We start from the raw sequence: 72,089 nt of genomic DNA, 5'->3' as shown, positions 1-72,089 counted from the left end.
TGACTGGGGGGACAGCAGTCACACCTGTTTTGGGGCGCAGACCTGCCACCTCTTTACCCGCAACAGCCAGCGTGATTGGCAGGTCATCATTTTCTTTGGAGGTGGTAACACCAGCTGGTCTTGAGCGCTGTCCGACATCGATAGCACCACCTTTGGATCAAGGCAACCTAACATGTCCGCCTGCATCTTCCTCACAGACCGGCAGTTTGCCGGGGACACCCTTATCAACCCCGTCTAAGCACAATAGCCAGCCCTCGGTCCCTCAGATGTGGACAAGTAAAAAACCATTTCCTCCTAGCCATGAGAAAGCTAAGAGGTTGAATTTCACCATCTGCAAGCTCTTGGCTACAGAAATGCTGCCTTTCCGCCTGGTGGACACAGAGGATTTTCGAGACCTTATGTCCGTCGCAGTGCCCCAGTACCAGATGCCCAGTCGGCACTACTTCTCAAAGAAAGGTGTGCCTGCGCTCCACCAGCATGTCGCACACAACATCACCGCTTCTTTGAGAAACTCTGTGTGTGACAGGGTGCATTTCACCACAGACACTTGGACGAGTAGGCATGGACAGGGGCGTTACATGTCGCTGACTGGGCACTGGGTAACTATGGTGACAGCAGGACAAGGGGCTGCTGTCCAAGTCTTGCCGTCCCCACGAGTTGTGCGTCAATCCTCTTTATGTCAAAGTTCCTCCACTGCTTCTGCCTCCTCAACCTCCTCTCGGTCTTCCACCTGCACCCAAAGCCTGTCTGGTCATGCCACAAGCTTTCTAACTGCGCAGAAGGGATCCTGCACACCTCCTTACTATGCTGGCAGAAGGGCTCAACGTCATCAGGCGGTTTTTACATTGAAATGTCTGGGAAATGTGAGTCACACAGCTGAGGAGTTGTGGTCAGCTCTGGAGAACCAATTTCATGAATGGTTGTCTCCACTGGACCTGAAACCAGGGAAGGCCGTGTGCGACAATGCTGCAAACCTGGGTGCGGCCCTTCGCCGGGGCAATGTCACACACGTGCCTTGTATGGCTCACGTGTTGAACCTGGTTGTCCAGCAATTTTTAGCCCACTATCCCAGACTAGATGGCCTTCTGCAGAGGGCACGGTCGCTGTGTGCTCACTTCCGCCGTTCGCATCCCGCAGCTCAGCGACTTACATCTCTACAGAAGTCGTTGGGCCTGCCACTTCACCGGCTAAAATGCGATGTGCCTACCCGGTGGAATTCAACTCTGCACATGTTGCAGCGACTGTGGCAGCACCGACAAGCCCTGGTGCAATACGTTCTGATGTATAGCCTGGGCCAACGAGATTCAGAGGTGGGGCAAATCACGCTGGAGGAGTGGTCTCAGATCAGGGACCTATGCACCCTTCTGCACAGTTTGCAGGCATGTGAGGGTGGGGGAGATGATTTTACCAGGGCGCATGGTAGCAGCCAAACTAGTGAGGAAGGTGCAGGAGCCCAGGAAGAAGTGGAGGACGAACTGATGGAAGACTCATCAGATGAGGGAGACCTTGATCACATTTCTGTTGTGCGAGGTTGGGGGGAGAGGACAGAGGAAGGAAGCATGATTGTTACCTCGCCACCAACACAACAGGGACTTGGTGCTCCTGGATGCGCAACACACATGAGTGCCTTCTTGCTGCACTACCTGCAACATGACCCTCGAATTGTGAGAATTAGAAATAATCCTGACTACTGGGTTGCCACACTGTTAGATCCCCGGTACAAAAGTAAATTTGCAGAAATTATTCCTGCCATAGAAAGGGATGCACGCATGCAGGAGTATCAGCAGAGACTGTTGCAGAATCTTACATGTGCTTTTCCACAAAATACCAGTGGTGCACGTAGTGAATCTCACAGTTCCAACTTGCCAACCGTGGGACCGTCAAGTGTTCAGCACTCAAACCGTAACAGAACCACAGTATCTGCTGGTAACATCAATTTTGCGGAATCATTTCACCACTTTTTTAGCCCATCCTTTGCAAGGCCACAGGAGACAAGAAGTCTGACACATAGTCAAGGCCTAGAGACGATGGTACAGGAGTATCTCCAAGTAAACATTGAAGCCACGACTGTGTCACTGGACCCTTGCTCTTTTTGGGCTTCCAATCTGGATAAATGGCCGGAGCTAGCCACTTACGCCTTGGAGATCTTGTCATGCCCCGCAGCCAGCGTTCTGTCTGAACGTGTGTTCAGCGCTGCTGGTGGTGTGCTGACAGATAAGCGCACGCGGCTCTCCACTGATAATGTAGACAGACTCACGTTCATAAAGATGAACAAATCATGGATCCGAAACGACTTTTCTACCCCTGTGTCATCCTGGGGAGAGTAAAAGCTTGATGATATGTTAAAATCACCCTACCAACCGTTTTAAGCTTTCAAATTACTAATCATGTTTATCTGTATCTTGACTGGAAAATAATTTGGGCTTTGTAGCAGTGTGCAGCACTGATCCTATTAGGCCATCTATAATAAGCTTCACCAGATTTAAAATTAAAAATAATTTTTAGCTGCATCTAGCCCGGAAAATAATTTTGGGGCTCCGAGATGCGCAAGACACATAAGTGCCTTCTTGCTGCACTACCTGCAGCATGACCCTCATATTGTCAGAATTCGAAGTAATCATGACTACTGGGTTGCCACACTCTTAGATCCCCCAAACTTTTCGATCAACCTTTTCATTTTAATAAAGACCAAAAAAATGGTCATTTTTGAAATTATAAGCATTAGCAGGTTGTTAGAAACTGAAATCAAACAGTTTTCAACTCAAAACTTTATTCTAGGTGATGTTACATTTTCACATAGGACCCCTTGTTCGAAAGGAGCTTCTGAACTCTCTCGTCCATTGAATTTGTCAGGTTTTGGATGGTTTCTGCTTCAATTGTTTTGCATGAGGACAGAATACCCTCCCAGAGCTGTTGCTTAGATGTGAACTGCCTCCCGCCATCATAGACACTCCTTTTAATGATGCTCCAAAGGTTCTGAATGGGGTAGAGGTCAGGGGAGCATGGGGGTCACACCATAAGTTTGTCCCCTTTTATGCCCATATCAGCCAGAGATGCAGATGTTTTATGTGCAGCATGAGATGGTGCATTATCATGCAGAAAAATGATCTTGCTGTGAAATACACGGTTCTTCTTCTTGAACCATGGCAGGAAGTGCTGTTTGAGAAAATCCACATACATTATGGAGTTCATCTTTAGCGCCTTCAGGGATCCTAAAGGGGCCGACAATCTCTCTCCCCATGATTCCAGCCCAAAACATTACTCCACCTCCTCCTTGTTGGCGCTGTAGCCGTGTTTGCGTGGGGTGTCCATCAACCAGCCATCCTCCACTCCATTCATCTGGACCATCGAGCGCTGCACGGCACTCATCCGTGAACAAAACAGTTTTGAAATCAGTCTTCATGTAATGTTTGGCCCACTGGAGCCGTTTCTGCTTGTGTGAAGTGGATAGAGGAGGTCGACAGGATGGCGTATGCACAGCTGCAAACCTCTGAAGGACCCTGCATCTTGTTGTTCGGGGGACGTTGGAGGCACAAGCAGCTTCAAAAACTTGTCTGCTGCTATGACAAGGCTTTTTTGCCGCTGCTCTTTCAACCTGACGTAATTGCCTGTAGGAAAGAGTCCTCAATTTGCCCTTATCAGCACGCACACGTGTGTACTGTGAATCAGCTACATACTTCTTGATTGCCAAGACACTTCATCCTGATCATCGCACAATGTTGATTGTAGTCATGCCTTGACCTAAACACTCCACAATTTGTTGCTTCTCAGCAGCCGACACATCCTTTTTCTTTCCCATTTTGGCAGAAAATGTAGGCTGCTTAATAATGTGAGAGAGCCTTCTTAAGTAGTCTTGCCTTTCATTGGACACACCTGCCAAACTAATTAGCACAGGTGTCTGCAATTGCTTACAGTGATATAAAGAGCCCTGACACACATCACCATCAATGAGTTTAACTGACAAACAAACAAATTCTTCCCTTATCAATCCTAAACACTTTTTGCATAATAATTTGGAACGCGGTGTACATGTGCTTTTCCACAAAACACCAGTGGTTCACGTAGTGAATCTTACAGTTCTAACTTGCCAACCGTGGTCTGTATGGAATTGTTCAATAAAGGGCCCAAAATTAAGATAACATAGATGGGAGAGGTCTCTATGAATAGGAATTCCTAAGTATTTGATACCCTGTGAGGGCCAGGCAAAGGGAAAGTTGGACTGGATGGAATCCTATATGGATTTAGGGAGGGAGACATCGAGGGCCTCAGACTTCGCTGCATTGATTTTAAAATTTTACCATGTAACAAAGTGATCTATTTCAGCCATAACAGCAGGGATGGATATATGTGATTGAGTGATATATACTAGGACATCATCAGCAAATAGAGAGCACTTGTACTCGGTGCCTCCCACCTCAATCCACCTAATATTGGGGTTATGGCGAATTGATGAGAGCAGGTGCTCCGTCACTAGGATGTATAAGAGAGGGGACAGAGGACATCCCTGCCTTGTCCCATTGGTGATTGTGAAAGGTGATGAAAATGTTCTGACGCACCCCCTGGGCCTTGGGACACCCGGAGCCGGACCCTTTTTGGTGGATGCTGGTGGTTGTAGTCTTCGTGGCGGCGATCCGGTTCCGTGGCTCAGGGCGGTCAAACCAGTGGCGGAACTATTTATGTGGTTTTGATGTTTAAATGTCCGACTACGCCACCCGTGGATTGCGGTCAGAGTGAACCGCCGCTACAGGGCAGACCGCTAAGGCTGGTGTTGTGGGTGCAGCAGAGCGTAGCATAACTCCCCACGGGAGGAGTATAGCCTCAGGGCAGTGTATGCGGAGGATGGGGGTGATGGTGCAGGGCAGCAGCAGTAACGACACGGAGTCAGTGATGCAGTTCAGGGCCTTTACTCACAGTTCTTATTATCCAGACCACGTCTGCAGGTAACGGCTGCCCACGTCGTACTGTGCTCACCAGGTGAGGGGCTCAGACAACTCCCAGATAACTTTGGAGCGCTTCACAGGACCCCCTTTGTGTGTCCTTTGTCTGGCCTTTCTTACCAACACTTCTGTCCGGCTGCCTCGGGCCTCCTCTTGGTAAACTTGGCGCCAGTTTCCCTGACCCTATGTGGTGCCTTCCTAGCGGGTGGAGCAAGGGGCTGCGCCACATAAAATGTCAGAGCCTCCGGTTTCTAGCTGAGGGTCGTTTCCTGCCTCCACTAGTTCGGGGACCGGTCTCCCCCTTTGGCCTGACCCCTCCACGCAGGTGGATTCGGGCGTGCGGTGGCGACTCGCCCGTCCGCACCCCTGGGATCCCTTCATTCCTCGTTCCTGGAGCCTTCTCCGCTCCTCTTCCTTCCTTCTCCCTCTTGCAGGCCTGGGCCTCTGTTACTAGGCCCGCCTCCGGAGCAGAGCTCATGCAGAGCCCCTGCTCCCTGCCACTTCTGCTCAGACTTCTCTGCACTGAACTAAGATGGTGCCCACCTTTTATACTCCCTTCTCAATGCACCCAGGAACTGCTTCCTCCCTGCTCCTGCACTGCAGGGTTCCCCTTCCTCAGTGTTCCCTCCCCCCACTCCAGCCAGGGACAGGGACTGTCGTGCCCATCTCAGGGGCATATTGGTCGCCCTGCCCCACGGCAATGTGGTGTAATGCATGCAGGTGTCGGGTCCTGATCCACACTCCATCCTTATCTGAGAGTGAGATATCACACCTCTGGGTGAGGTGCAATACGTCTGTAGCAACCGAGCCCTCGGTGCTACAGTTCCATTTATCTTCAGCCTAGGTGACGTATTGTGATACAGGGCCGTGATTTTGGCTATAAAAGGGTCCCCTAGACCCCTACCCCAAGCTTTTTAAGAGAATCATATATGGCGTGCCTAGAGACTCTATGGAATGCTTTCTCAGCATCCAACGAGAGTATCTACTTACAAATTTTTAACTGCATCTAGCCCAGGAAATACTTTGTGCCTAGTAGCAGTGTCTGCTAGTCAGCGGATTATCCCGGCTGTTAAGCAAGCTACACCACCTGTAGTTTGGACACTTAATTTTTTCAAAGGAAATGCTTCGGGACCACGGGATACTTAGTGAAGAGCATCAGGAGGCACCCCAAGGCATAGGGGCTGGGACTGGCACTAGGATGCCTTGCGGTGGACAGCCGAGCTCGATCCTTATAAAAGCTTTTTAACTGCAGCAGCTTTAGTGGACGCTACTGGAGTTGGAATTACGCGGCTGCTGGCATGAGACTTGCCCTCCAATAGATCCTTGTAAATGGATTTAAAGTGTATTCATTCAAATTAGAGGGACAATTTAAATTAAAAAGCTTAGAGCTGCCTCCACCACAGGGGGGCTCTCTCGACCCACCAGCGGACAGGCACCAGTATTGGGAGAGGGGGGCTGGCCGTCAGGGTTCACCGCGGCTCTGGCACAAACCCGGCGACACGGAGGTGGCACGGGCAGGAGCGGACTGGCCGTCTCGGCTTCTCACTTTTTGGATTTTAGAAGGGCATGACATGCCTATATCTGTGTCTCCCCCTCCTTTTACTCCTCCACCTCTTTTCTTTTTGCATGACTATATGTACTTGTCACTTTTCCATGTGTTAGTTGTGTCTTCTGAGCAGTTTGTCAGCTTTTGGACACCTTTGAAGGTGTTTTCTATGTGTTTCTATGTGTTTTTGTTTGCCTGCCATTGGTTTTAACGGTGTTCGAAGGTGTTCGACGAACAGTTCGACGAACAGTTCGGCGAACACACGGGTGATCGACGAACCGAACCGAACTCGAACACTACGGGGGTGGCTCAACACTAATATTAACCAAATAGTTACTGAGTCATATATAGTTGACTGGAAAAACAGAAGAATAATTATTATCTCAAGAGTAGAGATGAGCGTTGTTCTACTCGAACTGTTCGCCAATCTCAAATTCGAGCTGTTTTAGGCGGTGTTCGAGCCGGTCGGCGAACACGAACAATTTGAGAAAAATTCGGCTGTTCGAGGTTATGTTCGATAACTGTTCGTGCACCAAAATCATAACTGGATTTTTTCTCAGTAATGATGAAAATTAATGTTAATACGCAGTTTGAGTGTACAGCGGGGCGGGGGGAGGGGCAGGGGATGGATCTCTGCAGGAACAATGAAGATCTCCATTTTTTTTTCTCTTTCCCGCATTTGCAGTGGGGAGGTGCAATCTGTCAGCCTATCAGCAGCGCACACACGGAGCGAAGTGCTTTTTTTCACACAAGCAAGGGCATGTGTGATTGGCAGTGTATGTCACATGTCCTTGCCCTATAACAGGGTTCCCCAACTCCAGTCCTCAAGGCACACCAACAGGTCATGTTTTCAGGATTTCCTTAGTATTACCCAGGTGATAATTGCATCACCTGCACAGGCAATAATTCCATCACCTGTGCAATACTAAGGAAATCCTGAAAACATGACCTGTTGGTGGGCCTTGAGGACTGGAGCTGGGGAACCCTGCCCTATAAGACCAAGCCATTTTCCCCGTCGCCACCATTTTCTCACTGCTGCAGCTGCGTGTTAGACGGCACCGCTGTTGCTGTGTGCGCTATACCTTGTTAATTTCAAGCCAATTTTCGCACAAATATACAGATAGCTTGGGAGTAGGGAATAGTTGTGATTGCAGTCCTTTTAAGGACTAGGTTACAGCATTTCCTACGACTTTTATCAAGCAGGTCTGTGCTCTTAAATAGATAGATTGTGGGAGTAAAGACTAATTGTAATTGGAGTCCTTTTCAGGACTAGGTTACATCAGTTCCTATCAGTTTTTGCCAGGCAGGTCTGTGCCAGTGCTGTGCAAGTTTTTTTCACAGCATTTGGCTGAATCTAGCAAAGCTAATCCTTTTTGGCCTATTGCAGAGTGTGTTAGTCAGTGGAGTAGCCTATCTGTGTTGCAAGATATACCACCTGTGTATAGAATACCAATTTTTTTACTGCACCTAGTGAAGTAAAATCTTTTGGGCATAGCATCATTCTATTAGTCCATCTATACTGACCTCCATCAGGTTGCAAATTAAAAATAATTTTTTTCTGCATCTAGCTCTGAAAAAATATTTGGGCTTCTAGCAGTGTGTGGGTCTTGGTCTATTAGTCCATCTATACTGACCTCCATCAGGTTGCAAATTAAAAATAATTTTTTTCTTCATTTATCTCTGAAAAAATATTTGGGCTTCTAGCAGCGTGTGGGACTTGTTCTATTAGTCCATCTATACTGACCTCCATCAGGTTGCAAATTAAAAATAATTTTTTCTGCATCTAGCTCTGAAAAAATATTTGGGCTTCTAGCAGTGTGTGGGACTTGGTCTATTAGTCCATCTATACTGACCTCCATCAGGTTGCAAATTAAAAATAATTTTTTTCTGCATCTAGCTCTGAAAAAATATTTGGGCTTCTAGCAGTGTGTGGGACTTGGTCTATTAGTCCATCTATACTGATCTCCATCAGGTTGCAAATTGAATAAAAAAATTTTCTGCATCTAGCTCTGAAAAAATATTTGGGCTTCTAGCGGTGTGTGGGACTTGGTCTATTAGTCCATCTATACTGACCTCCATCAGGTTGCAAATTAAAAATAATTTTTTTCTGCATCTAGCTCTGAAAAAATATTTGGGCTTCTAGCAGTGTGTGGGACGTGGTCTATTAGTCCATCTATACTGACCTCCATCAGGTTGCAAATTAAAAATAATTTTTTTCTTCATTTAGCTCTGAAAAAATATTTGGGCTTCTAGCAGTGTGTGGGACTTGTTCTATTTGTCCTTCTATACTGACCTCCAGCAGGTTGCAAATTGAATATAATTTTTTTCTGCATCTAGCTCTGAAAAAATATTTGGGCTTCTAGCGGTGTGTGGGACTTGGTCTATTAGTCCATCTATACTGACCTCCATCAGGTTGCAAATTAAAAATAATTTTTTTCTGCATCTAGCTCTGAAAAAATATTTGGGCTTCTAGCAGTGTGTGGGACTTGGTCTATTAGTCCATCTATACTGACCTCCATCAGGTTGCAAATTAAAAATAATTTTTCTCTTCATTTATCTCTGAAAAAATATTTGGGCTTCTAGCAGCGTGTGGGACTTGTTCTATTAGTCCATCTATACTGACCTCCATCAGGTTGCAAATTAAAAATAATTTTTTTCTGCATCTAGCTCTGAAAAAATATTTGGGCTTCTAGCAGTGTGTGGGACTTGGTCTATTAGTCCATCTATACTGACCTCCATCAGGTTGCAAATTAAAAATAATTTTTTTCTTCATTTATCTCTGAAAAAATATTTGGGCTTCTAGCAGCGTGTGGGACTTGTTCTATTAGTCCATCTATACTGACCTCCATCAGGTTGCAAATTAAAAATAATTTTTTTCTGCATCTAGCTCTGAAAAAATATTTGGGCTTCTAGCAGTGTGTGGGACTTGGTCTATTAGTCCATCTATACTGACCTCCATAAGGTTGCAAATTAAAAATAATTTTTTTCTTCATTTAGCTCTGAAAAAATATTTGGGCTTCTAGCAGTGTGTGGGACTTGTTCTATTAGTCCTTCTATACTGACCTCCAGCAGGTTGCAAATTGAATATAATTTTTTTCTGCATCTAGCTCTGAAAAAATATTTGGGCTTCTAGCGGTGTGTGGGACTTGGTCTATTAGTCCATCTATACTGACCTCCATCAGGTTGCAAATTAAAAATAATTTTTTTCTGCATCTAGCTCTGAAAAAATATTTGGGCTTCTAGCAGTGTGTGGGACTTGGTCTATTAGTCCATCTATACTGACCTCCATCAGGTTGCAAATTGAATAAAAAAATTTTCTGCATCTAGCTCTGAAAAAATATTTGGGCTTCTAGCGGTGTGTGGGACTTGGTCTATTAGTCCATCTATACTGACCTCCATCAGGTTGCAAATTAAAAATATTTTTTTTCTGCATCTAACCCAGCCAATAGTTTTGGCCTAATACCACAGTTTGGCCACTCAGCTCTGCTCGGTTACCATCCATTGTTTTTTTGTGCAAACAACTCCAGAGTTGTGAATTAGTTAACCACCAAAATGAGTGGAAAAAGGCCTGCTGCTGGTGGAAAGGGGAATAGGCGTGTTGGGAAGGGGAAAAAAGGTTGTGTCCGTGGGGTAGGTGCAGAAGAAAGACCATCTTCCAGCCAAACTAAAATGTCTACTTCTTTTAGCGGACAATGTGATAAGATCCCTTTCTTACGGCCACGCCAATCGCTACAAATTCCAGATGAGGCACAAAAACAGCAGGTGCTTCAATGGATATCAAGTGCTCCTTTAAGTGGGCTCTCCTCCACATCAACTTCAACATCACAAATACTCCAGTCCTCAAAGGTGTCACCCAAATCGCACTTGCTTCCTCACAGCTCCCAAATCTCCAGCTGCCCGTCTGAGTATGAGGTAGAACAGATGGTTGAGTCTGCAGAGCTGTTTACTCATACTATAGCCTGGGAATCAGAGGTCGACTCCAGCGCTTCTGTGAATCCAGACGAGGAAATGATCTGCACTGATGCCCAGAATCTTTATGAGTCGGATCCAGGACCAGACGCAGAAGGTTCTGACCATAATGTAGACCCTCATTCCCAAACTGTAACTCCTGTTGGTGGAGACAATGAGGAAGACGATGATAAGACTCAAATACCTGATTGGAGCGACAACTTTAGTTTTTTGTCAGGGCAGGAACAGGTTGGCTCTGAGGACGACGGGTGTGATAACGCACAGGGTGATGATGATGAGGTCGGAGATCCCACTTACTGTCAACCCACAGTCAGCCAAGAGATGAGGTCAGCAGAGGAGGTGGAGGAAGATGCTAGTGACGACGAGGTCAGGTTGCGCCTTCCTGGACAGAGACGTAGTACTGGAAGCACGTCAACAACTGCATCCTCAAACACAACTCTGCCTCTCACCACAAGTCATGGTGGCTCTTCAGGTCGCATGGGTGCTAAGCCTTGCATAGCCTGGGCATTTTTTCAGATCGATAAAGATGACCCAACTCGTGTTATCTGTAACATTTGTCAGCAAAAGCTAAGTAGAGGCCAAAAAATACATAGTTTGAGTACTTCATGCATGAACCGGCACATGGACATGAAGCATAAGTTGCAGTGGGAAGCTCAGTGTGCTACAATGCGGCCTAGCCGGCCGGGCCAACCACCGTCTGCCATATCTTGTGCATCCGCGGCCTCTTCATCCTCTGTGACTGGGGGGACAGCAGTCACACCTGTTTTGGGGCGCAGACCTGCCACCTCTTTACCCGCAACAGCCAGCGTGATTGGCAGGTCATCATTTTCTTTGGAGGTGGTAACACCAGCTGGTCTTGAGCGCTGTCCGACATCGATAGCACCACCTTTGGATCAAGGCAACCTAACATGTCCGCCTGCATCTTCCTCACAGACCGGCAGTTTGCCGGGGACACCCTTATCAACCCCGTCTAAGCACAATAGCCAGCCCTCGGTCCCTCAGATGTGGACAAGTAAAAGACCATTTCCTCCTAGCCATGAGAAAGCTAAGAGGTTGAATTTCACCATCTGCAAGCTCTTGGCTACAGAAATGCTGCCTTTCCGCCTGGTGGACACAGAGGATTTTCGAGACCTTATGTCCGTCGCAGTGCCCCAGTACCAGATGCCCAGTCGGCACTACTTCTCAAAGAAAGGTGTGCCTGCGCTCCACCAGCATGTCGCACACAACATCACCGCTTCTTTGAGAAACTCTGTGTGTGACAGGGTGCATTTCACCACAGACACTTGGACAAGTAGGCATGGACAGGGGCGTTACATGTCGCTGACTGGGCACTGGGTAACTATGGTGACAGCAGGACAAGGGGCTGCTGTCCAAGTCTTGCCGTCCCCACGAGTTGTGCGTCAATCCTCTTTATGTCAAAGTTCCTCCACTGCTTCTGCCTCCTCAACCTCCTCTCGGTCTTCCACCTGCACCCAAAGCCTGTCTGGTCATGCCACAAGCTTTCTAACTGCGCAGAAGGGATCCTGCACACCTCCTTACTATGCTGGCAGTAGGGCTCAACGTCATCAGGCGGTTTTTACATTGAAATGTCTGGGAAATGTGAGTCACACAGCTGAGGAGTTGTGGTCAGCTCTGGAGAACCAATTTCATGAATGGTTGTCTCCACTGGACCTGAAACCAGGGAAGGCCGTGTGCGACAATGCTGCAAACCTGGGTGCGGCCCTTCGCCGGGGCAATGTCACACACGTGCCTTATATGGCTCACGTGTTGAACCTGGTTGTCCAGCAATTTTTAGCCCACTATCCCAGACTAGATGGCCTTCTGCAGAGGGCACGGTCGCTGTGTGCTCACTTCCGCCGTTCGCATCCCGCAGCTCAGCGACTTACATCTCTACAGAAGTCGTTGGGCCTGCCACTTCACCGGCTAAAATGCGATGTGCCTACCCGGTGGAATTCAACTCTGCACATGTTGCAGCGACTGTGGCAGCACCGACAAGCCCTGGTGCAATACGTTCTGACGTATAGCCTGGGCCAACGAGATTCAGAGGTGGGGCAAATCACGCTGGAGGAGTGGTCTCAGATCAGGGACCTATGCACCCTTCTGCACAGTTTTGAAATGGCGACGAAGATGTTTAGTGCTGACGATGCCATTATCAGCATGACTATTCCGGTGATTTACATGCTGGAGCACATGTTAAACAGAATTCGGAGTCAGGTGGTGGCACAAGAGGAGGTGGAGGAAGTAGAGGAGGAGGAGTTGTATGCGGAAGGGCTAACATCTGCAAGGTCCAGACGGTCGGCAGCACCAAGGCGGCAGGCATGTGAGGGTGGGGGAGATGGTTTTACCAGGGCGCATGGTAGCAGCCAAACTAGTGAGGAAGGTGCAGGAGCCCAGGAAGAAGTGGAGGACGAACTGATGGAAGACTCATCAGATGAGGGAGACCTTGATCACATTTCTGTTGTGCGAGGTTGGGGGGAGAGGACAGAGGAAGGAAGCATGATTGTTACCTCGCCACCAACACAACAGGGACTTGGTGCTCCTGGATGCGCAACACACATGAGTGCCTTCTTGCTGCACTACCTGCAACATGACCCTCGAATTGTGAGAATTAGAAATAATCCTGACTACTGGGTTGCCACACTGTTAGATCCCCGGTACAAAAGTAAATTTGCAGAAATTATTCCTGCCATAGAAAGGGATGCACGCATGCAGGAGTATCAGCAGAGATTGTTGCAGAATCTTACATGTGCTTTTCCACAAAATACCAGTGGTGCACGTAGTGAATCTCACAGTTCCAACTTGCCAACCGTGGGACCGTCAAGTGTTCAGCACTCAAACCGTAACAGAACCACAGTATCTGCTGGTAACATCAATTTTGCGGAATCATTTCACCACTTTTTTAGCCCATCCTTTGCAAGGCCACAGGAGACAAGAAGTCTGACACATAGTCAACGCCTAGAGACGATGGTACAGGAGTATCTCCAAGTAAACATTGAAGCCATGACTGTGTCACTGGACCCTTGCTCTTTTTGGGCTTCCAATCTGGATAAATGGCCGGAGCTAGCCACTTACGCCTTGGAGATCTTGTCATGCCCTGCAGCCAGCGTTCTGTCTGAACGTGTGTTCAGCGCTGCTGGTGGTGTGCTGACAGATAAGCGCACGCGGCTCTCCACTGATAATGTAGACAGACTCACGTTCATAAAGATGAACAAATCATGGATCCGAAACGACTTTTCTACCCCTGTGTCATCCTGGGGAGAGTAAAAGCTTGATGATTGGTTAAAATCACCCTACCAACCGTTTTAAGCTTTCAAATTACTAATCATGTTTATCTGTATCTTGACTGGAAAATAATTTGGGCTTTGTAGCAGTGTGCAGCACTGATCCTATTAGGCCATCTATAATAAGCTTCACCAGATTTAAAATTAAAAATAATTTTTAGCTGCATCTAGCCCGGAAAATAATTTTGGGGCTCCGAGATGCGCAAGACACATAAGTGCCTTCTTGCTGCACTACCTGCAGCATGACCCTCATATTGTCAGAATTCGAAGTAATCATGACTACTGGGTTGCCACACTCTTAGATCCCCCAAACTTTTCGATCAACCTTTTCATTTTAATAAAGACCAAAAAAATGGTCATTTTTGAAATTATAAGCATTAGCAGGTTGTTAGAAACTGAAATCAAACAGTTTTCAACTCAAAACTTTATTCTAGGTGATGTTACATTTTCACATAGGACCCCTTGTTCGAAAGGAGCTTCTGAACTCTCTCGTCCATTGAATTTGTCAGGTTTTGGATGGTTTCTGCTTCAATTGTTTTGCATGAGGACAGAATACCCTCCCAGAGCTGTTGCTTAGATGTGAACTGCCTCCCGCCATCATAGACACTCCTTTTAATGATGCTCCAAAGGTTCTGAATGGGGTAGAGGTCAGGGGAGCATGGGGGTCACACCATAAGTTTGTCCCCTTTTATGCCCATATCAGCCAGAGATGCAGATGTTTTATGTGCAGCATGAGATGGTGCATTATCATGCAGAAAAATGATCTTGCTGTGAAATACACGGTTCTTCTTCTTGAACCATGGCAGGAATTGCTGTTTGAGAAAATCCACATACATTATGGAGTTCATCTTTAGCGCCTTCAGGGATCCTAAAGGGGCCGACAATCTCTCTCCCCATGATTCCAGCCCAAAACATTACTCCACCTCCTCCTTGTTGGCGCTGTAGCCGTGTTTGCGTGGGGTGTCCATCAACCAGCCATCCTCCACTCCATTCATCTGGACCATCGAGCGCTGCACGGCACTCATCCGTGAACAAAACAGTTTTGAAATCAGTCTTCATGTAATGTTTGGCCCACTGGAGCCGTTTCTGCTTGTGTGAAGTGGATAGAGGAGGTCGACAGGATGGCGTATGCACAGCTGCAATCCTCTGAAGGACCCTGCATCTTGTTGTTCGGGGGACGTTGGAGGCACAAGCAGCTTCAAAAACTTGTCTGCTGCTATGACAAGGCTTTTTTGCCGCTGCTCTTTCAACCGGACGTAATTGCCTGTAGGAAAGAGTCCTCAATTTGCCCTTATCAGCACGCACACGTGTGTACTGTGAATCAGCTACATACTTCTTGATTGCCAAGACACTTCATCCTGATCATCGCACTATGTTGATTGTAGTCATGCCTTGACCTAAACACTCCACAATTTGTTGCTTCTCAGAAGCCGACACATCCTTTTTCTTTCCCATTTTGGCAGAAAATGTAGGCTGCTTAATAATGTGAGAGAGCCTTCTTAAGTAGTCTTGCCTTTCATTGGACACACCTGCCAAACTAATTAGCACAGGTGTCTGCAATTGCTTACAGTGATATAAAGAGCCCTGACACACATCACCATCAATGAGTTTAACTGACAAACAAACAAATTCTTCCCTTATCACTCCTAAACACTTTTTGCATAATAATTTGGAACGCGGTGTACATGTGCTTTTCCACAAAACACCAGTGGTTCACGTAGTGAATCTTACAGTTCTAACTTGCCAACCGTGGTCTGTATGGAATTGTTCAATAAGGGGCCCAAAATTAAGATAACATAGATGGGAGAGGTCTCTATGAATAGGAATTCCTAAGTATTTGATACCCTGTGAGGGCCAGGCAAAGGGAAAGTTGGACTGGATGGAATCCTATATGGATTTAAGGAGGTAGACATCGAGGGCCTCAGACTTCGCTGCATTGATTTTAAAATTTTACCATGTAACAAAGTGATCTATTTCAGCCATAACAGCAGGGATGGATATATGTGATTGAGTGATATATACTAGGACATCATCAGCAAATAGAGAGCACTTGTACTCGGTGCCTCCCACCTCAATCCACCTAATATTGGGGTTATGGCGAATTGATGAGAGCAGGTGCTCCGTCACTAGGATGTATAAGAGAGGGGACAGAGGACATCCCTGCCTTGTCCCATTGGTGATTGTGAAAGGTGATGAAAATGTTCTGACGCACCCCCTGGGCCTTGGGACACCCGGAGCCGGACCCTTTTTGGTGGATGCTGGTGGTTGTAGTCTTCGTGGCGGCGATCCGGTTCCGTGGCTCAGGGCGGTCAAACCAGTGGCGGAACTATTTATGTGGTTTTGATGTTTAAATGTCCGACTACGCCACCCGTGGATTGCGGTCAGAGTGAACCGCCGCTACAGGGCAGACCGCTAAGGCTGGTGTTGTGGGTGCAGCAGAGCGTAGCATAACTCCCCACGGGAGGAGTATAGCCTCAGGGCAGTGTATGCGGAGGATGGGGGTGATGGTGCAGGGCAGCAGCAGTAACGACACGGAGTCAGTGATGCAGTTCAGGGCCTTTACTCACAGTTCTTATTATCCAGACCACGTCTGCAGGTAACGGCTGCCCACGTCGTACTGTGCTCACCAGGTGAGGGGCTCAGACAACTCCCAGATAACTTTGGAGCGCTTCACAGGACCCCCTTTGTGTGTCCTTTGTCTGGCCTTTCTTACCAACACTTCTGTCCGGCTGCCTCGGGCCTCCTCTTGGTAAACTTGGCGCCAGTTTCCCTGACCCTATGTGGTGCCTTCCTAGCGGGTGGAGCAAAGGGCTGCGCCACATAAAATGTCAGAGCCTCCGGTTTCTAGCTGAGGGTCGTTTCCTGCCTCCACTAGTTCGGGGACCGGTCTCCCCCTTTGGCCTGACCCCTCCACGCAGGTGGATTCGGGCGTGCGGTGGCGACTCGCCCGTCCGCACCCCTGGGATCCCTTCATTCCTCGTTCCTGGAGCCTTCTCCGCTCCTCTTCCTTCCTTCTCCCTCTTGCAGGCCTGGGCCTCTGTTACTAGGCCCGCCTCCGGAGCAGAGCTCATGCAGAGCCCCTGCTCCCTGCCACTTCTGCTCAGACTTCTCTGCACTGAACTAAGATGGTGCCCACCTTTTATACTCCCTTCTCAATGCACCCAGGAACTGCTTCCTCCCTGCTCCTGCACTGCAGGGTTCCCCTTCCTCAGTGTTCCCTCCCCCCACTCCAGCCAGGGACAGGGACTGTCGTGCCCATCTCAGGGGCATATTGGTCGCCCTGCCCCACGGCAATGTGGTGTAATGCATTCAGGTGTCGGGTCCTGATCCACACTCCATCCTTATCTGAGAGTGAGATATCACACCTCTGGGTGAGGTGCAATACGTCTGTAGCAACCGAGCCCTCGGTGCTACAGTTCCATTTATCTTCAGCCTAGGTGACGTATTGTGATACAGGGCCGTGATTTTGGCTATAAAAGGGTCCCCTAGACCCCTACCCCAAGCTTTTTAAGAGAATCATATATGGCGTGCCAGGAGACTCTATGGAATGCTTTCTCAGCATCCAACGAGAGTATCTACTTACAAATTTTTAACTGCATCTAGCCCAGGAAATACTTTGTGCCTAGTAGCAGTGTCTGCTAGTCAGCGGATTATCCCGGCTGTTAAGCAAGCTACACCACCTGTAGTTTGGACACTTAATTTTTTCAAAGGAAATGCTTCGGGACCACGGGATACTCAGTGAAGAGCATCAGGAGGCACCCCAAGGCATAGGGGCTGGGACTGGCAGTAGGATGCCTTGCGGTGGACAGCCGAGCTCGATCCTTATAAAAGCTTTTTAACTGCAGCAGCTTTAGTGGACGCTACTGGAGCTGGAATTACGCGGCTGCTGGCATGAGACTTGCCCTCCAATAGATCCTTGTAAATGGATTTAAAGTGTATTCATTCAAATTAGAGAGACAATTTAAATTAAAAAGCTTAGAGCTGCCTCCACCACAGGGGGGCTCTCTCGACCCACCAGCGGACAGGCACCAGTATTGGGAGAGGGGGGCTGGCCGTCAGGGTTCACCGCGGCTCTGGCACAAACCCGGCGACACGGAGGTGGCACGGGCAGGAGCGGACTGGCCGTCTCGGCTTCTCACTTTTTGGATTTTAGAAGGGCATGACATGCCTATATCTGTGTCTCCCCCTCCTTTTACTCCTCCACCTCTTTTCTTTTCGCATGACTATATGTACTTATCACTTTTCCATGTGTTAGTTGTGTCTTCTGAGCAGTTTGTCAGCTTTTGGACACCTTTGAAGGTGTTTTCTATGTGTTTCTATGTGTTTTTGTTTGCCTGCCATTGGTTTTAACGGTGTTCGAAGGTGTTCGACGAACAGTTCGGCGAACACACGGGTGTTCGACGAACCGAACCGAACTCGAACACTATGGGGGTGGCTCAACACTACTCAAGAGTAACGTTAATTTTTATATTAATCAATAGATCTTGGAATAATAATTGTATGTCTTCAAAGAATGTTCTTGTGCTGAGATAATCTTATAAGTGTACCCATACTGTATACCCTTATTTGCTGTGTCCAACCATGAAGAACTGCTTAAGTTAATGGTTGGTAAATGCCACAGATCCTGGTCAGGGTGGGGAAGTAACTTAAGATAAGTGAGTAAACAGAATAAACAGCAGGGGCTCGCATGTTTAATCACATCACAGGAGTGAGTGTTTCTGCTTTGTCTCCAAATCTCTTACCTCATAATAAATCAAGCAAATGACTTAGGAGCTCCAGCCCCTGGTGAGCTTATTTGTCACTGGCTTAACTCGATTTATGATGAATTTACAGGATTGGTGAGGTAGCAGAAATTGGCAAGCAAATCTCTTTCTTCAGAAAGCAGTACCTGGGAGCTCTGGCTGTTTAGTCTTTATACTCACTTATTATAAGAGACTTATCCTTCTTTGACTGGCCAGTACCCATTGTATGGGCCAACCATTAACTGGAGCAGATCTAAATTGTAAGAAATAGCTATTACATAGTACATAGCAAGAGCATATTTATACAATTATCTCAGCACATGAACACTTTATTTTTGCATATCCAATTATGAAACTTGTTGTTATTCTAAGATCTATTAATTAAAATGTCCTTGATTTGAGTAACAACCCTTTTAAGATTATTTTAGTATTTTTAGCAAATAAAGTGCTTTAACTTAAATTGTCCTATTAGAACTCATGCATATCGATATGTTAAGTCTGCATTTTGTGCAAAGCAGTAATAGTCCACCTTTAAAGTTGCATGAGCCCTTTACTTTACCATCAAAAACTTCCAATGTTATTTGCAAATGCATTTCTTGTTGGTTTCCATGGCATATTTCGCTACCAGAAGCACTACTTCTTACTTTGCATATATGTGACTAGAGCTGATTGAATCTTTTGAAATTCAAATTTAACATGTTTGATAAATTTTCCCCAAAAAGGAAATTTGCAGCAAATCGATTTGTCACAAATTTCAAAACTGTAAAAACTCAATGCCCATTAAAGTTGTGTGCAACACTCTGAGGCCACTTTGGGCTGTATTGAACACCTCTAAAGTTCTTTCATGCAAACACAGCTGGCTATAGTTAAACAGATTGAAACCAGTAGTAAGGCTGCCTGCTCACTATGCGTTTTTCAAGCGTTTTTGCTGGGGAATTTCCGCAGCGAAACCGCTTAAAAAATGCTTGGTAATACGTGTCCCATGGTCCCCAATGATAATCCGCATGTGCTATGCACATGCTGCGAAAATTTCCGGTGTGGATTATCATTGCGGAAAAATATGCAGCATGTCCATTAATTTTGCGAACACGCAGCATAATTGCCGCCATTGGCTTGCATTGAAATGCATATTATCCATGTCAGCACATTTGCACACACAGATATTATGCGATCCTATGTGTGGATGGTACCCGGGTTTGGAGAAGAGGAGACTCTCCTCCAGACCCAGGTACCATAGAACCTGTTAAAAAAAAGAATTTAAAATAAAAAATAAAGATTATACTTACCTTCTCATGGCCCCCGGTCTCCTCAGCGATGCGTCCGGTCTGTTGTATGGGTCACGGTGGTATGAAAGTACCTGCCATGACGTCATTTAGTCATGTGACAGGTCACATGACCGCCGACGTCACATGACTAAATGACATCATGGCAGGTCCTTTCACACCACCGCGACCCATACAACAGACCAGACGGAGCAGAGAAAATTCCGGGGGCCATCGGAAGGTAAGTATACTCTTTATTTTTTATTTTTTACCATTTTTATTCTTTTTTTAACTATTAACTTGGTCACACTATATAAATCCATGCCGGTTGCATGGATTTAAATAGTGTGACCAAGTTGTCAAGCACTTTTCCAAGTGATGCTAAAATCGCTTGGAAAAGCGCTTGATAACCCGCATGCAGAAATGCATGAAAAAATGCTTGACAAACGCTTCTACCTGTAAGGAAAAACGCATGTAAAATCTGCATGCATTTTTCCTGCCAGGGAGAAGCGGAAAAAATATGCAGCATTTCTGCATCATGGGCACTTAGACTAACCAACAGCCTGTTTAACCCTTCACCTCTCAGCATGTTTGACCTTGCTGGCTAGGTCAAATTTTACAATTTTGACCAGTGTCACTTTATGTGGTAATAAGTGTGGAACGTTTCAAAGTATCCCAGTGATTCAGAGACTATATTTTTTCAAAACACATTGTACTTTATATTATTGATAATTTTAGGTTAGGTTTAGGAAAATATTGGAATTTTGGAGGAAATTTAGAAAATTTCAAACTTTGAATTTTTATGCCCTTAGTTTTATCATACAAAATTGTTAATAAACATAATTTACCACATGTTTTTTTGAGAATAAAAGAAAAAGTAGTATGCAAAGGCAACTTGGGATTACCTTTTAAATATTTATTATTGTTAGCTACATATACACACTGCAAAAAATGCATTAAAAACATTTTAAATGACCATAATGCTGATGCATGAGTATAATATATTCTATCTACTTATGATATGTGACATTTTTCTGCTTGGCTCTATTCAGCTATTCAGGTGCAGCTTAATTCGTTGATGAGTTATTAGACAATTCGTTCATACATCATTGCAGCACTTGATCTAGATTTATATATATATATATATATATATATTTATATATATATATAAATATGTATATCCATATCTGTGTATAGTCCGTTTGTGAACAACTTATTGTTGAGCAGATGAGGAAAGGTTATGATTATCCACATAACCTTTTGTTATTTGTAACCTTGTGGTCTTTTTAAATGTTTTTAACGCATTTTTGTAATTGTGTATATGTAACTACTAGCTAACAATAATAAATATTTCTTAGGTGATCCCAAGTTGTTTTTGCACACTACTTTTTCTTTTCTTTTCTATGGATGCAATTTTGGTATGCTATTTGATAAATCCAATATGCATTCAGTGGTGCCCTTAGGTTTTTCTGATATTTTTTAAACATTTTTTTTTCTTAGGAAGATAGAAGTGTTAAAAGTTGATCAGTATTTTCTTGTTTTCCCACAAAAATTGACAAAACAAATTTTTTTTATAGACCACATCCCTTTTGAAGTGGCTTTGAGCATCTATGTGACAGAAAATACATAAAAGTGACACAATTTTAAAAACAGCACCCCTAAAAGTGCTCAAAACACATGTAATAAGTTTAATAATCCTTCAAGTGCTTCACAGGAAATAAAACAATTTGGAAGAAAAAATGAAAATTTTACTTTTTCCTACAAAAATGTTTTTTTTAGCCACAACTTTTGCACTTTTACAAGGATAACAGGAGAAAATGGACCATACAGTTTGCTATGCAACTACTCATGAATATGCCAATACCACATATGTGGTGCAAAACTAATGTTAGAGTACACGGCAGGGCTCGGAAATGAAGGAGCGCCATTTGACTTTTGGAACATAAAATTGGCTGGAATAAATAGCAGACACAATGTTGTGTTTTCAGAACCCCTGATGTGCCTAAATAGTGGAAATCCCCCACAAGTGACCACATTTTGGAAACTATAACCCTCAAGGAAATTATCTAACTGTGTGGTGAGTACTTTGAACCTGCAGGTGTTACACAGAATTTTCTAAGGTTGAGCCATGAAAATAAAAAATCACATTTTTACCACAAAAATGTTGCTTGAGCCCCAAACTGTTTAATTTCTCAAAGGTAACAAGAAAAAATGTAGCTCAAAAATTTGTTGAGCAATTTCTCCTGAGTACACTGGTACTCCATATGTGGTGGAAAACTTTGCGCACTCAGAGAAGGCTCGAAAGAGATGGAGCACCATTTTACTTTTGGAGTGCAAAATTGACTGCAATAAATATTGGGCGCCATGTCGCATTTGCAGATCCCCTGATGTGCCTAAACAGTGGAAATCCCTAACAAGTGACCCTATTTTGAAAACTACACCCCTCACAAAATTTACACTGCTGAAAAAAATAAAGGGAACACTTAAACAACAGAATATAACTCCAAGTAAATCAAACTTCTGTTAAATCAAACTGCCCACTTAGGAAACAACACTGATTGACAATCAATTTCACATGCTGTTGTGCAAATTTAATAGACAATAGATGGAAATTATTGGCAATTATCAAGACACACTCGATAAAGGAGTGGTTCTGCAGGTATGGACCACAGACCACATCTCAGTATCAATGCTTTCTGGCTGATGTTTTGGTCACTTTTGAATGTTGGTTGTGCTTTCACACTCGTGGTAGCATGAGACGGACTCTACAACCCACAGAAGTTGCTCAGGTAGTGCAGCTCATCCAGGATGGCACATCAATGTGAGCTGTGGCAAGAAGGTTTGCTGTGTCTGTCAGCGTAGTGTCCAGAGGCTGGAGGCGCTACCAGAAGACAGGCCAGTACACTCGGAGACGTGGAGGGGCCGTAGGAGGGCAACAACTCAGCAGCAGGACTGCTACCTCCGCCTTTGTGCAAGGAGGAACAGGAGGAGCACTGCCAGAGCCCTGCAAAATGACCTCCAGCAGGCCACAAATGTGCATGTGTCTGCATAAACCGTTAGAAACCGACTCCATGAGGGTGGTATGAGGGCCCGACATCCACCGATGGGGGTTGTGCTCACAGCCCAACACTGTGCAGGAGGCTTTGCATTTGCCACAGAACACCAGGATTGGCAAGTCGCCACTCGCGCCCTGTGCTCTTCACAGATGAAAGCAGGTTTGGCCATTAGGTACTGAGATGAGATCCTCAGACCCCTTGTGAAACCATATGCTGGTGCGGTTGGCCATGGGTTTCTCCTAATGCAGGGCAATGCAAGACCTCATGTGGCTGGAGTATGTCAGCAGTTTCTGCAAGATGAAGGCATTGAAGCTATGGACTGGCCCGCCAATTCCCCAGACCTGAATCCAATTGAGCACATCTGGGACATCATGTCTCGCTCCATCCACCAACGTCCTGTTGCACCACAGACTCTCCAGGAGTTGGCGGATGCTTTAGTCCAGGTCTGAGAGGAGATCCTACAAGAGACCATCCGCAACCTCATCAGGAGCATGCTCAGGCATTGTAGTGAGGTCATATAGGCACGTGGAGGCCACACACAATACTGAGCCTCATTTTGACTTGTTTTAAGGACATTACATCAAAGTTGGATCAGCCTGTAGTATGTATTTCTACAAAAAAATGTACATTATAGTTTGTTGAGTAAATTCTCCTGAATATGTTAATACCCCATATGTGGGGGGAAAACTACTGCTAGGAAAAATGTCAGGGCTCTGAAGGGAAGCAGCACCATTTAACTTTTAGTACAAAAATTGATTGGAATAGAGGACACCATGTCACATTTGCAGAGCCCCTGATGTGTCTAAACAGTAGAAACTTTTCACAAGTGAACCCATTTTGGAAACTACACTCCTCAAAGAATTTATCTGGTTGTGTGGTGAGCACCTTGTACCCACATGTGCATCACAGAATTTTATAAAATTGAGCCGTGAAAGTACTACTAGTGGGGGAACTTCTATTTGGATGGATGGATGGCAGGGCTCGGAAGGTAAGGAGCACAATTTTACTTTTAGAGTGCAAAATTGGGTGAAATAGATAGCGGATGCCAGGTCGCATTGGCAGAGCCTCTGATGTGTCTAAACAGTGGCCACATTTTGGAGACTACATCCCTCTCAGAATTTATTTAGAATTTAGAGGTGTGGTGAGCTTCCTGAACCCACAGGTGCTTCACATAATTTTTTAATAGTGAGCCATGAAAATAAAACAATATATTTTTCCCCCAAAATTGTTGGTTTTGCCTCAAATTTGTCATTATTACAAGAGTAACAGGAGAAAATGGACCATATAATTTATTGTGCAATTTCTCCTGAGTACATCAATAATCCGTATGTGGTGGAAAACTACTGTTTGGGTGCACAGCAGGGCTAAGAAGGGACTTTTGCATTTTGGAATATAAAATTTGCTGTAATAGAGAGTAGATGCCATGTTGCATTTGGAGAGCCCCTGAGGTTCCTAAATAGTGGAAATCCTCCAAAAGTGAACCCATTTTCGGAACTACACCTCTGAGGAAATCATCTAGGAGTGTAGTGAGTGTTTTTAAACTTCAGGCGATTCACAGAATTGTATAATATTCGGCTGAATAAATGGAAAATTACCATTTTTTTCACTAAAATATTGCTTTGGCCCATAGGAGAAAATGAACAATACAATTTGTTATGCAATTTCTCCAGAGCACGTCAATACACTATACGTGGTTGAAAACTACTTTTGAGACACAGTACAGATTTTGCTGGAATGGTTTCAGAGTGCCATATCACATTGTCAAAGCCATCATTTACTGAAATACCCTTCAGAAATGACAAATGGTAAATCAGCCAAAATAAATTTGGCTCCTTCTTTGGCACTACCCCTAATGGTGACACCCTAAGATTACTAAGGGTAACCATCCAAATGGCCTGATCATTAATCATTTAATAATAATTTTTATTTATATAGAGCCAACATATTCCGCAGCATTTTACAATTAAGCGGGGACATGTACAGACAATAAATTCAATAAAAGGTAAGATAGTTTAAACAATTTCATTAGGAGTGAGGTCTCCGCTCGCAAGCTTACAATCTACAAGGAAATAGAATACAATAGGTGAAAAGTGCTTGTTATTTCAGGTCTAGCAATAATAGGGATTTTCATATAAGGCGGCATTATCCGGTCATCAGCCAGTATGTTTAAGTGCAATAATCAAGTATCGAATGCAGTTATCGTGTGCATGGAGGGTGTGGACACAGATGAATAGTAGGGAATAGATTCTGAATAATATTTAGAAGGAGGGAATAGGACAAAGTTAGTTTACAGAGCTGAGGTGGTAGGCTTGTTTAAAGAGATAGGTTTTTGAAATGCGCTTGAAGACGTGGTGGCTAGGCATCAGTCAGATCGTCTTGGGGTAGAGCATTCCAAAGAACTGGTACAGAACGAGAGAAGTCTTGGAGACGGAGGTACGAGGTTCAGATTATGGGTGATGTTAGTCTTTGGTCATTTGTAGAATGGAGGGCACACGTAGGGCGATAGACAGAAATGAAAAAGGAGATATAAGGCGGTGCAGCACTGTGGAAAGCTTTGTGTGTGAGAGCGATGAGTTTATATTGTATTCCGTAGCAAATGGGCAACCAGTGTAATGACTGGCACAAGATGGAGGCATCGGTGAAGCGGATGGACAGAAATACGACCCTGGCTGCCGCATTCAGGATGGATTGGAGAGGAGAAAGTTTAGTAAGAGGGAGAAAGATCAGAAGAGAGTTGCAGTATTCCAGACAAGAGTGAATAAGAGCACCTGTAAGAGTTTTAGCAGTTTCAAAGGAGAGAAAAGGGTCGGGTGGAATCTGGAGATGTTTTTAAGATGCAGGTGACAAGAGCAGGTGAGTGATTGGATATAGGGAGTAAGGAAAGTTTAGTGTCGAATATGACCACAAGGCAGCAAGGGTGTGGCTTGGGAGTAGAGATGAGCGGTGTTCAATTCGAACTGTTCGCCAATCTCAAATTCGAGCTGTTTTGGGCGGTGTTCGAGCCGTTCGGCGAACACGAACAATTTGAAAAAAATTCGGCTGTTTGAGGTTATGTTCGATAACTGTTCGTGCACCAAAATCATAACTGGATTTTTTCTCAGTAATGCTGAAAATGAATGTTAATACGCAGTTTGAGTGTACAGCGGGGCGGGGGGAGGGGCAGTGGATGGATCTCTGCATAAATAATGAACAACTCCATTTTTTTCTCTTTCCCGCATTTACAGTGGGGACGTGCAATCTGTCAGCCTATCAGCAGCGCACACACGGAGCGAACTGCTTTTTTTCCCACAAGCAAGGGCATGTGTCATTGGCAGTGTATGTCACATGACCTTGCCCTATAAGACCCAGCCATTTTCCACATAGCCACCATTTTCTCTCTGCTGCAGCTGCGTGTTAGATGGCACCACTGTTGCTGTGTGCGCTTTACTTTGAGTGTTAATTTCAAGCCAATTTTCGCACAAATCTACAGATAGCTTGGGAGTAGGGAATAGTTGTGATTGCAGTCCTTTTGAGGACTAGGTTACATAATTTCCTACGAATTTTATCAGGCAAGTCTGTGCTCTTAAATAGATAGGTTGGGAGTAAAGACTAATTGTAATTGCAGTCCTTTTGAGGGCTAGGTTACATCAGTTCCTATCACTTTTATCAGGCAGGTCTGTGCTCTTAAATAGATAGGTTGGGAGTAAAGACTAATTGTAATTGCAGTCCTTTTGAGTGCTAGGTTACATCAGTTCCTATCACTTTTATCAGGCAGGTCTGTGCTCTTAAATAGATAGGTTGGGAGTAAAGACTAATTGTAATTGCAGTCCTTTTGAGGGGTAGGTTACATCAGTTCCTATCACTTTTATCAGGCAGGTCTGTGCTCTTATATAGATTGGTTGGGAGTAAAGACTAATTGTAATTGCAGTCCTTTTGAGGGCTAGGTTACATCAGATCCTATCACTTTTTGCCAGGCAGGTCTGTGCCAGTGCTGTGTAAGTTTTTTTCACAGCATTTGGCTATATCTAGCTAAGCAAATCCTTTTTGGCCTTTTGCAGTGTGTGTTAGTCAGTGGAGTAGCCTATCTGTGTTGCAAGCTACACCACCTGTGTATAGAATACAATTTTTTTTACTGCACCTAGCCAAGTAAAACCTTTTGGGCATAGCATCATTCTATTAGTCAATCTATACTAACCTCTACCAGGTTACAAATTCAAAATAATTTTTATCTGCATCTAGCTCTGAAAAAATATTTGGGCATGGGCTTGTGGCAGTGTGTGGGATTTGTTCAATTAGTCCACCTATACTAACCTCCACCAGGTTGCAAATTCAAAATAATTTTTGTCTGCATTTAGCTCTGAAAAAATATTTGGGCTTGGGCTTGTAGCAGTTTATGGGACATGTTCTATTAGTCCATCTATACTAACCTCCATCAGGTTGCAAATTCAATATAATTTTTTTCTGCATCTAGCTCTGAAAAAATATTTCAGCTTCTAGCAGTGCGTGGTACTTGTTCTATTAGTTGATCTATACTGACCTCTATCAGGTTGCAAATTCAATATAATTTTTTTCTGCATCTAGCTCTGAAAAAATATTTCAGCTTGTATCAGTGTGTGGGACTTGTTCAATTAGTCCATCTATACTGACCTCCATCAGGTTGCAAATTCAATATAATTTTTTTCTGCAAGTAGCTTTGAAAAAATATTTCAGCTTGTAGCAGTGTGTGGGACTTGTTCTATTAGTCCATCTATACTGACCTGAATCAGGTTGCAAATTCAATATAATTTTTTTCTGCATCGAGCTCTGAAAAAATATTTCAGCTTCTAGCAGTGTGTGTGACTTGTTGTATTTGTCCATTTATACTGACCTCCATCAGGTGGCAAATTCAATATAATTTTTTTCTGCATCGAGCTCTGAAAAAATATTTAGGCTTCTAGCAGTGTGTGGGACTTGTTCTATTAGTCCATCTATACTGACCTCCATCATGTTGCAAATTCAGTATAATTTTTTTCTGCATCGAGCTCTGAAAAAGTATTTAGGCTTCTAGCAGTCTGTGGGACTTGTTCTATTAGTCCATCTATACTAACCTCCATCAGGTTGCAAATTCAATAAAATTTTTTCTGCATCGAGCTCTGAAAAAATATTTAGGCTTCTAGCAGTGTGTGGGACTTGTTCTATTAGTCCATCTATACTAACCTTCATCAGATTGCAAATTCAATATAATTTTTTTCTGCATCTAGCTCTGAAAAAACATTTCAGCTTGTAGCAGTGTGTCGGACTTATTCTATTAGTCCATCTATACTGACCTCCATCAGGTGGCAAATTCAATATAATTTTTTTTTCTGCATCGAGCTCTGAAAAAATATTTAGGCTTCTAGCAGTGTGTGGGACTTGTTCTATTAGTCGATCTATACTGACCTCCATCATGTTGCAAATTCAGTATAATTTTTTTCTGCATCAAGCTCTGAAAAAGTATTTAGGCTTCTAGCAGTGTGTGGGACTTGTTCTATTAGTCGATCTATACTGACCTCCATCAGGTTGCAAATTCAATATAATTTTTTTCTGCATCTAGCTCTGAAACAATATTTCAGCTTCTAGCAGTGTGTGGAACTGGTTCCATTAGTCCATCTATAATGACCTCCTTCAGGTTACAAATTCAATATAATTTTTTTCTGCATCTAGCTCTGAAATAATATTTCAGCTTGTAGCAGTGTATGGGACTTGTTACATTAGTCCATCTATACTGACCTCCATCAGGTTGGAAATTTAATATTATTTTTTTCTGCATCTAGCTCTGAAAAAATATTTCGGCTTGTAGCAGTGTGTGGACTTGTTCTATTAGTCCATTTATATTGACCTCCATCAGGTTGCAAATTCAATATAATTTTTTTCTGCATGTAGCTTTTAAAAAATATTTCAGCTTGTAGCAGTGTGTGGGACTTGTTCTATTAGTCCATCAATACTGATCTGAATCAGGTTGCAAATTCAATATAATTTCTTTCTGCATCTAGCTCTGAAAAAATATTTCAGCTTCTAGCAGTGTGTGGGACTTGTTCTATTAGTCCATCTATACTAACCTCCATCAGGTTGCAAATTCAATATAATTTTTTTCTACATCAAGCTCTGAAAACATATTCAGCTTGTAGCAGTGTGTGGGACTTGTTCTATTAGTTCATCTATACTGAACTCCATCAAGTTGCAAATTCAATATAATTTTTTTCTGCATCTAGCTCTGAAAAAATATTTCAGCTTGTAGCAGTGTGTGGAACTTGTTCCATTAGTCCATCTATACTGACCTCCATCAGGTTGCAAATTCAATATAATTTTTTTCTGCTTCTAGCTCTGAAAAATATTTCAGCTTGTAGCAGTGTGTGGGACTTGTTGTATTTGTCCATCTATACTGACCTCCATCAGGTTGCAAATTCAATATAATTTTTTTCTGCATCGAGCTCTGAAAAAATATTTAGGCTTCTAGCACTGTGTGGGACTTGTTCTATTAGTCCATCTATACTGACCTCCATCAGGTTGCAAATTCAATATAATTTTTTCTGCATCGAGCTCTGAAAAAATATTTAGGCTTCTAGCAGTGTGTGGGACTTGTTCTATTAGTCCATCTATACTAACCTCCATCAGGTTGCAAATTCAATATAATTTTTTTCTGCATCTAGCTCTGAAAAAACATTTCAGCTTGTAGCAGTGTGTCAGACTTATTCTATTAGTCCATCTATATTGACCTCCATCAGGTTGCAAATTCAATATAATTTTTTTCTGCATCTAGCTCTGAAAAAATATTTCAGCTTGTAGCAGTCTGTGGGACATGTTCTATTAGTCCATCTATACTGACCTCCATCAGGTTGCAAATTCAATATAATTTTTTTCTGCATGTAGCTTTGAAAAAATATTTCAGCTTTTAGCAGTGTGTGGACTTGTTCTATTAGTCCATCTAAATTGACCTCCATGTGGTTGCAAATTCAATATAATTTTTTTCTGCATCTAGCTCTGAAAAAATATTTCAGCTTCTAGAAGCATGTGTGACTTGTTCTATTAGTCCATCTATACTGACCTCCATCAGGTGGCAAATTCAATATAATTTTTTTCTGCATCTAGCTCTGAAAAAAATATTTCAGCTTGTAGCAGTGTGTGGACTTGTTCTATTAGTCCATCTAAACTGACCTCCATGTGGTTGCAAATTCAATATAATTTTTTTCTGCATCTAGCTCTGAAAAAAATATTTCAGCTTGTAGCAGTGCGTGGACTTGTTCTATTAGTCCATCTAAACTGACCTCCATGTGGTTGCAAATTCAATATAATTTTTTTCTGCATCTAGCTCTGAAAAAATATTTCAGCTTCTAGAAGCGTGTGTGACTTGTTCTATTAGTCCATCTATACTGACCTCCATCAGGTTGCAAATTCAATATAATTTTTTTCTGCATCTAGCTCTGAAAAATATTTCAGCTTGTAGCAGTGTGTTGGACTTGTTGTATTTGTCCATCTATACTGACCTCCATCAGGTTGCAAATTCAATATAATTTTTTTCTGCATCGAGCTCTGAAAAAATATTTAGGCTTCTAGCAGTGTGTGGGACTTGTTCTATTAGTCCATCTATACTGACCTCCATCAGGTTGCAAATTCAATATAATTTTTTCGGCATCGAGCTCTGAAAAAATATTTAGGCTTCTAGCAGTGTGTGGGACTTGTTCTATTAGTCCATCTATACTAACCTCCATCAGGTTGCAAATTCAATATAATTTTTTTCTGCATCTAGCTCTGAAAAAATATTTCAGCTTGTAGCAGTGTGTCGGACTTATTCTATTAGTCCATATATACTGACCTCCATCAGGTTGCAAATTCAATATAATTTTTTTCTGCATCTAGCTCTGAAAAAATATTTCAGCTTGCAGCAGTGTGTGGGACTTGTTCTATTAGTCCATCTATACTGACCTCCATCAGGTTGCAAATTCAATATAATTTTTTTCTGCATCTAGCTCTGAAAAAAATATTTCAGCTTCTAGCAGTGTGTGGGACTTGTTCTATTAGTACATCTATACTGACCTCCATCAGGTTGCAAATTCAATACAATTATTTTCTTCATCTATCTCTGAAAAAATATTTTCGCTTCTAGCACTGTGTGGGACTTGTTCTATTAGTCCATCTATACTGACCTCCATCAGGTTGCAAATTCAATATAATTTTTTCTGCATCGAGCTCTGAAAAAATATTTAGGCTTCTAGCAGTGTGTGGGACTTGTTCTATTAGTCCATCTATACTAACCTCCATCAGGTTGCAAATTCAATATAATTTTTTTCTGCATCTAGCTCTGAAAAAACATTTCAGCTTGTAGCAGTGTGTCAGACTTATTCTATTAGTCCATCTATATTGACCTCCATCAGGTTGCAAATTCAATATAATTTTTTTCTGCATCTAGCTCTGAAAAAATATTTCAGCTTGTAGCAGTCTGTGGGACATGTTCTATTAGTCCATCTATACTGACCTCCATCAGGTTGCAAATTCAATATAATTTTTTTCTGCATGTAGCTTTGAAAAAATATTTCAGCTTTTAGCAGTGTGTGGACTTGTTCTATTAGTCCATCTAAATTGACCTCCATGTGGTTGCAAATTCAATATAATTTTTTTCTGCATCTAGCTCTGAAAAAATATTTCAGCTTCTAGAAGCATGTGTGACTTGTTCTATTAGTCCATCTATACTGACCTCCATCAGGTGGCAAATTCAATATAATTTTTTTCTGCATCTAGCTCTGAAAAAAATATTTCAGCTTGTAGCAGTGTGTGGACTTGTTCTATTAGTCCATCTAAACTGACCTCCATGTGGTTGCAAATTCAATATAATTTTTTTCTGCATCTAGCTCTGAAAAAAATATTTCAGCTTGTAGCAGTGCGTGGACTTGTTCTATTAGTCCATCTAAACTGACCTCCATGTGGTTGCAAATTCAATATAATTTTTTTCTGCATCTAGCTCTGAAAAAATATTTCAGCTTCTAGAAGCGTGTGTGACTTGTTCTATTAGTCCATCTATACTGACCTCCATCAGGTTGCAAATTCAATATAATTTTTTTCTGCATCTAGCTCTGAAAAATATTTCAGCTTGTAGCAGTGTGTTGGACTTGTTGTATTTGTCCATCTATACTGACCTCCATCAGGTTGCAAATTCAATATAATTTTTTTCTGCATCGAGCTCTGAAAAAATATTTAGGCTTCTAGCAGTGTGTGGGACTTGTTCTATTAGTCCATCTATACTGACCTCCATCAGGTTGCAAATTCAATATAATTTTTTCGGCATCGAGCTCTGAAAAAATATTTAGGCTTCTAGCAGTGTGTGGGACTTGTTCTATTAGTCCATCTATACTAACCTCCATCAGGTTGCAAATTCAATATAATTTTTTTCTGCATCTAGCTCTGAAAAAATATTTCAGCTTGTAGCAGTGTGTCGGACTTATTCTATTAGTCCATATATACTGACCTCCATCAGGTTGCAAATTCAATATAATTTTTTTCTGCATCTAGCTCTGAAAAAATATTTCAGCTTGCAGCAGTGTGTGGGACTTGTTCTATTAGTCCATCTATACTGACCTCCATCAGGTTGCAAATTCAATATAATTTTTTTCTGCATCTAGCTCTGAAAAAAATATTTCAGCTTCTAGCAGTGTGTGGGACTTGTTCTATTAGTACATCTATACTGACCTCCATCAGGTTGCAAATTCAATACAATTATTTTCTTCATCTATCTCTGAAAAAATATTTTCGCTTCTAGCAGTGTGTGGAACTTGTTCTATTAGTCCGTCTATACTGACCTCCATCAGGTTGCAAATTCAATATAATTTTTTTCTGCATCTAGCTCTGAAAAAATATTTCGGCTTGTAGCAGTGTGTGGGACTTGTTGTATTAGTCCATCTATACTAACCTCCATCAGGTTGCAAATTCAATATAATTTTTTTCTGCATGTATCTTAGAAAAAATATTTGATATTGTAGCAGTGTTTGGGACTTGTTCTTTTATTCCATCTATACTGACCTCCATCAGGTGGCAAATTCAATATAATTTTTTTCTGCATCCAGCTGTGAAAAAATATTTCAGCTTGTAGCAGTGTGTGGGACTTGTTCTATTAGTCCATCTATACTGACCTCCATCAGGTTGCAAATTCAATATCATTTTTTTCTGAATCGAGCTCTGAAAAAATATTTAGGCTTCTAGCAGTGTTTGGGACTTGTTCTATTAGTCCAGCTATACTAACCTCCATCAGGTTTCAAATTCAATATAATTTTTATCTGCATCTAACCCAGCCAATACTTTTGGCCTAATACCACAGTTTGGCCACTCAACTCTGCAAACAACTCCAGAGTTGTGAATTAGTTAACCACCAAAATGAGTGGAAAAAGGCCTGCTGCTGGTGGAAAGGGGAATAGACGTGTTGGGAAAAAAGGTTGTGTCCGTGGGGTAGGTGTTAAAGCAACTGTAACATCTGCAGAAGAAAGACCATCTTCCAGCCAAACTAAAATGTCTACTTCTTTTAGCGGACAATGTGATAAGATCCCTTTCTTACGGCCACGCCAATCGCTACAAATTCCAGATGAGGCACAAAAACAGCAGGTGCTTGAATGGATATCAAGTGCTCCTTTAAGTGTGCTCTCCTTCACCTCAACTTCAACATCACAAATACTCCAGTCCTCAGAGGTGTCACCCCAATCGCACTTGCTTCCTCACAGCTCCCAAGTCTCCAGCTGCCCATCTGAGTATTGGGTAGAACAGATGGTGGAGTCTGCAGAGCTGTTTACTCATACTATAGCCTGGGAATCAGAGTTCGGCTCCAGAGCTTCTGTGAATCCAGACGAGGAAATGATCTGCACTGATGCCCAGAATCTTTATGAGTCGGATCCAGGACCAGACGCAGAAGGTTCTGACCATAATGTAGACCCTCGTTCCCAAACTGTAACTCCTGTTGGTGGAGACAATGAGGAAGACGATGATGAGACTCAAATACCTTATTGAAGCGACAACTTTTGTTTTTTGTCAGGGAAAGAACAGGTTGGCTCTGAGGACGACGGGTATGATAACACACAGGGTGATGATGATGAGGTTGGAGATTCCACTTACTGTCAAATCACTGTCAGCCTAGAGATGAGGTCAGCAGAGGAGGTGGAGGAGGATGCTAGTGACGACGAGGTCAGGTTTCGCCTTCCTGGACAGAGACGTAGTACTGGAACCACGTTAACAACTTCATCCCCAAACACAACTCTGCCTCTGACCACAAGTCGTGGTGGCTCTTCTGGTCGCATGGGTGCTAAGCCTTGCATAGCCTGGGCATTTTTTCAGATCGATAAAGATGACCCAACTCGTGTTATCTGTAACATTTGTCAGCAAAAGCTAAGTAGAGGCCAAAAAATACATAATTTGAGTACTTCATGCATGAACCGGCACATGGACATGAAGCATAAGTTGCAGTGGGAAGCTCACTGTGCTACAATGCGGCCTAGCCGGCCGGGCCAACCTCCGTCTGCCCTATCTTGTGCATCTGCGGCCTCTTCATCCTCTGTGACTGGGGGGACAGCAGTCACACCTGTTTTGGGACACAGACCTGCCACCTCTTTACCCGCAACAGCCAGCGTGATTGGCAGGTCATCATTTTCTTTGGAGGTGGTAACACCAGCTGGTGTTGAGCGCTGTCCGACATCGATAGCACCACCTTTGGATCAAGGCAACCTAACATGTCCGCCTGCATCTTTCTCACAGACCGGCAGTTTGCCGGGGACACCCTTCTCAACCCCGTCTAAGCACAACAGCCAGCCCTAGGTACCTCAGATGTGGACAAGTAAAGACCATTTCCTCCTAGCCATGAGAAAGCTAAGAGGTTGAATTTCACCATCTACAAGCTCTTAGCTACAGAAATGCTTTTCGAGACCTTATGTCCATCGCAGTGCCCCAGTACCAGATGCCCAGTCGGCACTACTTCTCAAAGAAAGGTGTGCCTGCGCTCCACCAGCATGTCGCACAGAACATCACCGCTTCTTTGAGAAACTCTGTGTGTGACAGGGTGCATTTCACCACAGACTCTTGGATGAGTATGCATGGACAGGGGCGTTACATGTCGCTGACTGGGCACTGGGTAACTATGGTGACAGCAGGACAAGGGGCTGCTGTCCAAGTCTTGCCGTCCCCACGAGTCGTGCGTCAGTCCTCTTTATCTCAAAGTTCCTCCACTGCTTCTGCCTCCTCAGCCTCATCTCGGTCCTCCACCTGCACCCAAAGCCTGTCTGGTCATGCCACAAGCTTTCTAACTGCCCTGAAGGGATCCTGCACACCTCCTTGCTATGCTGGCAGCAGGGCTCAACGTCATCAGGCGGTTTTTACTTTGAAATATCTGGGAAATGTGAGTCACACAGCTGAGGAGTTGTGATCAGCTCTGGAGAACCAGTTTCATGAATGGTTGTCTCCACTGGACCTGAAACCAGGGAAGGCCGTGTGCGACAATGCTGCAAACCTGGGTGCGGCCCTTCGCCGGGGCAATGTCACACACGTGCCTTGTATGGCTCACGTGTTGAATAGTGTTGAGCCACCCCCGTAGTGTTCGGGTTCGGTTCGGTTTGCCGAACACCGGGATGCTCGAGGAACTGTTCATCGAACTGTTCGTCGAACACCTTAGAACACCGTCGAACACCGTTAAAACCAATTGCAGGCAAAAAAAACACATAGAAACACATAGAAAACACATTCAAAGGTGTCCAAAAGCTGATAAACTGCTCAGAAGACACTCTCTTTAAAAAAGCCAGCCGGCAAATTCAGCAGCGGCATACACCGGTACCCGGCAATTTAGACAAGAAGGAATAGAGCATCACACATAGATTAGATAGATAGAAACATGTCAGTCACACATATAAGAAGCACAGTGACAGTGTTGGTTACTGCACTTGTCTTTTAGTGTAAAGGATTTATTAAAAAATATATTAGTGTTTTCATGCACCGTCTCTTTAAAAAAGCCGGCCGTCAATTCTGCAGCGGTACCCGACAATTTAGAACAGAAAGAATAGAGCTTCACACATAGATTAGATAGATAGAAACATGTCAGTCACATTTATAATAAGTACAGTGACAGTGTTGCTTACTGTACTTGTCAGTTAGTGTAAAGGATTTATTTAAAAAAATAATAGTGTTTTCATGCACCGTCTCTTTAAAAAAGCCGGCCGGCAATTCAGCATCTGTACCTGACAATTTATAACAGAAAGATAGAGCATCACACATAGATTAGATAGATAGAAAGATATATAATAAGTACAGTGATAGTGTTGGTTACTGTACTTGTCATTTAGTGTTAAAATAAAGGATTTATTAAAAAAAAATTAGCGTGGGGTTCCCCATCATTTTAGTCTCTAGCGGAGGTTAAGCAGACGGCTGGTTCAGATGTTTGAAGCCTGGGAAGGGGGTAATACCCATGGAGCTTCCCAGGCTACTAATATCAGCCCCCAGCTGAATACCTAGCCTTTACTAGCTATTAAAATGGGGGACCCCCCCCAAAAAATTACGTGGGGTCCCCCCTATTTTAATAGCTAGCAAAGGCTAGGCAGACAGCTGGGGGCTGATATTAATAGCTCAGGAAGGGTGCCATGAATATTGGCCCCCTCCCAGGCTAGAAACACCAGCCGTCAGTCGCCCCAGAAATGGCGCATCCATAGGATGCGCCAATTCTGGCACTTAGCCTGCTCTTCCAACTGCCCTGTAGTGGTGGCAGTGGGGTAATAGGGCTGGGGTTGATGTCAGCTTATAATGCCAGCTGACATCAAGCCCAGGTTAGTAATGGAGAGGCGTCTATAAGACACCCTCATTACTAACCCCATAGTGAAAGTTAAAAAAAACACAAACACCCAGAATAAAATCCTTTAATTGAAATAAACACACAATTCTTTATTGTTCTAAATTAAACCATACTTACCGTAACGCCCATTCCAGCTGAAGCCAACGATCTCCTGCAATAAAAATAAAATAATAAACCAACATCATCCTTACCTTTCGATGGTTCCCAGGAAAGCTCCAGCTCTGCTACATCGAGATGACAGGCTGGACCGCAGCAGAACGCTGCAATCCAGCCTGTCAACCCGCAGACACTGAGAAGAGCAGGCTTGCTTGCGCTCCTCAGTGTCTCGCTGTGACGGCATCCAGATGAGCCGAGGTCATGTCCAATGAACTTGGCTCACCTCATGCACGTCACTGACAGCGTGGGAAAATTCTCCTGCACTCAGCGTGGGAAACTTCTCCTGCATTCAGCGTGGGAAAATTCTCCTGCACTCAGCGCTTCAGCTGAGTGGATGTGCCATTTCTGGGGCGGCTGACGGCTGGTGTTTCTAGCCTTGGAGGGGGCCAATATTCATGGCTCCCTTCCTGGGCTATTAATATCAGCCCCCAGCTGTCTGCCTAGCCTTTGCTAGCTATTAAAATAGGGGGGACCCCACGTCAATTTTTTGGGGGGTCCCCCATTTTAATAGCTAGTAAAGGCTAGGCATTCAGCAGGGGGCTGATATTAGTAGCCTGGGAAGCTCCGTGGGTATTACCCCTTCCCAGGCTTCAAACATCTGCCCCAGCCGTCTGCTTAACCTCCGCTAGAGCCTAAAATTAAGGGGAACCCCACGCCAATTTTTTTTTAAATAAATCCTTTATTTTAACACTAAATGACAAGTACTGTAACCAACACTATCACTGTACTTCATATATATGTGACTGACATGTTTCTATCTATCTTATCTATGTGTGATTCTCTATTCCTTCCATTCTAAATTGTTGGGTACCGCTGCTGAATTGCCGGCCAGCTTTTTTAAAGAGACGGTGCATGAAAACACTAATATTTTTTTTAATAAATCCTTTACACTAAATGGCAAGTACAGTAATCAACACTGTCACTGTACTTCTTATATATGTGACTGACATGTTTCTATCTATCTAATCTATGTGTGATTCTCTATTCCTTCTATTCTAAATTGTCGGGTACCGCTGCTGAATTGCCGGCCGGCTTTTTTAAAGAGACTGTGCATGAAAACACTAATATTTTTTTTAATAAACCCTTTACACTAAATGACAAGTACAGTAATCAACACTGTCACTGTACTTCTTATATATGTGACTGACATGTTTCTATCTATCTAATCTATGTGTGAAGCTCTATTCTTTCGATTCTAAATTGTTGGGTACCGGTGTATGTCGCTGCTGAATTGCCGGCTTTTCATGTTTCACTGTGAGCACTGTTCCCATCGATTTGGGCAATCACTCTAATGCCACAACCACCATGGCTGTGGCATTACAGTGAGTGGCAGACAATCCCTGCATGATTGGTGCTCTAAATAGCGCCAGACATGCAGGACACTCTTTTGGTGCACGAACAGTTATTGAACATAACCTCGAACAGCCGAATTTTTTGCAAATCGTTTGGGTTCATCGAACAACTCGAACACCGCCCAAAACAGCTCGAATTTGAGATTGGCGAACAGTTCTAGTCAAACACCGCTCATCTCTAGTGTTGAACCTGGTTGTCCAGCAATTTTTAGCCCACTATCCCGGACTAGATGGCCTTCTGCAGAGGGCACGGTCGCTGTGTGCTCATTTCCGCCATTCGCATCCCGCAGCTCAGCGACTTAAATCTCTACAGAAGTCGATGGGCCTGCCACTTCACTGGCTAAAATGCGATTTGCCTACCCGGTGGAATTCAACTCTGCACATGTTGCAGCGACTGTGGCAGCACTGACAAGCCCTGGTGCAATGCGTTCTGACGTATAGCCTGGGCCAACGAGATCCAGAGGTGCGGCAAATCACGCTGGAGGAGTGGTCTCAGATCAGGGACCTATGCACCCTTCTGCACAGTTTTGAAATGGCGACGAAGATGTTTAGTGCTGACGATGCCATTATCAGCATGACTATTCCGGTGATTTACATGCTTGAGCACATGTTAAACAGAATTCGGAGTCAGGTGGTGGCACAAGAGGAGGTGGAGGAAGTAGAGGAGGAGGAGTTGTATGCGGAAGGGCTAACATCTGCAAGGTCCAGACGGTCGGCAGCACCAAGGCGGCAGGCATGTGAGGGAGGGGGAGATGGTTTTACCAGAGCGCATGGTAGCAGCAAAACTAGTGAGGAAGGGTCAGGAGCCCAGGAAGAAGAGGAGGACGGACTGATCGAAGACTCATCAGATGAGGGAGACGTTGATCACATTTCTGTTTTGCGAGGTTGGGGGGAGAGGACAGAGGAAGGAAGCATGATTGTTACCTCGCCACCAACACATCAGGAACTTGGTGCTCCTGGATGCGCAAGACACATGAGTGCCTTCTTGCTGCACTACCTGCAACATGACCCTCGAATAGTGAGAATTAGAAATAATCCTGACAACTGGGTTGCCACACTGTTAGATCCCAGGTGCAAAAGTAAATTTGCAGAAATTATTCCTGCCATAGAAAGGGATGCACCCATGCAGGAGTATCAGCAGAGACTGTTGCAGAATCTTACATGTGCTTTTCCACAAAACACCAGTGGTGCATGTAGTGAATCTCACAGTTCCAACTTGCCAACCGTGGGACCGTCGAGTGTTCAGCACTCAAACCGTAACAGAAACACAGTATCTGCTGGTAATATCAATTTTGCGGAATCATTTCACCACTTTTTTAGCCCATCCTTTGCAAGGCCACAGGAGACAAGAAGTCTCACACATAGTCAACGCCTAGAGACGATGGTACAGGAGTATCTCCAAGTAAACATTGAAGCCATGACTGTGTCACTAGACCCTTGCTCTTTTTGGGCTTCCAATCTGGATAAATGGCTGGAGCTCGCCACTTACGCCTTGGAGATCTTGTCATGCCCCGCAGCCAGCGTTCTGTCTGAACGTGTGTTCAGCGCTGCTGGTGGTGTGCTGACAGATAAGCGCACGCGGCTCTCCACTGATAATGTAGACAGACTCACGTTCATAAAGATGAACAATTCATGGATCCACAAGGACTTTTCTACCCCTGTGTCATCCTGGGGAGACTAAAAGCTTGAGGATTTGGTAAAATCACCTCACCAACCGTTTTAAGCAACTCTGGGGCAATTGATGCCAATTAAGTGGTGTCTGTGCCACAAGTTTTGGAAAAAATGGAGACTCTTTTTGGAGTCCCCTTGCTGTGTTTTACGTGACATTGGCATCGTCAATTCCAGGTGGGTTGGATCGCTCCCCCCCCCCTTTAACTGTAAGAAACTACATACACTATGGCTTGGGGTAACACAGATGGTTGAGTCTGAAGAACTGATTACTCAGCGGTCTGTTCCAAAGCTTCACTGTCTGCTAGTCAGCGTAGAATTTTTAACTGCATCTAGCCTAGGCAATACTTTGGGTGTAGTAGCCCAGCTGTGAAGCAAGCTGCACCGCCTGTGTATCTAATAAGAATTTTTAAATGCATATAGGCAAGGCAGACTGTGGGGACCCCCAACCAAACCCAGACGCTCAGCCCCCCTACCTCCCCCCTTTCCTTGACAATACAATAATGTAACTCTTACAACTGGATGGGTGAGGATCGGTCACTGCTTTATTAACTCTTTATACTCATTCCATTAGAAAGGCATTTTATTTCTAAAATAATTCAGCTTGTTGTAGCATGCCCTGTGTCTCCACACCGGCAAGTTGGCCAACAAGTGTAACTCTCCAACATGTCCTTTCTATTTCCAGGCTACGGAGGATCCTGCGTACTCGTATGCAGGACTCTGACCCCCATCCATCACTCTTAATGCTTGTTCCACTCCGTCCTGGTGTCCTGACAGGAATTTGTCCAGTCTAATATCCATTAAGTGAACATGGTCGGGCCGTATGAGGCCTGCTTTATCTCCTTCCAGTTGTCGGTGTTGTATCACTACACCGCCTCTGTCTCTTCTAAATTTTGCCATCCGAATATTTATTACCCGCCTTGTCCGTTTGATGGCCGTGATGTCTCGCGCACCTTGCCATACCGCTATCAGCACAATCTCTGACCATACTATAGTTAGTTTTGTGAAAAATTCTCCGAAGCGCTCAGTGTCTAGTTTCATTATTGCCATTAGTTATGTGCTCTTGTGATGACCTAGGTAGTTTCCCCCGGCCTGTATAACTAAGATGACCGGACCTCTTGCCTCTCTCCCTACCTTGATTACCTCAATTAGTACCTGTGGCCATAGCAGGCCTCTAATACCTCTCCAGTTGAAATATGTGTTATGAAACTCTAATTTCCTCCCGCCTGGGCGGACTTTCGCCATTTTTTCTGCCCAATATATATACGAGTGGCCTATCACCCACACTGTTGGCTTAGTGTCACCTGTAAAAGAAACAAACCATGTTAGGATAACAAGTCCGGTCTTATGTATCTCGCCAAACACGTGGATCGCCATCTCCCTATCCTCTGAACTTCCGTTTCTGACAGTCCTGCTCTTGCTGCTTCCGTGGCCGCGCCTATGCGGAATGAGTGTGTCCCGTAATTTTTGGGGTGGTTCCCTGCCGATGTTATGCATTTATTAAATATAGCTTGGAACTGGTATCTTGATAATGGCGTTCCATCAATGTGTGATAGGAAGAAATTACTTTGTGATCTGATGGTTATATATGTTTTTACTATTGTTACCCGACTCAGTGTACCGTTTGTGGGTTGTAGAAGTACCCAAGTGCCCCTGTCTGCTGGAATCGTTTTCGATTGGCGTATGCATAGACGTATTGCATTATTGGCTATCACTACGTCCTGGTGTAATAAGCCTCCACTGGTGGTAATTTTGGATTGAGGGACTAATTCGCTTATGCATAGCGCCCCGAAGAAGGCGATCACAAATGCAGTAGACAGTAGTGTTGCTTCAAATTGTGAGTGTCATGTTAATGGTGTTAGGGATATGATGTGAGAAATCAGTTTTAGTGACACGGGACGGGACATCTACACTCCTGACTTGGCTGACCCCTCTTCCACCCTTTAATGGATTGTCTGATGATGAATCTCTTTGTCTCATATCCCCAATTCAGTAGTTGGAAGTGAAATGCTACTCCGGTCAGACACCACTGCGCTGATGCCCCTTATATGCCCCTCATCATTAGCTGGTGGAGAAATTCTATGGTGACATGTAATCTGGCTTGTTCATCTTGGTCAACCCGTCTGCCTGCTACTAGTCGTGTCCACTCTTCCCATGCCTTACCGTATGCTTGACACGTCGACGGGGCAACTGACGCTCTGATTAATGGCATCAACTATTCGCCACTAGATCCCATAGGGAAGGTGGGCAACTGTTTCCCGATGGGTGGGTGTTGGGGAGCAGCTCTGTGAAAATCTGCCAATTGAATTGTGATAAAGTGTTAGCAGCAGCTTTAGACCCCTCAGCATCGTAGCTAGCGCGGACCCATGCATTGTGCTTTAGGCACAGGAATGCTAGCCGGCGTAGTAGGCCTAGCACTGGGAGAGACGATGATGCCATCTTATTAATGCAGTGCGCTAGGCTGGTGTTTTTTGTTATGAAGCACATATTTTTGTTAGCCTGGAGCGCACCCCATAATTCTATTGCTACCACTATTGGGAAGAAAAATTACTTTCCGGGCTAGATGCAGCTAAAAATTATTATTAATTTCAAAGCTGGTGGAGCTTGGTATAGATGGCCTAATGCAATGAGTACCAGACACTGCTACTATGCCCAAAATTATTTTCCAGGCAAGATGCAGCTATAAATTATTAGTAATTTGAAAGCTGGTGGAGCTTAGTATAGATGGCCTAATAGAATGAGTACCACACACTGCTAATATGCCCAAAAATTATTTTCCAGGCAAGATGCAGCTAAAATTTATTTTTATTTCAAAGCTGGTGGAGCTTGGTATAGATGGCCTAATACAATGAGTACCACACACTGCTACTAAGCCCAAAATTATTTTCCGGGCTAGATACAGCTAAAATTTATTATTAATTTCAAAGCTGGTGGAGCTTGGTATAGATGGCCTAATACAATGAGTACCACAAACTACTGCTATGCCCAAAATTATTTTCCAGGCAAGATGCAGCTAAAAATTATTATTAATTTCAAAGCTGGTGGAGCTTGGTATTGATGGCCTAATAGAATGAGTACCACACACTGCTACTAAGCCCAAAATTATTTTCCGGGCTAGATGCAGCTAAAAATTATTATTAATTTCAAAGCTGGTGGAGCTTGGTATAGATGGCGTAATATAATGAGTACCACACACTGCTAATATGCCCAAAATTATTTTCCAGGCATGATGCAGCTAAAAAGTATTATTAGTTTCAAAGCTGGTGGAGCTTTGTATAGATGGCCTAATACAATGAGTACCACACACTGCTAATATGCCAAAAATTATTTTACAGGCAAGATGCAGCTAAAAATTATTATTAATTTCAAAGCTGGTGGAGCTTGCTATAGATGGCCTAATACAAGGAGTACCACACACTGCTACTATGCCCAAAATTATTTTCCAGGCAAGATGCAGCTAATAGTTTTTAGTAATTTGAAAGCTGGTGGAGCTTAGTATAGATGGCCTAATAGAATGAGTATCACACACTGCTAATATGCCCAAAATTATTTTCCAGGCAAGATACAGCTAAAAATTATTATTAATTTCAAAGCTGGTGGAGCTTGGTATAGATGGCCTAATACAATGAGTACCACACACTACTACTATGCCCAAAATTATTTTCCAGGCAAGATGCAGCTAAAAATTATTAGTAATTTGAAAGATGGTGGAGCTTAGTATAGATGGCCTAATAGAATGAGTACCACACACTGCTAATATGCCCAAAATTATTTTACAGGCAAGATGCAGCTAAAAATTATTATTAATTTCAAAGCTGGTGGAGCTTGATATAGATAGCCTAATACAATGACTACAACACACTGCTACAAGCCCAAATATTTTTTCAGAGCTAGATGCAGATAAAAATTATTTTTAATTTGCAACCTGGTGGAGGTTAGTATAGATGGACTAATAGAACAAGTCCCACACACTGCCACAAGCCCAAATATTTTTTCAGAGCTAGATGCAGATAAAAATTATTTTGAATTTGCAACCTGGTGGAGGTTTAGTATAGATGGACTAATAGAATGATGCTATGCCCAAAAGGTTTCACTTCACTAGGTGCAGTAAAAAAATTTGTATTCTATACACAGGTGGTGTAGCTTACAACACAGATAGGCTACTCCACTGACTAACACACACTGCAAGAGGCCAAAAAGGATTTGCTTTGCTAGATTTAGCCAAATGCTTTGAAAAAAACTTGCACAGCACTGGCACAGATCTGCCTGGCAAAAACTGATAGGAACTGATATAACCTAGCCCTCAAAAGGACTGCAATTACAATTAGTCTTTACTCCCAACCTATCTATTTAAGAGCACAGACCTGTCTGATAAAAGTCGTAGGAAATGATGTAACCTAGTCCTCAAAAGGACTGCAATCACAACTTTTCCCTACTCCCAAGCTATCTGTAGATTTGTGCTAAAAGTGGCTTGAAATTAACACTCAAAGTATAGCACACACAGCAATAACGGTGCCGTCTAACACACAGCTGCAGCAGTGAGAAAATGGTGGCTACGTGGAAAATGGCTGGGTCTTATAGGGCAAGGACATGTGACATACACTGCCAATGACACATGCCAGTGCTTGTGTGAAAAAAAGCAGCTCGATCCGTGTGTGCGCCGCTGATAGGCTGACAGATTGCACCTCCCCACTGTAAATGCGGGAAAGAGAAAAAAAATGGAGATCTTCATTATTTATGCAGAGATCCATCCCCTGCCCCACCCCCCGCCCCGCTGTACACTCAAACTGCGTATTAACATTAATTTTCAGCATTACTGAGAAAAAATTCAGTTATGATTTTGGTGCACGAACAGTTATCGAACATAACCTCGAACAGCCGAATGTTTTTCAAATTGCTCGTGTTCGCCGAACGGCTCGAACACCGCCCAAAACAGCTTGAATTTGAGATTGGCGAACAGTTCGAGTCGAACACCGCTCTTCTATTATTAAAATACATCCACAGGTGTGTCTCTAACTCAGATGTTGCCAAAAAACCTAGCATATGATATCTTCATATGGGCAGTCCAGAATTGTTTAAAGGCATAGTTAACTTAGCATATGTAAACTTTTGACTTTGCAGCAAGTAATAAAAATGTCTTAAACATTCTCTCTCTCATTATTCTGGCATTTGGCAAATATTTAAAATTATGGTAATCCTAATTGACCTAAAACGGCAAATGTTTATTCTGATTTCATGTCAGATATTGAGAAAAACATGCACATGTGTATGTAAACTTTTGGTTTCAACTGTATTTATTCTTTTTGTCTGTCCTATCATCTTTTGGGTGCAGCTTTCAATACCTTCCCTTACTGGTGTTTCCTGCTGGTGATAGACTTTGTTGGATTTATTCACTGTGCTGTAGATTGTGTTAGTTGCAGTTGCTTTGTATATAATTCCTTCTCTCTTTCGGGAACTGCTACTATAGAGATCCTAGGAACTGCTAAATATATTCAAGGTAAACTGCCATCGAATGTGGGCACCATTGGATTACCTTAGGGTGCCAACCTCCGTGGTCAGACAGGGACAGTTCAGTGTCAGAAAATGGCTTTTCCTAGTCTGAACAGGGGCCTGTCAGGTTCAGGTTTTTGTCTTCCTGGCTTGTATGTTACCTGTGTGAATGTACTTTGGCAGCATAACAATGTGAATGCGGCAATATCAAATATGTTTTTTTTTTATTTACTTAATTTTCACTGTGAAAATTGGAGATGATTCAAGATTTTATATTTTGGGGGGAATATTGATATTTTTTTAAAGAGAAAGTAAATGACAAGCAGTGTGCCTTTTGTGTGATCTACACAATAAATTTGATATTTAAAATAACTGTCAGCACAGTTTTGTAATGTAAAATAAAGACATGGCTGTAATACGAAATTATTATTAAATTATTACCTTTGGTGAAGAAATCCACTTTATTGTTCTTTTTTAATTACATTTGAAAATTTCTGCTAATTAGATTTTGGTGCACAGGGGCTGGCTTGTTCTCCGGGTCTTCTTGTCTCTGACTGATTCCCTCCCCTTCGTCTGCCTCCAGTATTTGGATAACAGGTCACTGCTTTTCAGTGTTCTGCCTTCTTTGCTTGAAATCTCTTCACACAGAGAGGGACAGGAAATCACAGACAGGGAGGAGGAGACTCAGTGCCCAGTCCCTCCCTTGTAAACCAAAATCTAATTAGCAGAAAATGTCAAATGTTGATTAGCACAGGTTTACCTACGAACAAAGTTCCTTTTAGTCAATTGATTTTGGAATAAAATTAGTTCCATAAACTGGATGTGTTAAAAAAGGTTCCTAAACATACTGCCAGAGCTATAATGGAATTGCTCAGATCAAAGCATATTCATGTGTGTGAATTGCCCAATCAAATTCCACACCTAAATCCCAATGAGAATCAGTAGCATGACTTGAAAATTGCTGTTCATGGACACTCTCCATCCAATCTCACTGAGCCAGAGCTACCGTATTTTTCGGACTATAAGACGCACTGGACCATAAGACACACCTAGGTTTTAGAGGAAAATAGAAAAAAAAAATTAAGCAAAAAATGTGGTCACAGGTTAAATTATGGGCTCATTACAGGCATGGTATGTTTTGAGGCTTCAGAATGCAGCATTTTTTGTGCATTACTGTAGTCCAAGGCTTACTGTTTAGCAATATGATGTTCTGTATGATGGCCCTATTTTTGTGTGGCAGCAAGTGTATACTTTTTTGGCACCATTTTTGGGTCTGTGCTACTTTTAATTTGCGTTTTAAGCATAATTATGAATTCTTACAGCAAATCAGACATTATGTTCTTTTGTAAATTCTTTTCTCTTTTTAATTTGCTTTGTTTTATTTTTGTACAATAGTACAGAGAGTGGGCTCATATCACTTTGCATTGATGTAAATGCCTCATCATAATACCCTGCGGCTATGACATCTCACGGATTATCATACCTTGTACAGTGGTGGTAAGTACCTGGGCCATCTAAGATCAGTGGTTCTCAGTGAAGCACAGTTGTGCGGCAGAGTCATTTTCCATCTCTCTCAATGGGGAAGTCTTTCTCTTCTGTATTGCCTAAGCTCTTACAGTCAGCAGGGTCCTCTGTCTCTCTTTCTCTCCTGTAATGTTTAAGCTCTATCTTCTGTAATGTGTAAACTTTTATGGTCAGCAGGTCTTGCTCGCTCTCCAGCATGTAGAGTGTAAGCTCTTGTAGTCATCGGGGTTCCCTCTCTCTTTGTCTCCTATAGAGTATAAACTCTTATTATAAACTGTGTCCTCGTTCACTTGCCTGTAAAATGTAAGCCTCTGTGGTCAATGAAATCATCTCTCTTTGTCTCATTTAGAGTATAAGCACTTATGTTCAGCTGGGTTCTCTTTCTCTTGCCTTTAAAGTATAAGCTGTTATGGTCAGTGAAGTCTTCTTTCTATCACTCTCCTGTAGAGTGTAGGCTTGTATGTTTAGTGGGGTTCTCTCTATTCTCCCACACAAAAAAATTTCCTGAGCAATTACAAGCTTTCCAGTATTGAGATTCACACAAATTTATTCAACGCTTATTGAATTTTTGGGGAAAATTTGGCGGAGTCACCGAATGTGAATTTTAAAAGATCCGCTCATCTCCACCTGCAAAGTGTGATCATAATTGTAGTAGTTAGCAGGGTCCTTTTTCTCTCTTTCTCTCTGCTGTAGAGCGTAAGCTCTTATGGTCAGCAGGGTCCTCTCTTTCTTGCCTGTAAAGTGTAAGAAGCTCTTATTGTGACTACGGTTCTCTCTCTCCTCTCCCTCACATTTATTTTTTGAGCAATTACAATCTTTTCTGTAATTAAATTTGTGCAATTTTATTTGCCTTAAGTCAAATGATTTAGGAAAATTCGGCAAAGCCGGCAAATTTGATTATCAAAAGATCGGCACATCTCTAGTTCTTAATAAACTTTGCCTCTTTTTTAATTTAACCCCTTTAATGTTATAATGTGATTGCAAATTTAATACAATACAATTGCAATGACACTGTAATGTCTGTTGGTTGCGTCCAAAGACTGAACAAGAAACATGTAAATAAGACTCATGGAAATATGAATGCTATATTGAAGTATTTGTAATGACATTCTGCATTTTAATTACACATGTAATGTATATAAGCATATGAAAAACTACATAGATTAACATTCACTCCTCAATATGGAGAATTTAAATACAGATTTTACATAGATGAAAAATTATGCCTCTATGAAAGCAGCCTAATACATATATGTATGCAGTCAATTTAAATATCCATAGAAATGATTTAAAAAGTATTTTAAAACCATAGCAAAACTTCAATCAGAAAAGTACACCATACCTTCTTTTACTGTATTAAAAAGTAATGTAGTTTCTTGCCTACATGTTTCTGAATGATGTTTTGTTAATTAGCATGTTTATTGAAATAAAGATTAAAGCTATTGGGCACCTGCCATACATACAAAGAAAAACAATTATAACATTGCTGATGAAGTTATACTTCAATGCACTTTTCATAAGGAGCAAAACAGGCAAAGAAGACCTTCATCGCAACTGTGCAATTTAAAAAAAAAAAAGAAAATATAAATTCATTAATGTAAGCATAAATTGTTTGTATAAATTACCTACTGCCTGACGGCTCTTTAAAATTGTTGGCTGGAAAAATGTAACTACAGAAAAAGTAATTATAATGTCTTCTAATATTTTAAGCAAGAACAGACAAGAGTAAAAAAATAGAGAAAAATATTGCTTGCCAAAACCATTCTGAAATAAAGACACCACAAAAATTATATTTATATTTTAACATATGTGGGATGTCATTGTTTAATCGTCATTATAACCGACTATAAATATAAAGGTGATGTAATAGAAGGAAATAAACACTAATAATTGGCTTTTCAATTTATCGAGAACAAATATTAACAAATATTTCATTTCAATTTTGAAAAAATAACCATTGTTCATCGCTAACTTGAACAAACCCTATAGCCTCTTCACCATACTAAGGCTGGGTTCATTTTAGCGTATGGAAACTCATCCATTTTTCATCCAGAAAAAATATTTTTGTATTTGTATAATATTCTCTATGTCTGTTTTTCACATTCGTATTGCATCCATATGTCTGTTTTTTTACATCTGTGTGCCTTCCATATGTCTGCTGTGTGCATGTGCATGGCATACAGTTTTTATATGAAAAATTGAATAAATAATGGTCAACAGTTTCCTACTTTAATAATTGTAATGGATTCATGAAAAACACATGACAGATGAATGTTAACATATCCATATATCAACAGTTCTATGCGCACCCATTGACTTGATAATGGGAGAATCTAACCCGGAATAAGGATCAAAGTAGTGCAGACCATCAGTGGGAACTAGCATTTTTACTTGCATTGATCCTAGTGCTGTCTGTATGCTACCTGTTTAGCTTAGGGACACCACAGAGACAGTTAACACACTTATGTGAATGAGCCCTTAGGCTAATTCGAATCAGTATATGTGCAGCAATTATCTGATAAAAAAAAAATTCTTACTGGTAGTTTAGTAGTTTGTACCTTATAATCATTCTCTCCTTAATGTAATAGAAATCAGCTGTCTGGGCAATGACTTACTGGTGAGCCTGTCATGGTCATTTTTTATACACAAAAGCCAATATGAAGTGCTTCAATCGGAGGGAGAAAGGAGCAACGTGAACCAATGATAGACAGAAGACAATGATGAGACTACCTCATAATCTTTGTGGTTACTATAGCTAAACTGAATTTAAAGATCACAGCAATGTTCTAATGGAAATCTGTGAAAAGCTGCAAAGAAGCAAACACCATGGAAAATAGCAGGTAATCATCTTATTTATGTGTTGACTTACAAATTATTTTGTGCTCCTGACTGGACAGTTCTGGCTTGATTTAGGGGCAACAATTTAAGTGTAAATCAATAGAATATGGCTATACTGTAGATTAACTTAAATAGACTTTTCTTTTTAAACATCATTTATTTTGGTTTGCTCTTCCTTAACAACCTGTGTGGTATAATCATTCCTAGATTTTGGAAAGTTTTCTGAAACCTTCTGAAAGAAACTTATAGATATCTGTATGACTAGGATTTAGAAATGATCAAATCTTTTAAAATTCAAATTTGTCAAGTTCAACAAATTTTTCCTAGAAAAAATGATTTGTAGCTAACTGATTTACTGCAAATCACAAAGCTGCAAAACCTCCAATTGCCCTGAAAAGATGTTTGTAATGTTGATATTCCATAAGACTGTATCCAACTCCTTTCAAGCTCTTCAACATGAGCATAATGGCAAAGTGACCTCACCATAGAAACTAATAGTAACCAACTGCCGATTTATTAAGACAGTGCACTAACAGACTTGAGTTTGACATCTCTAGGGATATTTTGACATATGATAGTATTGGACAGATACGGGCTTGTGCTGTATGGCACATTGATTAAAGGAGAACAATTGCTATGGCCTTATATGGCCTTTATGACGTAAAAATATCTTTCTTTGGGGTGATGGTTATTTACCTTCTTTATTGTGCCAGTTATACTATTATTCACTATGTCCTCCATCTCTTTTTCTTCTTCAAGGTGGGCTATTTATATGAATATGTGGCGCCCCTGCGGGTTCAGTCACCACATAGGTACTGCGTCTCACCCAGAGGTGTGGTATCCCACTCTCAGGTAAGGATGGAGTACTGACTTTGACCCACGCACTTGCATCCATTACACTCCACTTCAGAGGGAAGGGAGAGATTGCTCCAAAGGGAGAGCACAGTCCCTGGTCCCTAGCTGGAGGGTGGAACCATGTAGTGGGTGTGGGTGGAGGAAGTAGTTTAGGGGAGTACTTCAGTAGGAGTATAAGAAAGCAAGGAACCATCTAGAAGGGCAACAGTTGAGACCAGTCAGAGGTGAAAGAGTGGGAGCAGGAGCTCTGTAGGAGATCTGCTCAAAGGAGCGGGCCTAGAGTGAGAGGCCCAGGAGGACTGGCATGACGAGGAAGGGAGAAGAGGAAGGCTCCAGAAGTGAGGGTATCCCAGGGGCACGGGAAGTGCAGGAAGCCACACATGCGCCCGAATCTGCAGGAACGTGGAGGGATCAGGCTGCAAAGGGGACCAGCCCCTAACTAGTGGAGAACTTTCAGGATGCAGCTGCTCTCAACCGCAACTACATCGCTAAAAAGGTAGCCACATAAGATTCAGGGGACTGCAGGTTGCCCGCCAAAATCCGAGGTTACTGGCTTGGGACACTGGTTGCGAGGTGCAGGGCAGGAGGGTGAGAGCCAGCTCAGGAAGACGAGGAAGGCACACAGAATGGGGTCCTGGAACATCTGGGAGTTTGCTGAACCCCTGCATTGGTAAACACAGGACGGCGTGGGAGGTTACCCTGGTCCTGGTAGCCTGGAGTTCAAAAACTTTGTGTAAACCTTGAAGACTGCACCCCACTATGTCCTAGAATTATTATATGTGCCATCCCCTGCACTACATTTCACAGCAACATCTACCTCATTAATCATCACTGCACCACCCTGGAGCTTAGCTCTACCTGTGGAGAGCTGAACCAACTCTGCTGTGTCACCATCAGCTCCAGAGGATCTGCACTGCAGCGGCGGCTCCATATAGCCGCATACCACAGGTGGCGTCACGAACATTAAACTATAAAAATAATAATCCCATTTTATTGACTGCCCTGGGTCACGGACCGGATCACTGCCTCTGTGACATCCCCTGCACTGACCCGCCCGGCACAGAGTACCCCACAGCCCAGGGGGCGCGTCAGATACACCTATATTAAATGGGAATGGTTGGTGATATCAACTTCCTGTTTGTGGCACATTAGTATGTGGGAGGGGGAAACTTTTCCAGATGGGAGGTGACCATGGTGGCCATTTTGAAGTCGGCCATTTTGGATCCAACTTTATTTTTTTCAATGGAAAGAGGGTCATGTGACACATCAAACTTATTGAGAATTTCATAAGAAAAACAATGGTGTGCTTGGTTTTAACATAACTTTATTCTTTTATGAGTTTTTCACAAGTTTAGGACCACTTATAAAATGTGTTCAAAGTGCTGCCCATTGTGTTGGATTGTCAATGCAACCCTCTTCTCCCACTGTTGACACACTGATAGCAACACCGCAGAAGAAATGCTAGCACAGGCTTCCAGTATCCATTGTTTCAGATGCTGCGCATGCGTCAAACTTCAAAACCTTTGAATTCACATGAAACCTAGAATTTCATGAAATTTGACTTGAACTAAAGCCCCTGCAGATTGATCTGATCATCTCTAGAAATAAGGCTTTTTTGTTGCATGAGACTTGAGGGTGTTGACAGCACCTTGTATAAGCAGTGGTAAGTTTGCAGGAAGGTACCTTTATGCAGCAGATTTGTGGATGAGGACAGTAGAGGAGGAAACAGAGCCCAGTGCTGGCTCTTGGACAAGATGAGTAACTGCACCTTTTCACCCTTCTTTTTAAGGTCTTTCCTAAAAGAGTCTGTAAAAAATAACAGGATGTTTTGGGTAACATTTTTCAGTAAAGTTGAGGTATTAATGTATTGTTCACGAACCAAGCATGCTTCTTTAGGATAATATACCTTCCAGATTATCAAATAGAAAATATTTGCTGTCCAAATTTTAGTTAATCTCATACTCCATATCAGATTCCGTAGTAGAAGCAAGAGCTGACTTGAGAGTAGAAAAGAATTCTTTGAGAATTAGAGGAATTTGAGAATCTTCAAAGTGGAGTTTCAAAAGGAAAGTGACTGGATTGCTCACTAACTTGAAATATATTTGGTGGAAATTCAAACCTTATCACTAAGACAAATGTTGAAAACTGGACGGTGAAGTCTATGAGCTCTCTTCTTTGCTTTAGCATCTCCTGTCAAAATAGATTGCTTTACAGTCCAGCTGTCAGAATGGTCACTGCAGGAAGTTAACTGTTAGATGCAAATGGCAGAGGAAAACAAGGCTCTCAACAATAGACTGTGGCAAAGGAAGATTTCACCAGAACACTGAGAAATTAAATAGTTGTGGACCAATTCATCACAAGGAAGCTAATCTCGTCATTTATCTGGTTGGGTATAGGAGATACCCTGAAAGTTTGTTCCATAAACTGCTCATCTCGGTTTGCACATTTCTTTAATAGTAATAGGCAGGAGCTTATTAACACATGCATGAGCTATTTTCAGGAAGGCTGGACTTGCCTAAAAAATAGGAGGAATTAACATTTCTGGAAAAAATCATTAACAATCTTGTATGTGCAGACAATACAACATTGATAGCATTTAGCGTAGATGGTATGAAGGATTTATTAACATGGAACATGGAACTCAATACAAAGAAGAAAAAGATATTTACTACTGCCAGGTATGACTGGGACACATTTTAGATGGACAGTGACAAACTTGAAGTTGTAAATGACTTCAACCTACTTGGATCAATGATTACTCATAATCCAGCGATGACACCAGAAGTAGATAGGAGAATAGCTATTGGTAAATCAACAATGAAGTTGCTGGACAAGGTCTTCAAATTGAGGAACATTTCCTGGTAATGAAGACAAGACTAGCACATAATTTTGTCTTTTCTGGGGTAACGTATGGATGCGAAACCTGGATGATAAAGAAAGAAGACAGAGGAAGAATCAGCGCTTTCACAATGTGGTGCCGGAGTAGGTTGTTATCAATACTATTAGATGGCTAGAAGAACAAACAAATTAATTTTGGAACAAATCAAGCAAAACATGCCACGTGAATAAAGGATCACTAAGCTATGACTTGCCTACTTTGGACACATCAAACAAAGACCGAAATCACTGGAGAAGGACATTGTGGTCGGAAGAATAGAAGGAAAAAGGCGAAGATGAAGATCAGCAACCCGATGGCTTAATACTATCAAGATAACGGAGAAGATTCTGGTGGCCTTATCTAGGCTTGCACAGATTTTTCATCCATCAAGTCGCCATGGCTCGAGATTGAGCCGAAGGTCATTAAGAAAGGCAACAGATGGGAGGGAAGAAGCAACGTAGAGCGTGCATAATTTGGATTTCCATTAAGGTATAGCTCAAGTCAAAGTGTCTCTGGACAATTAAGCAAAAATATATGCTTCTTTTGACTGGTCAGAAAAAAATTAGTTGAGAACTGAATTCAAATTATATGGTGCTTGATTAACAAAGCCCCAGCTTGCAATAGCATCTTTTTTAAAGTCAGTAGAACTAAGCACATGTAAAGGATGAAAAAGGTTGTAGCAGATGATGAAAAGCTAGAGCAGGAACAACAGTGCATTAACTCAGGTGGAGATATTTACTACAGCCTTGTCAACCTCCTATTGGCTCATAGCTAGTTCCATTTGTGGCACCCCAGGGGTCCAGTTGCCACAGTGGCATTGCCTCCCTCAAAAGAGGTAATGCCATGCCTGGAAGCAAGCAGGGATCCCCTAGTCAGGTATACTGAACATGCAACACTTTCCTGGCTCCAGACCAGCAAGGGGAGCCAGGTCTGGAGGGTGGGGTTAGTTAGTCTTAGTGTGAGGGACTGGAGCTGCGTGGCAGCTCACCCCAGAAGGATCAGCACAGAAGAACCGGACACCGGAGTCCGAGGCTGTGGGGCACTGAAGGCCCAGCCGCAGAATCCAGAGGGGAGGAGACTGCAGGTCTCCTGGCCCCATCAGACGCCCGGAGGCTCAGCAGCACAGAAGGCCCAGCACCGCCACGTGGGAGCGACGCACCAGCAAGGCCTGATCTGCCTGCCAATATGGGTGAGCACAGAAACGTTGCACTCAAGGACGAAGGTCACCGCACAGCTACAAGCAGCAGGGCCATAGAGTTTAGTGGAAATGGAAGGCCTCCAACTTCACCTGGCAAGGAGGATTCATAACTTGCTTCCAGGCTGCCCGGACTTCCACTTCTAGCCCGTACCCTAGTCCTGGCTTGTCTAATCACCACCAGTAAAGCTAAGAGGAAACCGCCATTAAGTTGTGGATTGATTATTGCTGCGCCATCCATCCCTGCACTACAACGCCCAGCATAATCTATAACATCAACACTGCCCTGGAGCTAAGCTCTACCTGGGGAGAGCCACACCATCCCTGCTGCAGTAACACCAGCTCCAGAGGACCTGCTCCGCAGCGGTGGCTCCCTGTAGCCGCATACCACAGGTGGCGTCACAAACTGCATACAAACACTATAAATCCCTTATAAATAAACCCCTTTTTATTGACCGCCCTGGGTCACGGACCCGGTCACCGCCACTGTGACATCCCCCAGCATCTACCGGCTCGGCACCGGGTACCCCACGGCCCAGGGGGCGCGTCAACTTGGTGTCACGAACAGGATTCAAGAAGCCCGGTATAACCGGGTCCTGTGTGCCATAAACTTTATTGAACTGTGTTATCACATGGTTTGCCGGGAAGAATGAAGCCCCAATCCGGAACCGCCTGGTAAGAGATCCCTCTGCCTGCAGAGCAGCATACTGGTATGTCAGCAGACACCCAGGACCTGGCTGAGGTTCACTGGGGGGGATTCCCAACATGGAGGAGGGTTCAGCCGCAGGCGCGGGCGCTGCCACTGTGATGCCGTTATCAATGCCATATATACCGCGTGGTTGCCCTAGTACTCAGGGGAGTCGCACACCCTGAACTACTTTGAGGAGAGACTGCGCAGTTTGTTTAAAGTATACCCCCTGTCTGAGGAGCAAAAGATCAGCATCCTCATAGGCCAGCTAATCGGTGCAGCCCAGAGAGAGGTGAAGTCCTGGCCGGGCAGAGACAAAGGCACTGTAAAAGAAATACTGGCCCGGTAAAAGGATACCTTTGACACCCGCACCGCAGCAGAAATTAAAATGAAGTTTTACGGGTGCAAACAAAGAGTACAGGACAGTGTACGGGACTATGCTCTTAACCTGCAGGAGACGCTGTGGGCCATCAAACAGGTAGACCCCGACAGTGTGCATGATGAGGAAAGATTGCTGACTGAGCAGTTTATTGAGGGGCTCCTGTGCAGCGCTCACAGGACACAGCTGCGCATTATGGCTCTGCAAAACCCTGATCTGGACATTGCGCAATTTAAAGTCAGAGCCATCCGGGTGCTGCGGGAATCAATACCAGGAGGCGCTGCATCCCACCGGTGCCCAGCTATCATCTACTACCAGGAGGTGGCATCCTTTTCCCCAGAACCTGTGGAGGCTGACGCGCAGACTCTGGACAATGACCCATCTGCAGACCTGCGCCTTCAGGTCCAGGAGCTGACCAAAAGTGTGGCTGCGTTAACCAAAACCGTGCAGGCCATTCAAGTGTCCCCCAAGGAAAAGATCCAGCTGGCTTCCAGTCCAGATGACGTCCCGTGGCGACGACAGAAGAGAATTCCACCGATCAGAGGTAGGAACAGCGATCGCTACGAGCAGGACGGACAACCCATCTGCTGCCGCTGTCAAAAGGCGGGGCACTTCGCAAGATTCTGCAATTTAAACGAGCAATACCTGGGGCAGAGGGCCAACCCCCAGGAGTAAGACGACCAGGCCCACAAAGCTGGCGAGACAAGTACGTGGGAGGTCTGCCGGTCCTACCTGTCGTGCTTGATGGCATCCAAAAGAACACGTTGCTGGACACTGGGTCCCAGGTGACCACGATGCCATATATCCTTTATAAACAATACTGGACTGATTCAGACATTACCCGCCGTCCAGATGAACATCTTAGTATCTATGCCAGAAATGGTCAGCCCTTGCCTCAGGTGGGGTATAAAGAGGTTGGCATAAAAGTTGTCAAAGTAGAATTGCCATCACAAGGAATGATTATTGTTGATATTAATCGCTGAGAAAGTCATCCCATGATTAACTTAGGCACTAATGTGATAGAAAATTGTCTTGGAGAAATTATTGTTTTGTTGCAACAGGTCGCAGAGACTGCCAGTTCCAGTCAGCAGCGAGTTTTGCAGAAGGAGATCAGAGCCCTGATGAAAAGACAACAGGTAGAGCTGTCTGGAGGGGAAATTGGCAGTGTCAGGATGAGTGATCCATTCCCCATTGCAATGCCCCCTAGGAGTGAAATGTTAATATGGTGTCGGGCAGCAATTGGTCTCAGGGGTCAAGATTATCAGGCCCTGGTAGAACCCGTATACTCTGACAGTAGGCCCACCATCTTGACAGGCAGGGGATAGTCGATATCCGCAAGGGGAGAGTACCAAAACGTATCCTGAATTGTGGGGAAAAAGAAGTCCAGTTGCCCCGGTATGCTACCCTTGCTAAGCTGTTTACTGTCAGTAACAACGCAATAAAGACAGTGGAACCCTTGCCTCCATCCAAACCGGCCGAGGATAATGGCTCCAAGGGACAGGTGGAGGATTGGTGTCAGAAGCTACAAGTGGGCACTGACTCCACGCCTTTGCAACAAAAGCATGGAGTATATCGCGTGGTCCAAGAGTATGAGCGGGTCTTCAGTAAACACCCATTAGACTTTGGGCAGGTAAAAGGGGTCCAACATCATATCCCCACAGGAGATCATCCACCCATTAACGAGAGGTACCGGCCTGTACCTCCAGCTCACTATAAATGTGCCAAAGGAATGTAACGGGAGATGAAGGAGGCTGAGGTGATCAGAGATAGTTCTAGCCTCTGGGCAGCTCCATTAGTTCTTGTGAGAAAGAAGGATGGTACAATGAGGATGTGTGTTGACTACAGGCAGATTAACCGCATTACACATAAGGATGCCTACCCATTACCCAGGATTGAGGAGTCACTAGCTGCATTAAGATCTGCTAATTATTTCTCCACTTTGGATCTCACCAGTGGGTATTGGCAGGTTCCTGTGGCAGAGGCGGACAAAGAAAAGACCGCATTTACAACACCAATGGGCCTCAGCGAGATCAACTGCATGCCATTCGGGCTCTGCAACGCCCAAGGAACCTTCCAGCGGTTAATGGAGTGCTGCTTAGGACACAAGAACTTCGAAACTGTCCTGCTGTACCTGGACGACGTAATTGTCTACTCAAAGACATATGAAGACCACCTGAAGCACCTGGCCGAGGCGTTGGAAGCCCTATCTGGTATTGGTCTGAAGGTAAAGCCATCCAAATGCCACCTGTTGAAGCCCAAGGTGCAGTACCTAGGTCATGTGGTAAGCGCCGAAGGTGTAGCGCCAGACCCTGAAAAAGTCCTTGATAGAGGACTGGCCAAGACCCTCCTCTATCAAGGAAGTGTGGCAGTTCCTCGGGCTGGTAGGCTACTACACAAGATTTATCAAGGGTTTCACCAAGATAGCAGCACCCATGCAGGACCTCCTGGTAGGCCAGTCCAAGAAGGCCAAGAACCCGAAACCTCTGTTCAAATGGGGTAAACAAGAAGACGAATCTTTCACCCGACTGAAGATGGCTCTGACCGGAGACGAAGTCCTGGCCTACCCCGACCATGGCCAACCCATTATACTTCTTACAGATGCCAGCAACGTGGGATTGGGAGTGGTGTTGTCCCATGTACAGCAAGGCAGAGAGAGAGTGATTGCCTACGCCAGCTGGAAGCTCTGGCCCACGGAAAGGAACTCCGACAACAGCAATTCCTTCAAGTTGGAGTTTCTCGCCATAGTCTGGGCTGTAACAGAGTGCTTCAAGCACTATATCGCCTCCTCCAAATTTGCAGTCTTCACAGATAACAACCCGCTGACGCATCTGGAGACTGCGAAGCTTGGTGCCCTAGAACAATGATGGATGGCCCGACTGTCTAACTATGAGTTCACCATCAAGTATCGGGCGGGTGGTAGTCCCGAGGCGGGATGCGCCAATGGTCTTAGAAGTGTACCATGATGGAGCAGGGAACTTCGGGTGGAAGAAGTTAGAAGTACTGCTACGTGAGCGGTTCTACTGGGTTGGCATGAGGAAGGCAATCGAGAGGTGGTGTCGAGAATGTGGTCCATGCAACCTGAGACGGAAAGACCGTGACAGCCAGAGGTCTCCCCTGCAGCCCATCATCACCAAACAACCACTTGAACTGGTAGCCTTGGACCACGTGAAGCTAGCCCCAAGCCGGTAAGGCTATGTCTATGCTCTCACCATAGTACACCACTACTCCCGGTTCCTGGTAAAAGTGGCAGTAAAAGACCAGACGGCTCAGACGGCAGCCAAAGCGTTCCAACAGCACTTTTGTCGCCCGCACGGTTACCCTGAACGAGTGCTTACCGACCAAGGTCCAGCCTTTGAAGCAGAGGTGTTCCAGGAATTCTGTAACTTGTACGGCTGCAAGAAAATAAGGATGATGCCATATCATCCACAGACCAACAGGTTGTGTGAGAAGATGAACCAGGTGGTAATAGACCTGTTGAAGACATTGCCCCTTGAAGAACGAAGCCTGTGGCCAGAGAAGTTACCAGATTTGGTGGACCTATATAACCCATGGTGAGCCAAAGAATTCATAGGAAATTAAACTGCTTTCCAGTGTTACCTCAAACTACCCGTAGTGTAATTCACATTGAATCCACCACACCAGGGGTAGACACTAGCGGCCAGGGTAGGGCAGTGAAAACTAACGTACTACGTAGATCGACCAGGAGTACAAAAGATCAGCTCCCTGCTCGCTGGAGAAACTAAAATGTAAAGAATTAAAGTATAAGAGAACTAAAGTGTATGTTGTTTATAGTTGTACCAATTAAATAGTCTTGGAAAAGTATATTTGTTGAATTTATGGACAATTGGACAACAGGACTAGGTGTGGTCAGGACAATATTAAAAATAGTTGCTAATCAGCCTAGAAAATAAACCGCAGGCGTGGCTGAAGACCAGGCCCAACGAAAGAGTGCCCTGAAGCCACGCCTCAGTCCGGGAGTACTGAAGTTAACTAAGGGGGAATGTGGCATCCCAGGGGTCCGGTTGCCACAGTGGTATTGCCTCCCTCAAAAGAGGTAATTCCATGCCTGGAAGCAAGCAGGGATCCCCTAGTCAGGTATACTGAACATGCAACACTTTCCTGGCTCCATACCAGCAAGGGGAGCCACTCCCCTTGGCAACTGGGATCTGGGGCGGGGTTAGTTAGTCTTAGTGTGAGGAGCTGAAGAGAGGATGTCGAGGAGAGAGGAGCTGGTGACTGGAGCTGCGTGGCAGCTCACCCCAGAAGAATCAGCACAGAAGAACCGGACACCGGAGTCCTAGGCTGTGGGGCACTGAAGGCCCAGCCGCAGAAACCGGAGGGCAGGAGACTGCAGGTCTCCTGGCCCCATCAGACGCCCGGAGGCTCAGCAGCACAGAGAGCCAAGCACCGCCACATGGGAGAGATGCACCAGCAAGGCCCAAGCTGCTTGCCATACGGGTGGGCACAGAAACGTTGCACTCAGGGACGAGGGTCACCGCACAGCTACAAGCAGCAGGGCCAAAGAGTTTAGTAGAAAGGGAAGGCCTCCAGCTTCACCTGGCAAGGAGGATTCTTTACTAGCTTCCAGGCTGCCCAGACTTCCACTTCTAGCCAGTACCCTAGTCCTGGCTTGTCTAATCACCACCAGTAAAGCTAAGAGGAAACCGCCATTAAGTTGTGGACTGATTATTGCTGCGCCATCAATCCCTGCAATACAACGCCCAGCATAACCTATAACATCAACACTGCCCTGGAGCTAACCTCTACCTGTGGAGAGCCACACCATCCCTGCTGCAGTAACACCAGCTCCAGAGGACCTGCTCTGCAGTGGCTGCTCCCTGTAGCCGCATACCACAGGTGGTATCATGAACTGCATGCAAACACTATAAATGCCTTATAAATAAACCCCTTTTTATTGACCGCCCTGGGTCACGGACCGAGTCACCGCCACTGTGACATCCCCCAGCATCAAGGTGTTGATGCCTTGTTATTCTGTTATACACTTTTGTATTGGCTCAGCAATGGTGGATTTGGGAAATTTTCAGTCAGGGTGAGCAGCACGGACCAGGAGTGTTGATGCCATAGAGCAGGACCACAAGACGGTACATGAAACAGTGTCGACCAGCTGAGCTGAAAATGCAGGACATTAGGTGGATCAATAAATCTGACAGTACTAGAGGCAGTAGACCTAAATGTGCAGACAGTATTTGATGCAGGAGTGAAGTGTGAATAGCACACAGGAACAGCAGAGTTGAGTAGGCAATCAGCCAACTCATTGCAGGAGTTAGGACAAAACAAAAAATAGCAGAGTGGAGAATGCAATTAGGCAGCAGCTTGTAGTTGGAGTGTGACTAGCACATTGGAACAAGGGAGTTGAAAAGGCAATTAAGCACCTTGTAGCATGATCACTGATAGCACACAGAAATAGCAGTGTAAAGTAGGTAATCAGGCATTTTGTTGCAGGAGAACTGAGGGTGCAAACAACACCTTTGAATAGCAGAGATGAGGGTGCAGACAAATCATCATACAAAATTTAAAAAGTTGCAAACTTTGTTCCAGAAATAATTTAAATATTACAAAATTATAAGAATATTACAAAATGATATTAAATTGTTCTTATCATTAAATACAAGGGAATCAATTGCTTCAGAACAAATTATCCACTTAGCATATCCCTCAAGAAAGAACTTGCATCTATCACCAACTCTTGCTGGATTATTAATAACCTCTTCTGCAAAATATAAAACTGTTGGATTTAGTTTGTAGTTTTCTTGAACTTTTTTAATTAAGCAGGTGGAGACTATTCTTTTTTGCTCTTGATTTAAAATGTTCTCTAAATCTTATAATGGTTTTATCATTTTGACATGGACAGAAGATAACAAAATAAAAACATGGTTTACAAGAAATGAACTGAGTTAATTTACATTTACCAGAGCTCATGCAAACTCTATCCATTTTCATACAAAAGGAAGTAAACTCAACTATGGTTACCAAGCAGTATTATTTTCTCTAACAATGTATTAAGATTTTCTCTTATCCTATTTTTTACTAAAATTACAAAGTGTTGGAAATGCAGCAGACCTGAATGTGATTACGAACACCTTTCAGCATTTGGCTCAAAGCTGCTAGTGTGAGGGGACGGTGTAGTATAGCAGAGTTTTGTCTCAGTACCAACACCTTTGCAGATGACGCTCTCTTCTCAGATTGCAAACAACTCTAATGTGTAACTTCTGTTCAAGTTACTGTTTTGGCCACTAGGCAGCACCCCTTTTCTTGAAGGTGATGCTTGACAGCATCAATGCTATATTATTCCTGGGACATATGGCTCTGGTCAGTGCAGAAGCTAAGGGGTTAATCTGGCTAATTTGGGTTTTTATCTGCTGTCAGCACTGGGCAGGCTGTTCTATATAACCCTCTGAGAGCCAGTTCACACTGCCAGTCAATAGTTCTTATATTCTGGTATATACATCTGTTCTGTGCTCCTGGGTTTTGTCTTGATTATTCCCATTCTTTGACCTCGGCTTGACATAAGACTACTCTCTTTTTTTAGGATTCTGTTCCTGTCTTGACCTCTTGGATCTGATCTGGCTACCTGACTATATTCTTGGCAGTTTGCGCCATCGAACTGCAGCTGACTCTGTGGCTCTAGCCCAGGGACCCCAGTGTAAGTCAGATCTCTGTACAAGGGTTAAAGGCTAAAGACCAGAGAAATCCCTCTTTTGTGAAATGGAGAAGCTTGCGCCAAGCCTGTTTGTGATAGTCATTGTGGAGCTGCAAGGTGACTGCGAACAGTGCACAACTGACATAATTTATCCCTCTTGCCCACCCTGGCTGCTGTGAGAAGAAAGCTGAAGAAGTGTTAGTAATTATACTCGCTGGTGAAGGGTGGTAGAGTGGTAGTGAGAAAATATCTAATAAAGTGAAACAGTGTCCCCAGGAGTCCTGCATATGGTAAAATTTCCTGGTCTCTAGCCTCACTAAGCAAAGATCCTGCGATAACTTGCAAGGTCTCTTTGAACTTTGTAGTTTTAAAAGTCCAGATCAAACAAAATTCACATTTGGCTTGTATCGATATTTTATGCTCCAAGCTTTTAGTGCTGATCGCTTGAAGGGCTTCTTTATGGTTTCATTATGCAAATAATGCACCCAAATTTTTCCTTCTCACAGAAAAGACTGTGATTGTAGTGTTGGATGAAGAGGAGCCCTCATCCAAGTCAAACTCCTTTAATACAACTTGAGGTGCAGCACTATAGAGTGTTAGGATGGTTAAGGTAAGGAGATGCTTGGCAGTTTATGGCCAGAGACAGCAGATCCATCTGCAGCATTACAGTCAATCAGGTTGAAACACAGTGGGCAGGTAAGAGATGAGTGACTTGCATGGCTGGGTGATGGCTAAATCAGGAGCAGCTCAGTAGAGAGTTGGGAAGGGACAGGCAAGGATATGCATGGTCCAATCTGGCAGCATTAGTACAGTCTAACACTATGTAACACAGTGGGCATCCAGGAGGTGTGTACCTGTGGCAGAAGCAGCATTATACAAAGTTAGAACAGGCAGGCAAGGCACTTTATGGTGGCACACATGGGAAAACATTGTGGCTGCATAGATCACAGAGTTGTCTGCTTGTCAGTTATGAAGGCGTCAGGTGAAAGCTTTGCAAGGCAAGTAACAGTTTATCCTGAAAGTAAGCCAATTTGTACATCCTTTCTAAAGCTGAAAAAATCACCCATTTTGCATCTATTGTGAATATCTTAAAAAATTGCTATCCAACAGTCCTCAGTTTGCTTCATGTTAACAATATGCTTGTCCTATCCAAGCATTGCAGCATACACTTTGCCATGCCCACCATCATGACTGAGGGATCCATTGTTTCATTGTCCTAACCCAGTTCATTATCATGGTCAGTATGGTAGTAATTATCAATTGGGCTTTGACTGTATGCCTCATTCTCTGCCTGTGCAAAATCTATGTTCTCCTCCACTTCCACTTGCTGCTGCTCTTCCTTCTTCAAAATCTGCAGCATGTGACATGGATTTTGACAGTCCCCAACAGACAGAAGACAGCACTGAACAGACCCTAAACCCTGTATATCTCTAGAGCTTGGCCCTAGATAGGGAGGGGGAGGGGGAGTCCTGGTCAGGCACCACTACAAACTAAAGACAACAAGGTAGACAAACAAAGGGGATTAACTTAGCTTGAGCTTGAGAGGAGTAACGCCAACTGTCCTCCAAGGGCACCAGAGAAGAAGTCAGCCAACAGCTAGTGCCCCAAGAATGCACAAAAGAACATAGAAGTATCACCAGCGATTGCCTGGAGCAAAGTGAGAATTTTAAACTCCCATGCAAGGGTGTGTCAGATAGCGGCAGGAGGGAGGTCACTGCTGGGTCTTAAAGGAAGAAAGATTAAGAAGTTGTCTGCAATGCCAAGCACAGTGACCTTCTACAGCTAGATCCAGAGCGGCTGTCAATTACACTTGACACACCCGTGATAGTAAGATCCCTAGTCGCCATCACTTTGACATGACTTTTTGATTATATTCATTTTACAGGTCATAATAAATGGTATTAATGTATTCATATCAATATTTTGATCTATAGGCATGCAACACTTATTCTTTATAATTTTTTATATGTTGTAGCACTCCAAGATGTCCCCTCTCTCAGACTCAGGATGATGACATTGACATCCTGTGCAGTCAAAATGCAGTAGTAAGTTTAAAATTCTTAACATTAGATACTGGACACAGTAAGCAGTCTTCTGAAGATCTTCAGGTATTAGAAAATATGAACTGACACTTTAAAAAAATAGGATTTTGTAACATACCTGGCGGCGTACTTGCATAGTGCACCATCTCCCACTATGCAAAATCGCAAACTTAATCTTCAGTCCAGTCTGCCAGCCTGGTTTCTGTTCTTGCTGTCTACTTGTCCCTGTCCTGATGGCTTAGGGCGGCGGCCCGGTTACTTCCTGTTTCTTGTAGCTGCTGTGGAAACACCTCTAATGCGTCTCCAGCCTATTGCTGTCTGTCACTGGATATTTAATCCAGCTCCACCCTGAAGCTGGTGCCTGAGCAACTCTGACATTCAGAGGGCTCCTTGCCTCTGATGTGCCAGGTCCCGTTCTGTTCTTGCCTGTCCGCCAAAATGGGGGCTGTATTCCCAGGCCTGTCTGAACTATCTCCTAGCCTGTTTCTGGGGGCCGTATACCCAGACTCGATCCTGTATCTTGTTGCAGTGTCAGTTCCTGTCTGAACACTCTCCTAGCCTGTTGTCCACCTCTCTGGGGGCCGTATACCCAGATTCACTCCTGTATCTTGTTGCAGTGTCAGTTCCTGTCTGAACACTCTCCTAGCCTGTTAGTCTCTGTTTCCGTACCTTCCCCTTTCCTGCAGTCTCTGAACCTGCACCTAACTCCTACCCATCATCTCTGTACTTCTGTTGTGAGTTTGGAGTCCACTCGCTACTTCATTGCAAGTACCTTGTGTCTATCTGGTTCTGCTTTTCCCTTCCAGTCTGTTCAGTGTGAGCAGAGCCCTGTCCTCTCTGCTTTGCCTTGTTCACCGCTCCGGCGGTTCCTCTCTGCTCTGCCTTGCTCTCCGCTTCGACGGTTCCTTCCTGCTCTGCCTTGCTCACTGCTCCGGCGGTTCCTTCCTGCTTTGACTAGCTCACCACTCCGGCGGTTCCTTCCTGCTCTGCCTTGCTCACCGCTCTGGCGGTTCCTCTCCGCTCTGCCTTGTTCACCGCTCCGGCGGTTCCTCTCTGCTCTGCCTTTCTCACCGCTCTGGCGGTTCCTCTATGCTCTGCCTTGCTCACCGCTCCGGCGGTTCCTACCAGCTCTGCCTTGCTCACCCCTCTGGCGGTTCCTGCCTTGCTCACCGCTCCGGCGGTTCCTGCCTGCTCTGCCTTGCTCAACGCTCCAGTGGTACCTGCCTGCTCTGCCTTGCTCACCGCTCCGGTGGTTTCTCCCTGCTCTGCTTTCTCACCGCTCCGGCGGTACCTCTCTGCTGAGCCTTGCCCACCTCTCCAGCAGTTCTTCTCTGCTCTGCTTGTCTACCGCATCTGCGGTTCTGTTCCTGAATCCCAGTCTGTACTGGACCCTATCCAGCCTGGGCTCAAACCTGCTACTACCTCCCCGTCTGCATGCCTGCCGTACTTGTCAGTACCCTCCTGTCTGCATACCAGCCGTGCCTGCCAGTATACTCCTGTCTGCATTTCAGCCGTGCCTGCCAGTGCCCACCTGTCTGCATGCCAGCCGTGCCTGCCAATACCCACCTGTCTGTGTGCCAGCCTAACCTGCCTGTTCCTGTATTCCCCGGTGTGGGTCAACAGCCGTGTCCGTGGTCTGGCCTGTAGTAGCACCTGGTCCCTCTGCTCGGTTCCTCCCTGGTGCACGGCATCGTTAGCCGTCATGCAACCTTGGTCGGATCGGGTTGATACTTAGTTACGCCCCTCCAGGCACTCTCCGGTTCATGGCACAGTGGATTCACTAAATCACGCACACGCCAGTCAGCCCGGGCGTGAGCATAACAGTTTGCTCAGGCCATGGTTCCCGTTGATCCCCACGGCCCTTCGCTCTCAGAAACATTTGAATCCTTGTCTGGTGAATACGTGCACCAAGAAAATTTTTTTTCGCAAGCTGATGTCCAGGCGATGTACGCACCAGTCCAAATGGAGCTATCAGTACTCGTTCCTGCGGATCTGTCACGGTACTATGGGGATCCAAAACAAAGTCGTGCGTTTGTGGAGCAATGCATGCTGCATTTCAAGTTCTATCTTCACTATTTTCCTACCGATCGGGTTAAAGTGGCATTTATGATGTCCTACCTAGCGGGTGATGCCTTGAAATGGATCACCCCCCTCTGGGAAGAATGGAATCCTTTGACCTGAAGGCCTTCCTGGTGGCCTTTCTAATGGTCTTCGATGACCCCAATCCTGAAGCCTCTGCTAAAGCTTCCCTTCCCAGTATCCCGGAGCAGCCCTGATGGGTAATGTGTGTGGGTAGCTCACCAGTTCTCCAGCCCAAAGAGACTGCTGCCCACCCAGAATCCACACAGGATGACAACGCTCCGCAGAATACTTCTCTTCCCAACCTCAAGAGGCAGTCCAGATGTGCAAGGCGTAGAGGCAAACCATCATGCCGGGTTCTGTCCTCCTAAAATCTCTTGTTCCCCAGCCTGCAGAAGCAGCTACCCGCACTGAATCCATGAAGGTTGACCATGTTCGTCAGGCGAAGCAGAGGCCGGAACTCAGTCACAAAATCGGATTGCGGTCCCGCTGCGGTTGTTTGGGACCCCCTGACGGCCTTTGTCCAGAGAGGGTTGAAGAATCCCAAGACATTACCCCTGTAGGAGAGGCTGCCCTTGGCCTTAGTGTTTCTTCTCCATAGATGACCATGACTGTCTCTGTGGCAAGTAAAAGCCTTGGATTAACCGGAAGTTTCGGGCTTAAAGCCTTGAAGAGTCAGTGTTTGATTCCCGTCCAAAAACTCCAGAAGCCGGTTTGGGCATTGTCAGCGGAAGGACGAGCCCTACTCAGAAACAGTCAAAATATGTCTGTACAAATTAAGCTCCAGATTGGAGCATTACACACGAAGAAGCTTACATTCCAGGTGCTGACTGGTGTACCCACAAGTCGTCCAGAGCCGAGAGATCTAGTGCCTTCTCAGGTCTGGAGACCCTGTATGGTGTATCCTGGGGGACTGCTAAGGTACAAGATGTGTCCAGTCCCCATATCTTCAGGACAGTCAGCAGTTTCTTCTTCTTCTTCACCAGATCTGCTAGTGGCTAACTCGCTGTGCTCTGAAGTCTCCGAAGGAAGAGAAGCGGAGGCAATGTCTCCACACAGTCTCGACAATTGTACCAATGATCTGGCTTCAGGTACCATCCCGCCTCACAGACATGTCATCTCTGAAACCAGACTTAAGATGGTCCCAAAGCAAAGACCCTCCATCTCTAATAAATCTGGTCCTACGTCCATCAAGGCAGTAATTACCCCCGAGTCTCTGCACCCCTCCAACCAGGCGGTGGACCTCCAGTTGTCTCCTGAATTCCCCGGGGTGCTACCTGTTAAACGGAGAGAGACTTTCCTACACCCGGTACCTGGTACGCCATCCACTTCATCCAGTAAGCTTGGCAAAATGTACTTTGAAACAGTGATTACGCTCGAGTCTCTGCATCCCTCCAACCAGACGGAGGACCTCCAGTTGTCTCCTGAATTTCCCGGGGTGCTACCTGTTAAACGGAGAGAGACTTTCCTGCATTTGGTACCTGGAACGCCGCCCACTGCATCCAGTAAGCTTGGCAAAGTGAACGTCAAGGCGGTGGTTACCCCTGAATCTCTGCACCCCTCCAACCAGGCGGAGGACCTTCAGTTGTCTCCTGAATCCACCAGGGTGCTACCTAATAAAAAATGGAGAGAAACTTTTCTGTGTGCTGTTCCCGGTACTTCGCCCACTTCATCTGTTACTGAGGATGGCTCGATGGGAAGAAGCATCCTGGTTACCAAGATGATGTGACCGGTTTCGTTTCCTCTAATGGACAGTTGAGGTAATCCTCTTGAAGAGAAGGATTGGCCTCCAAATTCTCTTCGGATGACTCTTGCAGGTTAAAAGAAAAGGGGGCATAAGGGGGGGTACTGTAACATACCTGGCGGCGTACTTGCATAGTGCACCTTCTCCCACTATGCACGATCGCAAACTTAATCTTCAGTCCAGTCTGCCAACCTGCTTTCTGTTCTTGCTGTCTGCTTGTCCCTGTCCTGACTGCTTAGGGAGGCAGACCGGTTACTTCCTGTTTCTTGTAGCTGCTGTGGCCACACCCCTAATGCATCTCCAGCCTATTCCTGTCTGTCACTGGATATTTAAACCAGCTCCACCCTGAAGCTGGTACCAGAGCAACTCTTACCTTCAGAGGGCTCCTTGCCTCTGATGTGCCAGGTCCCGTTCTGTTCTTGCCTGTCCGCCAACCTGGGGGTTGTATTCCCAGGCCTGTCTGAACTATCTCCTAGCCTGTTTGTCCACCTCTCTGGGGGCCGTATACCCAGACTCGATCCTGTATCTTGTTGCAGTGTCAGTTCCTGTCTGAACACTCTCCTAGCCTGTTGTCCACCTCCCTGGGGGCCGTATACCCAGATTAACTCCTGTATCTTGTTGCAGTGTCAGTTCCTGTCTGAACGCTCTCCTAGCCTGTTTGTCTCTGTGTCCGTACCTTCCCTTTTCCTGCAGTCTCTGAACCTGCACCTAACTCCTACCCGTCGTCTCTGTACTTCTGTTGTGAGTTTGGAGTCCACTCGCTCAAAGCTCCGGTGGTTCCTTCCTGCTCTGCCTTGCTCACTGCTCCGGCGGTTCCTTCCTGCTCTGCCTAGCTCACCGCTCCGGCGGATCCTTCCTGCTCTGCCTTGCTCACCGCTCCGGTGGTTCCCACCTCCTCTGCCTTGCTCACCGCTCCGGCGGTTCCTCTCCACTCTGCCTTGTTCACCGCTCCGGCGGTTCCTCTATGCTCTGCCTTGCTCACCGCTCCGGCGGTTGCTCTCTGCTCTGCCTTGCTCACCGCTCCGGCGGTTTCTGCCTGCTCTGCCTTGCTCACCGCTCCGGTGGTTCCTGCCTGCTCTGCCTTGCTCAGCGCTCCGGCGGTTCCTGCCTGCTCTGCCTTGCTCACCGCTCCGGTGGTTCCTGCCTTGCTCACCGGTCCGGCGGTTCCTGACTGCTCTGCCTTGCTCACCGATCCGGCGGTTCCTGCCTGCTCTGCCTTGCTCACTGCCCCGGCGGTTCCTGCATGCTCTGCCTTGCTCACCACTCCGGCGGTTTCTCCCTGCTCTGCTTGCTCACTGCTCCAGCGGTACCTCTCTGCTCTGCTTGTCTACTGCATCTGCGGTTCTGTTCCTGAATCCCAGTCTGTACTGGACCCTATCCAGCCTGTGCTCCAACCTGCTAGTACTTCCCTAGAGGATTTGTAATCATTATTTTCTGATATGGTCAGTGTTAGGATTTTTTATCCATAGGCAGCATATTTACACCTGTCATCTATTGAATGCATTTTTTTGGGTGTTAGTCTCTTTGTTATTTCAGTCACCTCATTACATTACTTTTTAGCTGTCTTCTCTCCCCCTCCCCTACTGTCCTTACTTTGTACTTTATTACTTATATCGATTGTAATTTTTATGATATTTATATATTTTCTTCAATAAAGTATAATTTTTCTAATTTCCCTTATATGTGTTTGTTTGGAGAATACTTATTTATAGACTTTATTATTACTCATTTTGGAGCGAAAAGGCTTCTCCTCTCCCCCGTTTTGTAATCTCTTTCTCCAGAACAGATCTTTTTGGTTTTGCTTTGATTATAGGGATTTGCGGACCATGTATTATATGGTAGGCATATAGGTTTTCTATGTTTTAACTGTATCCTATTACAGATTCCTTAACAGGATTCATGGATTTTAGGAAGAGTGACAAAACACGGGTCACACAACTGGGGATGGTGTTTGGTGAGAGGCCAACTACAGAGAAAGAGACTAGTAATTTGAAAGACTTGAAACTGAACATTAAAGAATTGATTAAGAAAAGAATTAAAACATGGTGGAATAAAGCCGCCTTAGAAAATTTTCTACAGAAAGAGATTGTTCCTAGAGGACTCCGCATACAACTATTTCCGACATTAGAGTCTGACGACCCGACATTTACCGCTAAGTGGGAAGAAACTCTTACCAAATGCTCCCGTACCTTACTGGAACTGCTAATAGGCATTGATAAAAGGAGCTTAGAGGGAATAGAGAAAGAAATAGACCCAATATGTGAGAAAATACAAACCACCCTCACAGCAGAGGAATATAAAGTCTTTGACTTATCTCTGGAACAGGATCTAACTAAGTGGGAAACTGACATACAAACAACTAAAACAAAAAAATATCTGAGAGATTTAAGTGATTATCAAAATAATAAGGTGTACCGCTGGCATTTTAAAACCAATAGAAACAGACCTCGTTTACAGTCAGCCTCCAGCCTCTCCACTGCTTCGGAAGAAGAATGTGGCGGGTCTTTTTTAGGCAAACGACCTTTGGGGGCCGAAGAAGGCACATTCAATGGCTTACCTCAACATCCACAAACACCAGCCACAAAAAGAAAATATCATCCCTACAACTTCAGGATGAAAACGAACAAGTCAATGAAAATCTAAAGGTAATCAATTTATCATGTCATAAACTGTCTAAACCTCAGAGAGAGGTCCTCTCCAAGAGTCTCTCCTTTTCTCCAGTTGATAAGTACGACCACTTCACCACTATTAAAGATCTAGAGCTATTTGCCCATAAATAGATTTTTAAAAAACACTTTAAATCATCATCCCCTCAGCCCCTTACAGTCACTGAAAGGCAGGCTTTGCGTGATCTAGAGGAGTTAGCACAGGAGAGTGAGGTCACTTTATCCACTGTTATGCCTAACCACCTGTACCCACGATCAACAGCCTTCCCCCCCTTGTCTGCTTGCCCACAGGTTGAAATATTCGTCAGATTGGTAAGAAATGATCTATCTCGTCTTGGGGAAGAAATATCACGTGATATTCCCCCCCCCCCCCCCCAAAGACGAGCAATTAAAGAATTGCAGCAAATGAAAGATGTAGTTATTAAAAGAGCGGACAAGGGGGGTAATGTAGTGATCTGGTCTGTACAGGATTATGAAAAAGAAGCATTCAAACAACTAAATAATCCGGAATGTTATAAAAAATTGGACAACATTCCTCTCCCGACATTTCAAAGAGAACTGATTAATCTATTGGATGAAGGAGTCGAATTACTTGCTATTTCAGCCAAAATGAGGGAATCCCTTCTTCCGGAATTTCCGGTGATTCCCACATTTTATCTACTTCCCAAGGTTCACAAGGACCCCCTATGCCCACCAGGCAGACCCATTGTCTCGGGCATGGGGGGCCTTTGTGAACCTATATGCCAATTCGTCAACTTCTTTCTCAAACAATGCGTAGAAACACTTCCATCCTTTGTGAGGGATACGACCAATGTCTTAAGGAAGCTCGATGGTATAACTCTTGAAGCCGATATGTGGTTTGTCACTTGTGACGTGGAGTCCTTATATACATCTATACAACATAGCGATGGCATTACAGCGGCCAGATTCTTCCTGGAGATGACCAATACTGAACCATCTCTCATTGACTTTATACTGGAACTCTTAGAGTTCATTCTAACACACAATTTTTTTGTGTTCAAGGACCAACCCTACCTACAGCTCCGGGGGACAGCGATGGGGGCGTCTTGTGCGCCCTCATATGCTAACCTTTTCCTGGGGCTGTGGGAGAGAGATACGGTACTTGAAACACCTGGTCATGAGTCAGTCATCTCCTGGTCACGCTATATAGATGACGTACTATTTATCTGGCAGGGCTCCACGTCACAACTAGACAAATTCCTCTATCATCTAAATAATTACAAGCTTAACATTAAGCTAACTCATAAATATAGTCAATC

The sequence above is a fragment of the Phyllobates terribilis genome, unplaced genomic scaffold (genome assembly GCF_046119375.1).
Source record: "Phyllobates terribilis strain yellow unplaced genomic scaffold, ASM4611937v1 Scaffold_2__4_contigs__length_985480577, whole genome shotgun sequence".
In the NCBI taxonomy this organism is placed as follows: domain Eukaryota; kingdom Metazoa; phylum Chordata; class Amphibia; order Anura; family Dendrobatidae; genus Phyllobates; species Phyllobates terribilis.
The sequence above is the reverse complement of the archived record's forward strand: the minus strand, read 5'-3'. Positions refer to the sequence as shown.